General features: G+C 38.2%; 5 protein-coding genes across 5 annotated transcripts; 4 read left to right on the forward strand and 1 right to left on the reverse strand.

Annotated features, from left to right (window-relative positions):
- Positions 1-21,019: 21,019 nt before the first annotated feature.
- Positions 21,020-23,148, forward strand: LOC145091531 (protein trichome birefringence-like 23). Its single transcript, XM_079029269.1, has 3 exons — positions 21,020-21,509; positions 21,782-22,071; positions 22,150-23,148. Exons 1-3 carry the CDS (start codon positions 21,272-21,274, stop codon positions 22,921-22,923), a joined length of 1,302 nt encoding a protein of 433 aa, XP_078885395.1. The 5' UTR covers positions 21,020-21,271; the 3' UTR covers positions 22,924-23,148.
- Positions 23,149-26,597: 3,449 nt separating this feature from the next.
- Positions 26,598-28,555, forward strand: LOC145091533 (protein trichome birefringence-like 23). Its single transcript, XM_079029270.1, has 3 exons — positions 26,598-26,928; positions 27,234-27,511; positions 27,621-28,555. Exons 1-3 carry the CDS (start codon positions 26,646-26,648, stop codon positions 28,386-28,388), a joined length of 1,329 nt encoding a protein of 442 aa, XP_078885396.1. The 5' UTR covers positions 26,598-26,645; the 3' UTR covers positions 28,389-28,555.
- Positions 28,556-45,695: 17,140 nt separating this feature from the next.
- LOC145091535 (protein trichome birefringence-like 23) lies at positions 45,696-47,720 on the forward strand. Its single transcript, XM_079029272.1, has 3 exons — positions 45,696-45,997; positions 46,313-46,605; positions 46,719-47,720. The coding sequence occupies exons 1-3, from the start codon at positions 45,769-45,771 to the stop codon at positions 47,490-47,492; spliced, it is 1,296 nt and encodes a 431-aa protein (XP_078885398.1). The 5' UTR covers positions 45,696-45,768; the 3' UTR covers positions 47,493-47,720.
- A 163-nt stretch (positions 47,721-47,883) lies between these two features.
- Positions 47,884-50,608, forward strand: LOC145091534 (high mobility group B protein 13-like). Its single transcript, XM_079029271.1, has 7 exons — positions 47,884-48,439; positions 48,882-49,007; positions 49,112-49,389; positions 49,498-49,603; positions 49,702-49,938; positions 50,003-50,106; positions 50,246-50,608. Exons 1-7 carry the CDS (start codon positions 48,005-48,007, stop codon positions 50,457-50,459), a joined length of 1,500 nt encoding a protein of 499 aa, XP_078885397.1. The 5' UTR covers positions 47,884-48,004; the 3' UTR covers positions 50,460-50,608.
- Positions 50,609-53,036: 2,428 nt separating this feature from the next.
- LOC145091536 (uncharacterized) lies at positions 53,037-56,735 on the reverse strand. The gene is made up of 8 exons (XM_079029274.1): positions 56,403-56,735; positions 55,800-55,861; positions 55,520-55,652; positions 55,325-55,397; positions 55,084-55,149; positions 54,768-54,980; positions 53,369-53,464; positions 53,037-53,285 (listed from the first exon to the last, which is right to left on the reverse strand). Exons 1-8 carry the CDS (start codon positions 56,579-56,581, stop codon positions 53,136-53,138), a joined length of 972 nt encoding a protein of 323 aa, XP_078885400.1. The 5' UTR covers positions 56,582-56,735; the 3' UTR covers positions 53,037-53,135.
- Positions 56,736-71,674: the final 14,939 nt, after the last annotated feature.

Below are 71,674 nucleotides of genomic sequence, written 5' to 3' on the forward strand. Positions count from 1 at the left end.
GAATGTACTTATCCTAAAAAGAAGAAGGAGTCCTCAAAAAGGATTTATTTTGTAACTCGAAGGTTATGATTGAAAGTCCAACATAGTATGAAGAGCAGATGCAGGATTGAGCATCACGGTTATTACTTAGGATGGAGAGATAACATATGGAGTCAGCATATGAATCCTGTTTCGTTGATGATTCCGGGACGTAATCATCCTAAGGGGGAGATAATTGTAACGCCTGTAGATCAGGGCTAGTCAATTTAGAGACGATAAGAATCAAAAATGACTTTTTGATGGAAGATTATTTAGAAGGATTAATCTTAACTAAGTTATAGTATATTTTACAAGGATTCCGTGCATATAAAGAACGCCAAAATCCGAGTTATAACGAAGAAGTTATGACCTGTCGAAGTTTTGCGACAGAACCGACACGACCTAGCGCGACCCAGCGCGACGTAAATAGTGATTTTAAGGTTGATAGATATCTATCCTTAGTGATCTAAATGAGAATTGAAGATCTCATCGATAGTAGTGCAACGACGGAAAGACAGACGAAAACGGACGTCAGACGAAGGAGTTATGAGTTTATAACGGAGTTGTCCTGTCCCGACCTACTAAAAATAATATATAAGTATTATAATTATAATATATTAAAAATAAAGTCAAAATAAGTCAATGGAGTCTAAACGATAGTTTTAGAGCATAATCTCACCTTCGCGTCGATATAAAGAACGTCGAAAACGGAGTTCGTATGCGAAAGTTATGAATTTCTGAAGTTCGGGGCGCGAACCCCAAAGCTATTGTAACGACCCGTTCCCGGTATGATGATTCCTTGGTATTTATTTTGAAGTTTTGTAAAGGGACTCGGCGAGTTCATAGCCTGACTCGCCGAGTAGGGTCGGGATTTCGAACACGTGTTAGTTGGCGACTCGGCGAGTCCATATTCTGGACTCGGCGAGTCTGTCCGTCTGGGAGAAACCCTAAATCCCTGGGTTGCCCACTATTTAAGCCACCTTATAGCCCCCAATCTCGCCTCCTTCACCCTCAAAAGCTATGAGAAAACCCTAATTCGCTTGAGTGATTCTAAGTGATTTTGTGTGCTAATTGTGAAGGCTTGAAGAAGGAGAAGAAGAAAGGAGCAAGGAGAAGGATTGTAGAGCAGAGATTCAAGGGAAAGCAAGAGCTCTTTGAGGTATTCTTCAGATTTCCTTCCCTTTTATGCTTTAAAACCCTTTCTAGATCTTGTTTATGCTTTTCTAAAGCCTTATGTGGATATGGAAGCTCTCTTATGCCGAGATAACCTTAGATCTGTTCATTTAGGAGTTGTAGAGCCCATATCTATTGCCTTTATGGAGCTATTTTGCATATTAACCCTAGATCTACCCCTTTTAAGCATCTTTTAGCCTTTATTCCCTTGTTCACACATTTGTACACGTAAAGTTGGAAACTTTACGTGGTAAATCAGCTTATTGGACTCAGATCTATCATTTGTATGTTTTGGATTCGAGCAGAATCGAGTGTAGAATAGTTGCATGGCGGTGACTCGGCGAGTCGGAAGAACGACTCGGCGAGTCGAGTCGCGAGTCCCCGATTTCTTCCTTTTTTCGCGGTGTCGAATGGGACCAGTGAGTAGTGGAGTGGACTCAGCGAGTTGGGGGTAGACTCAGTAATGGAGGGACTCGGCGAGTTGTTCATACAACTCGACGAGTCCAAGGCAATCTTCTTAAGCTCAAGAACAACTCGTCGAGCTGTTCATATGACTCGGCGAGTCGGATGAAGATTGTCTGAGTTCTTGGATCGAATGAGTACTCGTCGAGTCGATGCCATACTCGACGAGTAGCAGCGAGTAGGGTCGAGGAGTGAGAACAGGGACTCGGCGAGTTGGCGGCCCAAATCGGCGAGTCATGTCAACTGTGGGTTGACTTTGACCGAGAGTTGACTTTGTCCGAGGATTGACTTTGACCAAGGGTAAAAGAGTCATTTTACCCAGTGCAGTGTTTAGTATTTGATTGAGTGTGTTTATGGACTTGTAGCCGGGGAGATACCGGAGCAGCAGCAGTTAGCTTCCAGAGCCATACACTCAGCATCCAGTTCACGAGGTGAGTTTCCCTTCAGTAGGAACGGGTCTACGGCTACAATGTCGGCCCGTGTAATTATCAGTAGTTCCGGTCTTTAGTTTGATGTAGTAGCTAGATTGCTTGACGTCTTTGTGATTCAAGCATATTTGTGTTATGTGTTCCGGACTTCGGTCCGATGCAGTATGCAGTATGTGTGAATATAATAGTTGTTATGTGTTATGCTATGTCATGATCAGTCAGTTCCGGACTTCGGTCCGATGCAGTTAGTTCCGGACTTCGGTCCGATGCAGTTAGTTCCGGACTTCGGTCCGATGCAGTCAGTTCCGGATTTTGGTCCGATGCAGTTAGTTCCGGACTTCGGTCCGATGCAGTTAGTTCCGGACTCTGGTCCGATGCAGGGGACAAGGTCCCAGTCAGTTCCGGACTTCGGTCCGATGCAGCTAGTTCCAGACTTCGGTCTGATGCAGTGGGCAAGGCCCAGTATGTGCTTTATATGTATTGTATGGTATGTGGTAGTTTGGGGGAGCTCACTAAGCTTCGTGCTTACAGTTTTAGTTTTGGTTTCAGGTACTTCCGCTAGCAGAGGGAAGAGCTCGGGATGATGGCATCGCACACACCACAACTTCAGCTTTTATCCTGGGAGTTGATTTAGTTCTTGATTTTTATATGACATGGATATGATACAGTTTTTCCGCACAGTGTTTTATTATTATTTTGAGATACATCATGTATGGTTTTATGATATGACACTCAGATTATGGTTTTTGGTTATGTTGAAAAACGAAATTTTTGGGTTGTATTTTTGGGTCGTTTCAAGTTGGTATCAGAGCCCTGGTTTGAGGGATTCGGATACACTTCTGGGTGTATCTGAACTCAAACTAAGGGGAAATAAAAAGATTTAAAAAAAATGTTTTCTAAAAGAATTTTGAAAGCACTTAGAAAGAAAGAAATTTTTAAACAAGATAAGGGTGTGGTGCATGCGATCAGCCGAGCTCAAGTAAGTACTCCCAAATTACCCATACAAGTTATTTGTTCAGTTTCAGTTTCTGTAGAACAGCATGCTAGTATAGGACTAAGGATCTAGGAGGATGCCTTATGTGCCTGCTTTATGTGTTACAGCTTTATGAGTATTGCATGCTAGTATTGAGTAGACAGCAGTAGGATAGCCTGTTTAGGTTATGCCTGATAGTATGAGCTTAGCATTGTATGCTAGAACAGTTTCTCGTTTTGAGAATAGTTTTGCCTGAGTATGTTTCCTTTATCCGAATGCTGCTTGCTTCGTGCTTTGTGGGAGTTATGAGTGATGGAAGTTAGCCATTAGGTGAACACGTCACACCACATGTGATCAGGGTTGAATAATCCCAGAGTGCTGGAACTGGCCCTATTGCGCAGCTCTTGTTTGAGTCCAACCGTTATAGGGACGGGTCTTTTACTTGAAGGATTATCTGATCTTCGTCACATGTGATAGTGTTCAGGTGGTGATTAATTAGCATTATAAGGAGACCTTCGGCCGCTGAGGACTAGTTGAGTTGAGTCTGAGGTTTCCCTAGGGCAAGCCTAGGATGAGAGTAGCAGAGATCAGTAGTAGTAGAAGTGACTTGGTGGAGTCAAGGCAGTTCTTGAAGAAAGTACGGATATATGTGGAAGGTAGTATGGGCCCGTACTACTGGAAGCAGATGATCCGTACTCGAATCAAGAAAGGCTGCGACAAGACCAGGAAGCTAGTTGTAGTATCAATGATCCCTTGAGATATTTCCGTTTTATGATGTAGTTGTGATGTGTTTCAGAATGGTGGTTTTGCGTTCGAGACCAGCAGCCGACATCGGAGGTGCCGGGGAGGGATCAGGTTCAGGCTCGGGGGATGAGCGCATGGATGAGCAGACCCGAGAGTTTTTTTCTTCGGAGATTACGCGCATCATTATAGAGCAGACTCCTATGATCTTCGGTTTGATCAAGGAGGGGATTCTAGAGCTGATGGATGAGAGATTGGGCACCTTCTGTGCCGAGGTGGCGGCCATGATGGGGTCGCGCACCCTTACTTTCAGGGAGTTCAGGGCATGTGGAGCTCCGGACTATCATGGGGCGTGAGACCCCATAGCGAGCACCAGATGGTTGGCGGATGTGGCCAACGCTTTCCGTACTAGCAGATGTCCCGAGGGGGACAAGGTCAGATTGGCGTCCTGTCTTCTGAAGGACAGGGCACGGGATTGGTGGGAGGAGTTCGGACATGCCATTGGGGATGATGCAGCATTGGACGCCATGACCTGGGCTGATTTCTCTACCAGGTTCAGGGCGGAGTTTGCACCGGTCATTGAGGTGCAACAGCTAGCTAGGGAGTTTCAGGACCTCACCCAGGCTACAGAGACAGTGGCGGAGATCACCGCCAAGTTTAGGGAGAGGGCTCTTCTCGTTCCTCAGTACATAGCTGATGAGGAAATGAAGAAGGCCCGTTATCATGAGATGTTGCGGAGTGATATCCGCCAGTTTGTGAGCCGGTCCAGCTGTAAAACGCTGGAAGATATGATTGCTAGGGCTCGGGAGAGGGAGATTGATCTCGAGATGGAGAAGAAGAGGAAACCGGAGGCGGTTTCGGGTTCAGGCGGTTCGGGCAAAAAGCCCAAGGTTTCAGACCACAGATCTAGGAGTCAGCAGAGTCACGGTCGATGTGGCAAGTGTGGGAGATTGCACGAGGGAGCGTGCAAGGCAGGGAGTTCCGGCTGCTACAAGTGCGGTCGGATTGGGCATTTGAGTAGGGATTGTACGGCCCCTGCTACTGCCGTTGCAGCATCAGACCTGATTTGCTTTCAGTGCAATCAGAGGGGGCATAAAAAGTCCCAGTGTCCGGGTTTAGCTGCAGCAGGGAAGGTGGCTGCACCTGCCCCTGCTACCTTGAGGATTACAGATGGCCGGCAGGGCCGAGCTGATGCGCCAGTGGCGAAGAGTAGGGCGTTTCAGATGATAGCAGAGGAGGCGCGAGCGACTCCTGATGTGGTGACGGGTATGTATCTTCCATTTATCTATTTATTATTATTGATTGTATATTGCTTATGATTGTATGTTTTATTCAGGGTCGTTCTCTGTGAACGGCATTCCTGCTATGGTATTATTCGATTCGGGGGCTACCCGATCATTCGTATCGCTTGCGCTTAGCAAGAGATTTAGTAGAGCTCCAGGGGAGCTGGATTGTCCATTAGAGGTTGAGATAGCGGATGATAGGACCGTGAGGGTCGGCAGAGTGCATAGAGGGTGTTCTCTTCAGTTATTTGATGAGCAGTTTTCAGTGGATCTGGTACCTATTCCCCTGCGAGGGAATAAGGTTATTGTGGGTATGGATTGGCTAAGCCCCAATGGGGCGGTGATTGATTGTGAGCTTCAGCTAGTGAGGGTTCGCACTCCCAGTGGGGGAGAGTTAGTGATTCAGGGCGAGAGGCCACAGCGAGGACCGACCTTTTGTTCCGCCGCAAGGGCGAGGTGCTATGTTCAGCAGGGTTGCGCCGGTTTTGTAGCTTACGTGTTGGATGCCCGGGAGAAGGGCAAGACGACAGTTGATGATGTTCCTATTGTTCGAGACTACCCGGATGTGTTTCCCAAGGATTTGCCGGGGATACCTCCTGAGAGACAGGTTGAGTTCGGGATCGACCTCATTCCTGGTGCGGCTCCGATAGCCAAAGCACCGTATCGACTAGCTCCCCCTGAGATGCAGGAGTTGTCTACACAGCTGCAGGAGCTGTTGGACAAGGGCTTCATTCGGCCGAGCAGTTCGCCTTGGGGAGCGCCGATCCTATTTGTGAGGAAGAAGGATGGGTCGAATCGTATGTGTATAGATTATCGGGAGTTGAATAAGGTAACGGTGAATAACCGTTACCCACTTCCGAGGATAGACGATTTGTTTGATCAGCTTCAGGGAGCGTCTTGGTTCTCCAAGATCGATCTACGCTCCGGTTATCATCAAATGAGGGTTAGAGATGAGGATGTACAGAAGACTGCTTTCAGGACCAGGTATGGTCATTATGAGTTTGTGGTGATGTCATTCGGGCTCACCAATGCTCCAGCCGCATTCATGGATCTCATGAACCGCGTGTGTAGGCCGATGCTGGATCGGTCAGTGATAGTGTTCATTGATGATATCTTGGTATATTCCAAGACGCAGGAGCAGCACGAGGAGCACCTGCGGGAGGTGCTGGAGGCTTTGAGGAGGGAGAGACTTTTCGCAAAGTTCTCCAAATGTGAGTTCTGGTTGCGCGAGGTGCAGTTCCTTGGTCATCTCGTCAACCAGAAGGGTATCTTAGTAGATCCGGGCAAGGTAGAGGCCGTGATGCAGTGGGAGGTCCCGAAGTCTCCATCTGAGATTCGGAGCTTCCTAGGGTTGGCAGGGTATTATCGGAGATTTATTCAGGATTTCTCCAAGATAGCAGTGCCGCTCACCCGACTGACCAAGAAGTCAGTGGTATTTCGTTGGGGTCCGGAGCAGCAGACATCATTCGAGACCCTCATGCAGAGATTGTGCGAGGCTCCGATCCTTACCTTACCAGAGGGAGTAGAGGACTTTGTAGTCTATTGTGATGCCTCGATCACAGGTTTGGGAGCAGTTTTGATGCAGCGGGGCCATGTGGTAGCTTATGCCTCGAGACAGTTGAAGCCTCACGAGGCTAATTATCCTACCCATGATTTGGAGCTGGGGGCAGTTGTGTTTGCCCTCAAGATTTGGAGGCATTACCTTTATGGGGTCCGTTGTACTATTTACACGGATCACAAGAGTTTGAGGTACCTTATGGATCATCTGAGCCTGAACATGAGGCAGAGGAGGTGGTTGGATGTGCTAAAGGATTACGACTGTGAGATCCTTTACCATCCAGGGAAGGCCAACGTGGTGGCCGACGCCCTGAGCCGCAAGGTGTCGGCGGCCCCTATCAGAGATCTATGTTTGAGGATGACAGTGATCACTCCGTTGTTGGAGCGGATCAAGGAGGCTCGGGTGGAGGGCCTCAAGGAGGAGAGACAGAAGTGTGAGAGGATCGTGGGCCGAGTAGCCTCGTTTGATTATGATAGTCGTGGTTTGCTGACGCTTCACGGGAGAGTGTGGGTACCGTACTGGGGTGGAGTACGGCAAGTGTTGATGGATGAGGCTCATAAGTCTCGGTTTTCTATCCACCCAGGGGCGACGAAGATGTATCGAGATCTTCGACCTGATTATTGGTGGCCCTGCATGAAGCGGGACGTCGCCTGGTACGTCGAGAGATGCCTGACCTGCCGGAAGGTCAAGGCGGAGCACCAGAGACCTCACGGCAGGATGCAGCCGTTAGACATTCCCATGTGGAAATGGGAGGACATCACCACGGATTTTGTCACCAAGCTCCCCAGGACCGCACGAGGAGTGGATTCGATATGGGTAATAGTGGATCGGTTGACGAAGAGTGCCCATTTTATCCCAATCCAGGAGAGTATATCGGCGGAGAAGTTAGCCGATATCTATGTGCGAGAGATTGTGGCACGTCATGGAGTGCCGGTATCGGTGGTGTCTGACCGAGATGTCCGTTTCACATCCAGGTTCTGGAAGCGGTTCCACGACGAGATGGGTACTCGTCTCCATTTCAGCACCGCTTTCCACCCTCAGACAGACGGGCAGAGCGAGAGGACGATTCAGACTCTCGAGGACATGCTTAGGGCATGTGTTCTTGATTTTGGTGGCAGTTGGGATACGTATCTTCCGTTGGCGGAATTTTCGTATAACAACAGTTATCATGCTAGCATTGATCGACCTCCCTTTGAGATGTTGTATGGGAGGAAGTGTAGGACCCCGATTTGTTGGGGCGAAGTCGGTCAGCGGGTCATCGGGAGCACGGAGGTGGTGCTCAAGACAACTGAGTTGATCCAGCAGGTCCGTAGTAGACTGCAGACTGCTCAGAGTCGGCAGAAGAGCTACGCTGATAGGAGGCGTTCGGACTTGGAGTTCCAGGTGGGAGATATGGTCCTTCTGAAGGTCTCACCTTGGAAGGGTGTCATCAGGTTCCGGAAGAGGGGCAAGTTGGGCCCCAGATTTATTGGTCCTTTCAGGGTTTTGGCCCGGGTGGGTCGGGTTGCTTATCGGTTAGATCTTCCTGAGGAGCTTAGTCAGATCCACAACACTTTCCATGTGTCTCAGTTGAGGAAGTGTTTGGTGGATGAATCAGCAGTCGTTCCCCTAGAGGATATTCAGGTTAATAGTAGCCTGAATTATATTGAGAGGCCAGTCGCGATTCTGGACCGGAAGACCAAGACCTTGAGGAACAAGGTAATTCAGTTAGTGAAGGTGCAGTGGCAGCACCGGAAGGGGTCTGAGTGGACGTGGGAGGCTGAGGAGGAGATGAGAGAGCACTACCCAGAGATATTTGCAGATTCAGCCGTAGCAGACTTCGAGGACGAAGTCTGAGATAAGTGGGGGAGAATTGTAACGACCCGTTCCTGGTATGATGATTCCTTGGTATTTATTTTGAAGTTTTGTAAAGGGACTCGGCGAGTTCATAGCCTGACTCGCCGAGTAGGGTCGGGATTTCGAACACGTGTTAGTTGGCGACTCGGCGAGTCCATATTCTGGACTCGGCGAGTCTGTCCGTCTGGGAGAAACCCTAAATCCCCGGGTTGCCCACTATTTAAGCCACCTTATAGCCCCCAATCTCGCCTCCTTCACCCTCAAAAGCTATGAGAAAACCCTAATTCGTTCTTGAGTGATTCTAAGTGATTTTGTGTGCTAATTGTGAAGGCTTGAAGAAGGAGAAGAAGAAAGGAGCAAGGAGAAGGATTGTAGAGCAGAGATTCAAGGGAAAGCAAGAGCTCTTTGAGGTATTCTTCAGATTTCCTTCCCTTTTATGCTTTAAAACCCTTTCTAGATCTTGTTTATGCTTTTCTAAAGCCTTATGTGGATATGGAAGCTCTCTTATGCCGAGATAACCTTAGATCTGTTCATTTAGGAGTTGTAGAGCCCATATATATTGCCTTTATGGAGCTATTTTGCATATTAACCCTAGATCTACCCCTTTTAAGCATCTTTTAGCCTTTATTCCCTTGTTCACACATTTGTACACGTAAAGTTGGAAACTTTACGTGGTAAATCAGCTTATTGGACTCAGATCTATCATTTGTATGTTTTGGATTCGAGCAGAATCGAGTGTAGAATAGTTGCATGGCGGTGACTCGGCGAGTCGGAAGAACGACTCGGCGAGTCGAGTTGCGAGTCCCCGATTTCTTCCTTTTTTCACGGTGTCGAATGGGACCAGTGAGTAGTGGAGTGGACTCAGCGAGTTGGGGGTAGACTCAGTAATGGAGGGACTCGGCGAGTTGTTCATACAACTCGACGAGTCCAAGGCAATCTTCTTAAGCTCAAGAACAACTCGTCGAGCTGTTCATATGACTCGGCGAGTCGGATGAAGATTGTCTGAGTTCTTGGATCGAATGAGTACTCGTCGAGTCGATACCATACTCGACGAGTAGCAGCGAGTAGGGTCGAGGAGTGAGAACAGGGACTCGGCGAGTTGGCGGCCCAAATCGGCGAGTCATGTCAACTGTGGGTTGACTTTGACCGAGAGTTGACTTTGTCCGAGGATTGACTTTGACCAAGGGTAAAAGAGTCATTTTACCCAGTGCAGTGTTTAGTATTTGATTGAGTGTGTTTATGGACTTGTAGCCGGGGAGATACCGGAGCAGCAGCAGTTAGCTTCCAGAGCCATACACTCAGCAGCCAGTTCACGAGGTGAGTTTCCCTTCAGTAGGAACGGGTCTACGGCTACAATGTCGGCCCGTGTAATTATCAGTAGTTCCGGTCTTTAGTTTGATGTAGTAGCTAGATTGCTTGACGTCTTTGTGATTCAAGCATATTTGTGTTATGTGTTCCGGACTTCGGTCCGATGCAGTATGCAGTATGTGTGAATATAATAGTTGTTATGTGTTATGCTATGTCATGATCAGTCAGTTCCGGACTTCGGTCCGATGCAGTTAGTTCCGGACTTCGGTCCGATGCAGTTAGTTCCGGACTTCGGTCCGATGCAGTCAGTTCCGGATTTTGGTCCGATGCAGTTAGTTCCGGACTTCGGTCCGATGCAGTTAGTTCCGGACTCTGGTCCGATGCAGGGGACAAGGTCCCAGTCAGTTCCGGACTTCGGTCCGATGCAGCTAGTTCCAGACTTCGGTCTGATGCAGTGGGCAAGGCCCAGTATGTGCTTTATATGTATTGTATGGTATGTGGTAGTTTGGGGGAGCTCACTAAGCTTCGTGCTTACAGTTTTAGTTTTGGTTTCAGGTACTTCCGCTAGCAGAGGGAAGAGCTCGGGATGATGGCATCGCACACACCACAGCTTCAGCTTTTATCCTGGGAGTTGATTTAGTTCTTGATTTTTATATGACATGGATATGATACAGTTTTTCCACACAGTGTTTTATTATTATTTTGAGATACATCATGTATGGTTTTATGATATGACACTCAGATTATGGTTTTTGGTTATGTTGAAAAACGAAATTTTTGGGTTGTATTTTTGGGTCGTTTCAGCTGTGTCAGAGACCACGACGTGGCAAGTCTTCTGACACCTCCGGGAGTCCCCCAGATGCAACTTGCAATGACGCATGCAATGACGACCAAGCCCACGACGTGGAAAAAGGTTGCCACGACGTGGCAAGGGCCAAATTTGCCCTATAAATAGATTTGAAGGGCCAGCCGACTATGGTTGCTCCATCCCTTCTCTCCCACTCCTGATACACCCTCTAAACCCTATTTTAACCCCCCGAAGCCCCGGTATCAACCCCGAGACCCGAAGCGAGTCCCGAAGCCCCGAAGATCCCGAGAAGAAAAGAATTTCCGAGCCGAAGCTCTGCCCGCGAGAAACCCGGTGTGTGAAGATATCCCGGTTTCACCGAAGAATACTACTCTTAGTGCTGTAGTGTTGTCCGATCATCTTCTGATCAAATGAGTGTATAGTCCCTTTCATAACACGATTTTAATACAAGTATTGTGTGAATGTATTAAGTATATGTTTTGGGTGAGTATGTGATCACTTTCTTCTAACATATATATATATATATATATATATATATATATATATATATATATATATATATATATATTAAGTATTTGCTACGAAATACGTGCTATGTGTTTATATATTGTTGTTTATTTGAGATGAGTGTGGAATGGATGTTTTATATAGGTGTTAAATGAGTAGATGAGGTTGATGGAGGTGATAAAATATGGGTTGGACCATGAGATAAAAGGATAAAAAGATAAACTTATCTTAGATCTGGATGTACGGATCAAATCAGGAGGTTAGTTTTAGATCCGAGAATATGGATCAGATCAAGAGATTAGTTTTAGATCCGAGAGTAGGGATCAGATCAAGAGGTTTTGTTGTTGGTTTACTTGATATGGTTGTTGAATGATTGTTTTATATAGGTTTTTAATGATCTAAACTGTATATGTATGTTATATCTACAAATACGTTGGGTAGAACATGGGTAGACGAATTAGTTGGTGTGTGATGACGGATGAGCTTGAGGATGAGACGTATAGACAATCCTTGGTAGTTATGGATTTAGTACCGTATAGACAAACCTTGGTAGCTATGGATTTAGAACCGTATAGACAAACCTTGGTAGCTATGGATTTAGTACCGTATAGACAAACCATGGTAGCTATGGATTTAGTACCGTAGAGACGAACGCTGGTAGCTATGGATTTAGTACTGTTAGATAAACGTTGGTAGCTATGTACTTAGTACCTACACTGGTAGTTATGGATTCAGTACCCAATGAATGAGCCATAGCAGCTATGGAATTAGTGCTTTACGAAGGAACCTTGGCAGCTATTGTCTTAGTGCCTAATAAAGAATCCTGGCAGCTATTGTCTTAGTGCCTAATACGGAGTGAACGAATAGATGACTCTTAGGGTAAAACCTTAAGAGTAAAGAATATAATGGGGTTGGGTAATTTGGTTGTTTGTTTAATGATTGAATATAATAATTGTATTATTGTGGGTTGAAAACCCTATATGCTCACCAGGCTCCCAAGCCTGACCCACTCAGTTTTCTTTGCATTACAGGTAATGACACAAGAGTATAAGTTGGTGGACTTGACGAGAGGTTTTGGATTATAGATCAGTAGTTATAAATAACTGTTGTAAGGTCTATTTTATATTGTTTATGCTTTTGGTCTGTATCGGAACATGACATCCCAAGGTTTTATTATTTAATGAAAATACATTCTCTTTGAGAAATGTTTTGATAAATTGTTATCATATTTTATTTTGGGAACAAATTCCGCAACCGTTTTCTTTAAACGATAACTCTGATTTATAAAACAAAGCATAAACAAATCGGTCTTTTCTGGCCGTGAAATTGAGGATGTCACAAAGTGCGTAACAAAAACAAATAGTAAGGACCTTCCGAGTTAAAAAAAAATAAGTCAGCGACCAAACACGCAAATTACTCTAAAACATAGGGTTACTCATGAATAAAATAAAATATAATATATAGTTTATTCATGTAATTTACTTTATTTTGAATTATATGATAATATATATATTTATTAAAACTGCATAATCTCAATCTTTTGAATGACCTCTACTCGCGGGTTACTCATGAATAAAATAAAATATAATATATAGTTTAATGTTATTTATAGTTGTAGTTATTATTAATTAATTTTTTAAAATTTATTTGCTTAATATTTTAATTTGTATCATTGTAATTATTTAAAACATCAAACAATTTTTCATGATTTTAAAGGTGACAATATAATCATATATATATATATATATATATATATATATATATATATATATATATATATATATATATATATATATATATAAAGTTATTTTTAACTATTGTTATTGTAAGTTATTTTAAGCTAATTATTTGAAAACTTTTAACGATTATAAAAATATCTTTAGGAAATATTTTAGTGAAATTGATATTACAATTTAATTTTTGCATTTAGCACTACAACTGATTATTTTTAACTATTCACAAAATATTCTTTTGTTTTTTCAAGTGGAACTGAAATTTATATTGAAGTTGACCCTGTAATGTTATATTTAAATTAACAATTTAAGTATTTTGTCCAAACTGTTCAAAAGTTATAGCTTTAAATTGATAATGGTTTATATACAACAACATATTAAATCTAATAAATTAAATATAATATGTTAATAGATAAAGACATAACTTTATAAGTAGAAGTAAAAATATTATTTTAATATTGCAATTTAGTTTATTTATGATTACACTTTAGATTTGATACTTATTTAACCTTATTAACCAACTTATAATCATTATTAGAAATACACTATAATTTATTACTTTTAACTATTTACAAAATATTCTTTAGGTTGTTTAAGTTGAACTAAAATTTATATTTAAGTTGATTATGTAAGGTTATATTTAAATTAACAACTTAATTATTTTATATAAATTGTTCAAAAGTTGTACCTTTAAAATGATAATGGTTTACATACAACAACATATTAGACCTAATAAATTAAGTATAATATGTTAAAAATTAAAAAACATAACTTTATAAGTAGAAGAAAATATATTCTTTTAATATTAAAATTTAGTTTATATATGATTACACTTTAGGCTATATTTATTTAACCTTATTAACCAACTTATAATCATTGTTAGAAAGAAATAGAAAAGTAATGAGAGTTTCAAATGAACGTGGTGAAAGGAAAAATAAATGGGAGTTTCAAATGAATGTGGTGAAAGGAAAAATGTTAGCTTTATAAGTATACTAGACGAATTCTCGTGCGTTGCGCAGCGAAAATTAAAAATATATTGTTAGAATATTGAAAAATATATATTTAAAAAGGTTATGTTATTGACATTAACTTTGAGATAATATTTTTACACTAATATATATATATATATATATATATATATATATATATATATATATAAATCTCTATTATTTTTAACAATTACTATTATTGATTAATTATATTTTTACTTATGCAATCATTTTCTAATTTCAATAATGATGTTCATTTAAAATACAATTTATTTATAGCTAAATGTAATTTATAATTTGATGTAATTGTTATTTAAAATTGTTATTCATTAATTTTAAACCACTTACTATTAATAATAAGTTAAAAAAGACTTTTAAGAAACACTTAATATTATTATTAAAATATGAAACATACACTAAATAATAAAGTGATAAGATAGACAATTTGCATTTCAAAAGAGACTTGCATGGATAATATGACATATTCATGTAATTTGATTTTACTATTTATAATTATTGCTTATTAATTTTAAAACCACTTGTTATTATTAAGAAGCGAAAGAAACTTTTAAAAAACACTTATTATTATAATTAAAATGTGAAACATATATTGAAATATAAAGTGATAAAATAAACAATTTGCATTTTAAAAAAGGCTTACATGGATAATATGGATAATATGACATATCCATGATTTTTAATTAATTATTGTTTTGAAGCAACATGAACATACAAACATGTATACAATAGTTAATTAAATATTATATATATATCACATTCCATAACATATGATCGATAACATGAATCTAATCTAATTTATATTAAAATTTCAACCACAACATACAATGATATTCTTAAAAGAGTACTTGAATCAAGAAAATACAAAAAAGGATTAGTATATAACAAACTTACAAATTAAAAACTTCAACATAATAACATGGCTCGACAAATTGTTCAAAGCCCTCAAACCAACACAAAAAACTTTAAACTTGTTTTCTTTGTGAAATTTGTATGTGATTTGTATTTGTGTGTCTACTCAAAAAGATTGACCTTTTTATAGTAGAGTATCCATTAAGTGTTTATTAAAGATATTATATAAGTTATAAAACCTTTGAATTGTTAATCATTATTAAGAGACTTTTGAGTGATATTCATAAAAATAAGAGGTTTCAAATGCATGAGGTGTTTGCAAATTTTTATGGGGGTTTCAAATATATGAGGTTCAAGGAAAAATACTAGCTTTATAAGTATGTATGATAATGATAATACATTAAATTTTTGGAAGTGTATGGATATTGGAGAGAACATTATATATGTTGGTTTGATTCAGTAGGTTAATTGCTTTATGGTAATTTGGAAGTACTTTTAGATGTTAAGAAAAAGAATGTATGTTAATTTTGCTTTTTGGTGGGGTTTTTATGTCAAACATGCAACATATTATAACCTCTTCTGATAACCTCTTATGTGGATAATAAATGACGAAACAATGTTGTTCTTAGACACCCTTGATTTTGTAATTTCTTTGGTTAATTATATAATAAAGTATTCATGGACACCTATTACAAATATAAATGGACATACGTGAGAAGAACTAACACAAAGCAAAACAATTTCTACTATTTTGATTTTTTATAATGTGTTGATTATGTTGTTGATTCAGTTTCCTCATTTGGAAACAACCGTGACTTCACCTCAATAAGGTACCTTCTATTTGTGAATATTGTTGATGAAATGGGTAAAGTGGTCATTTACTTCTTCCATTAAGAAAAATTTGCTTCTTTTATTAAGAAACTAGTTGTGCAACCTGTAGATTATACGGGTTAATTAAAACATAATATTAAATAGGAGGTTTATTTGAATTTGAAATATGAAATAAGTGAAAATTATTAAAAAAACATCCAAAAACTAAATTAATTAAAATTATGTGTTTAATTGTTAGACCCGTATACTAAACGAGTTATTATAATAAAATGTTAAATACAAAGTTTTAAGTGTAAATTTATTTGAAATTGAAATTGAAATTTCAAATTTGAAATTTGAAATTAATAGTTATTATAGTAGGTTTAATTTATGGAAACCATATTAATGATATAGTGGAAATAAATAATGAAGTAATTGACAAGTGGAAAATAAATATATTTCAAAATTATGATAAAATGACATGTGGCCAATTAAATGAAAAAATGATAAATGACAATAACATTTTCGTTTATTAATATAGATGTGTAAAATATGCATTCACTTCTTTGATCAAGAAAATGGTATATTGTCATTTGCTTCTTTTATTAACGTAAGGGTAAAATGGTCCTCATAGTAAATAGTTGCCATATAACAGGTAAATTATGGATTATTTTGTCACTTGTCGCCTATCGGACAAAAGGTATTATAGGCTTATAGCACATGGAGTAAATTTGTAAAATTTAGTGTTTTTATGTTGAAAGTTGGAAGTAAGGTAAAAGCTTCACCATATATAAATTAAGCTTCATCTTATGAGGTAGTGATTTATATTTATTTAATTAATTAATTAGATTTATACTTATTTAATTAATTATTTGCTTTTTGACTCTAATGGATTTCATAGATAGATATCTTCTTCACCATTTATATAAGGTTGTGTGTAAAAAACATTATTCTTGACATTGAAAAGGAAATAATATTTTATAATATTCATCTAATATGACTACTATTTCTTTTTAACTTTGATATGGTCTGATGGAGCTATTTCATTTAAATCAAATACTTTGACTTTTACTTTCTTATATTATTTTGTCATCTATTTAGATATTTTATATCATTATGAAACAAGAAAATTTTAATTTTTGGTTTGTGTGTGATCTTGTATTAAAGGAAAACAATAATTTTTATTTTCATTTTGTTTACAACGAAGAATGTTGCTATATCTTATGTTTAAAAGAGAAAACAACTATATTTAAAAATTATTTAATTTTTTTATCATCATTGGTCAATAATTATCTTAACATTTTCATTAAAATTATTTTTGTTTTTTTCACGTGTGGTGTCCACGGGTTATAACCTAGTTTAAGTCATTAAAGACTTTTGTTTTTGCTATATCCAAACACTAAAAAATGTTTATTATCGGTGCCAAGTCTCAATAAAACTAGTAAGCAGTTTAAATAAGCAATCTCAAACACCCCATAATGTAACTTTTTGCATAACGAATTTGTCTAATTTAAACATTTATGACAACATACTTGAATTTTATGCACCTAGTTTTGTATATGTAAAGGTCATTGTAAGACAAAACATAAAATGGATTTGTAAGCCAATTCATGTTATTTGAATTCTAATGAGGCACGACTCAATTTTGTTTTATAGAGCAGAGACACAGTTACTTTGCTTCACTGAATTTTAAACAATTATCAAGGTTTATATCCTTATTTTCAAGTTCACTTCACAAACAAATCAAACTATTCCATCGACTTTTTGTTTATTGAGATTAATGGTTAGTTAAATTCACAAACCTAAGTAGCACTCAAGCTACACAAGGTGCCATGGCATGCGGGCCTAGACATGCCCGTCCTAATTTGCGAGTAGGCATCAATAGACTAAGCTTGATCAACAGGCCCATCAAGCTTCGAACAAGCTCCTTTTTCGTAGGTGTGCCTTAGCCTCAACGAAGCTTTTTGCGGGCTTGCTTGGGCTATACCTGGACCGAGTCGAAACTTTTTAGTTATTTCTTTATTTTTTTAGCATTGAAATACATGAGTCTGATGCAATCAACATAAAATACTTGAAAACGATTAAAATAAATGCAAGTAGGACACTACAAATAACAATATACATTTATATATTTGTGCATTATAAACATCATACTCTAATTTCTTTCAGTTTCATGTATTTGAACATTTTCGAGATGTTAAATATCCTCTTACTAAATGTTCCTACTTATCCTCCTACTCACAAGATCATCACAAGTGTCAAAATCAAAGGATGAGATGAGGAAAGAGGGTTAATGTTTTACACATGACAATCATTAAATTGGTATGAGAATGAAGTAGGAAACAATTCAATTTCCTTATAGAAAAACAGGTAGGATGCTATATAAGTAACTTAACTACAATGATACATAAACTAATGAAAAAAGTAAAAAATATATATATGAACCACGTGGGGCTTTTAGTCTCGAGGAAGCACCGACAAAGTCCGCATGCCTTAATACTCAATTTTTAAGGGGTGTATGTGGGTTACGTTAGGCTGGGCCTTCAACGAACTTTTATTGACAAAGCTTTGACCAGGTTGGACTTTCGGGCCTACAAGACGAGTTTTTGTGCAACTCTAAGGGTGTGTTCGACAAATTAGCTGGTAACGGATAGCGGGTAGCTGGTAGCTGATAACGTTTTGTTAAATGCTACGGAAGGTAGTTTTGGATTTGGAGCGTTTTGTTTAAACTAAACGCTAGAAGCTTGTAATGTCAAACGAGACTTTCTATTTAAAACGGAACGTTTTGTCAAACAGTAGAAGTTAAGAGCCCTCAAACGCTTCATATTGAACATGCCTTAAATATAATGATTAATTTTCAACAATGTTGCCAAGTATTGTTGAAGTGATGTTGAATGTATCTATATATTCAAGAAATTTTGAAATTACTACATGTAAACATGTTGCATCTAAGTAAGGGGGTGTTTGTCTGAGCTTTTAAAAACAAATTATTAGGTTCCACACCACTATAAATTAAAAAAAATGTTTGGATGAAAATAACTTATTCTAGTCGGGAACATCTAATAACTTATTTTTTCATAAGTTATCATATACTTACTTATAAGCTAATAAGCTAATAAGCAATAAATATTTTTTGCCAAACACCCCGAAATATTTTGACAAAGCAAGTCAAATCTTGAATGCATATTGCTCGATATCTTCACTACCATTCAAACCCTTGAAGCAAAATATAGACATTTTAATTTTGATGAACGTTGTAACCAAATTCTTTAAACCCTTGGAGCAAAATATTAGCACAATGTGTATTACGTTAATTTTGATGAACGTTGTAACCAAATTCTTTAAAGGAACATTTTAAAATCAAATTGAGCTTGTCACTACAAAGTTCTTCATGAGTAATTGAAAGGTTATGCATTTAAATCATGTCATTCGAAATGTTCGTTAAATTACCACGAATAAGATCAAATCATCAAATAACAAAAAAAGGGATTGATTTTGATTTCATGAAAATTGAAGGGGTTGAACGACTATTCCCTGTAAGTACATGAAATCTACATAGTTATTAAATTAACTCTAGATTTTAATTAATGTGTTGCCACTTGTCAATCTATTAGTTTTCCATTTTAAATTTATTAGACCTCCTCATTAATGTGACTATATTTTAAATTTTAAATTTTAAATTATTGTTTTCATTAAATCACAAATAAAAAATATCTAATATATATTAAAAATTAATTTTATATATTTATTTGAATCAATTATTATAATTTCACATAACTAATAAAAAATATCTCTTAAATTAATAACTTATTTAAAATAAATTATTAATAATTTTAAGTTTTTACTATAAAAATTTAATTAATTTTATAACTTAGTTCCCACAAATTATAAACTACTTAGGAATAAGAATGGCTGCAACAATTTGTATTAGCGAGCCAAAGGATCCCAAATTATGCCTAATATGTAGGGGTGAGCATTTGGACCGGCCCGGACCGAACCGGACCGGACCGGCTCTTGGACCGGACCGGTTATGGAGAATTTTGTGGACCATGGACCGGACCGGATGAGTCGTGTCCGTGTCCGTGTCCGTGTCCAGGTCCAGGTTCGGGTTTTCCGGTTTTTGGACCCGTTTGGACTGGTACAACTTTAATTGCATAGAGTATAATAAGTAATCTACATTGATGTATAATATTATAACTTGCAAAATTAATATGTTTCCGTTTCATGCCTAACTAATCTACATTGATGTATAATATTATAACTTGCAATTTGCAAAAATTAATTTTCCAAATAAAAGCAACTAACATATAAATCAAGTTCACCAACAAAAGTTAAACAATTTTAAGACAAACATACAAAAGTATTACCGTAACAACAAAAATCATAGTTTAAACTTTAAAATCAATATGTAACATATTTAAAGCTTGTGCAATCTCTAAATAAACACAAATGAAAATGTTGTTAGTATTTAATAAAAAGTAATAATTGTATAAAAAAAGAATAAATATTGTAATTTTTTTATCCAAAGCTATATCATCATCGTTCAAGATGTCACCAACGTTGTCAACTATCGGATTTGTAAACTTTATCACCCAATCATGGGTGCATAACAAAGCTTCAACTATCAATGTTGATAAACTAGTTTGATACTCACTTACAACTCTACCACAAGTGCTAAACGCGGACTCGGAATTATAGTATAAAATAATACTAAAAAGCTGAAATATTTCAGCTTTGATAGCTCTACTTTGAAGGATTGTAACTCAATGAATATAATACCAAAATAAACAAAATTATAGTCTAAATTCATCTACAAATTGTAAACTAAATGTTGGAAAAAACCGTAGGTCAATCCGACTTAAAACGAATGAGTTATGAGTGTTTAAAAAACGTCACAGATTATAAAATCTTGCTAAAAAGCTGAATTTTTTCAACTTTGATAGCTCTACTTTAAAGGATTGTAGCTCAGTGAATATAATACCAAAATAAACAAAATTATAGTCTAAACTCATCTACAAACTGTAAACTAAATGTTGGAAAAAATCGGAGGTCAATCCGACTTAAAACGAATGAGTTATGGGTGTTTAAAAACCGTCACAGCTTACAAAATGTTGCTGAAAAGCTGAATTTTTTCAGCTTTGATAGCTCTACTTTGAAGGATTGTAACACGGTGAATATCATACCAAAATAAACAAAATTATAGTCTAAATTCATCTACAAACTGTAAACTAAATGTTGGAAAAAACCGCAGGTTAATCCGACTTAAAACGAATGAGTTATGTGCGTTTAAAAAACGTCACAAAAATCTTAATCATGTCCAACCGGTTCTAAACCCGGTAAAAACCGGACCGGACCGGGAAAAAAACCGGACCGGACCGGCAAGAAATCTTAGAACCGAGAACCGGCCCGGGTGTCCAAAAAAACGGTCCGGTCCGGTTCACCGGTCCGGTCCGGTCCACCGGTCCAAATGCTCACCCCTACTAATATGTATATGTATATCTGCGTCAGCGAGTAACTTGTGTATACATAGTTTAATAGTTATATACCTTTTTTTTTCGCAATAAATTACTCTAATGTCCAATCTCTCTCTTCCCATCTCTGATCTGTTGATTAAGAAAAAAAACCATTATCGTCATTTGTCGGTTTTCTCTGTCAGAATCTCCTTTATTTCTTAAATTTATGACCTTTCATTTTTCATTTGGGCTCTGTGAGGAACAAAATCCCTATCGATTTAGACTGTAAACTGTAAAGGGTGTGGGAGTGAAGGGGGGAAAATGAAGCAAAATTGGTGGAGGTCAGCTTACAAGCAGAATCACTTGGTGTTCAAGTTAGGGATTTCGATTTTGTTCGTGGGTTTTGGATTCAGACTTCTTTTCTCACAATCACCCAGTGTGATCCCCGATGTTTCTGATAATAATATTGATACCCCTGTTGCGGAGAAGAATGTGAAGCCGATTCCTTTAGATGTTTCTGAATCTCCCAAAATAGAACTGAATCATATTCATCCCAAAGGTATCCATGATTGTATTTTAGCTGGTTTTTTTTTTTTTTTTTTTTTTTTTGTTCTTGTACTGTCGGGCGAGATTTGAACTGTTTGCAGTTTTGATCTGCATTTACTTGTGTTCCTGAAATAGAAACGGACTAAAACTTGTGGGTTTTACTATTTACCCAATAATGCCATCGCCCAGAATAAATCTCGATGCATCTGTTCAACCATATTCGTACATTTACTTGGCAAAATTACTTTTTGGAACTGAATCCGTTTCTTGGAAATTGTTGTGAAGATGATGAATCAGACAAGTGTGATATTTTGGATGGTGAATGGGTACCATATTCGGGCGGAGCACCATACACCAATAACACCTGCAGATGGATCGAAAGTCATCAAAACTGTATGGGAAATGGTAGGCCGGACACAGGGTACATTAATTGGAGGTGGAGCCCTAAATCTTGCGAATTACCTCGTTTTGATGCGAAGAAATTTCTGGAAACGATGAGGGATAAATCGTGGGCTTTTGTTGGCGACTCAATAACTCGGAATCATCTTCAATCCTTCATCTGTCTTCTATCTGAGGTACGACTTTTTGTGGTACGTTTCTTGATGTTTAGCTTCCAATTCCAGAAATATTTATCTGTATCTTATCTCCTCTAGGTAGAAGATGCTGTTGAGCTTTTCCATGACAAAGATTACAAGAACAGAAAATGGCAATTTCCATCCTACAACCTTACAGTCTCAGTTATTTGGTCTCCTTTTTTAGCAAAAGCAGACATTTTTGAAGACATCGATGGTGTTTCATCTTCAGAAATACAACTCCATATTGACATTCTTGACAAAACTTGGACTGAACAATTTCATACATGGGATTACGTGTTGTTTTCATCTGGTAAATGGTTTATCAAAACAGCAATCTACTTTGAAGAAAACACTATTTTAGGTTGCCATGGTTGTGAAGGAAAGAACTTCACTGATCTTGGTTTCAATTTTGCTTATCGAAAAATCATAAAGAATTTATATGATTTCGTTATGAATTCAAACAAACAAAGTACAATTATTTTCAGAACATCAACCCCAGATCACTTTGAAAATGGGTCATGGTCAACCGGTGGGACCTGTGATAGAAGGGTGCCAGCTAAAGAAGGTGAATTTGAGTTGACCGATTTGAACATAAACCTACGAGAGATTGAATTGCCTGAATTTGAAAAAGCAGAAGCTCGAGCTTCTGAAAAAGGGAAGAAATTGAAACTTCTTGATGTGATGCCTCTTTCGTTGGTGAGACCAGATGGGCATCCAGGTCCATATAGACATTTTTACCCTTTTGCAAAAGATAAGAAAGCTAAAGTTCAGTATGACTGTTTGCATTGGTGTTTGCCTGGACCAATTGATCAGTGGAATGATTTGTTGATGAAGTTAGTGGTAGATGATTGATGTAATGGCTTGTGAATAGTGTTGAGAACTCCATTGGTATCCACTTTGAGGTTTTTTAACCTTTTATAACTTTATAAGTATATGTTGTTTCCACCAATTCTTAGGGTTTAGAGGTGTATTGTTATTCCTTGTTGTTTTTTAGTAGAGAAATCTTAAATGGTTGTAGATTGAACAGACTTATGCTTGTATAATATGGGCTTAATGGAGTATTTGTGATGTTTCTCATTCGTCTGTTTTATTTTCTTTGTCTTATGAATCCTGTTCTTAGGTTGAGTATGGTTTGGTTTTTGCCTAAAACCAAAATCGAATAGAAAGAATCAAGTTTCTAGCCGACAACAATTATCAAAGGACCCTTTGTTTGGGCTTGGGTTCAAACGTGCGTCGTAGATTCCCTTTCTAATTTTGCTTTTTCCATGTAACTTGGTTAAAATTTGACCAATTTAATCGATGAAGGTGTTAGTATATTGCTAATGTGGCATCTCATTTTACATCTTAATAAAAATCGTAAAATAATACGAAAAAAGATTCTTGGTAATTTAGTATCATATGCATTTTGGGTAATTGGAATTGTGAGAGTGTCAAATGAGATTCTAGACTATGACTGTATAAGAGTCATGTGGTGTAAAGTATACATTTATATAATGTTAGTTTGACCTGGATCAGATTAATGAATGACAATGGTTAAGGGCCCACTCTCCTTAGATCTAGGGACACCACCCTTATAGGGTTAGGCAGTAAAGGCCCTTGCAGTAGCACAAGATAAATGGAGTTTACACACTACAAGTGTAGTTGAAAAGATTGAATAGAAATAATGATACTCATATAAGTCATTAATTTGGTACATACTATTATACTACTAAGACTTGGGGGAGTGGTGCGTTAAGGGGTTAAGGGAGTGCAGTCACGCCGCCGTGGCAACGGAACACCGTCCCCTAAGTGCGGTCTAGGCCGCAGTGCGGTACAAATTTGTTGTACTCTCCACTCTCTCTCTCTCTCTCTCAACCAATCCCCCTTTTTTTTCTTTTTTTTTCTTTTCTCTCTCTTTACCTTTTTCCCACTCCCATCATACGGTTTCACAGTGTTCAAATGAGAAAAGTTATGAGTTGGCGTCTACATGGCATAGGAAGGAGTGCGGTTTTTGTGGCACCACTCCCTCCAGCCTAAGGTTAGTCGTTGATTGAGTCAACTATCCTAGCTAATGCCAAGGGGTCACAGGTTGTCGGGGTTCATCATATATTTTGATCGTTAATTGTTAGACTTAGATACCTATAACATGCTCTTGAAGTAATATTGTTGAAATAGATGTTGGAAAAGGGGGTTGGTGTTGAACTGGTGGGCCTTTGTAACATATTCACAAAATATGGGTATGGTTGAAGTGTTGTGTTTAATATGTACAAACTAATAGACAGTGTTGTAAGAATCCCGACAAGTCTTAGATTAGTCCCTAGTTGTTACCTGACGACTATGACGCTCCTAACGATTAATCTATGCCTAGAAAAAGAATGAATATGTAGAAGCCGATGAATTTTTAACAATTTTAACAAGTTTTATCTCAATAAAAACTATTTAAGGAATGATTAGTATTGTATTAATCATATTAACTTATTGTGTTATGATATTAGTGACATTTACCAACTTTTTTTATGATATTAGTTATATTTATTTATTTTTTTTAAATCTAATGAATATACAATAAGAGTCTCTGACTAGTTGCTGATTAATCCTCGACTACACCGACTAATCCCTAGGTGGTAGCCGACTGACTTAGTACCATTTAACGACTTTTACAACTTTCTCAATAGGTGAATTAATATTTGGTGTTTTTGTTTTTTTTTCTATGATTTGATTTTATTTGACTGATAAATAATTGATAATAAAGAAACAACGAATTTGTGGTTATAGTGTGGAAATGTGTATATAGTTTGTTAGTATATAACTATTTATAGGTAAAAATTGATTTTTTACAAAGCCTTCAACGGTCATGAGACCGTTTGGTCTTTCCCTCTCTCCTTTATGATGACCCATAGCAGACTCCACTTCACGCCAACACCACAAGACACAAGGGCGGTGTTCACACGTAGAAATGTCCCTCAAATCATCTTTACACATCTTACTTAGCCACCGTACTTTATGGTCTAACGGGTGGGGAGGAGAGAGAATGTAGGGTCCATTAGATTAAGCCATGAGCCTATTTTATATTCTTATTTATATAAGGTTAAATCGTCAATATGATCAGATAATATTAAAGCATTCTACACTACAAAATGATATCAGAGCTATAGGTTAAAACCCTACTGTTTGCCACAACATGTAGTCGTCACCAAACTAGAGCTCCTTCCTTGGCTTCTTGTACTGCTTCATCTACTTCTGCCTCTTCCTGTCTCCTCCTTGGATGGTCCCTACCTCCAAGCAGCCTTCTATCTCTTCCTCAACCCTCGACTGATCTCTTTTTATCCGAATCTCTTTTCCGAGTCAACCTCTTCCGATGTTGTTGTTGCCTCCCTCTGATGACACATTTTCCACCGGGAAAGCTCTGATTTGTAGTCTTCTCTCTCTCTCTCTCTCTCTCTCTAAATCAACATTGTAGTTGCCGATCTCTTTTCCGAGTCATCCGTGTCCGGTGCAGCTCGATGCCTCTTTCTTTCTTGCTGTTTTTTTTCGGACTGCTCTATCACCCAACACCATGATAGTCGTCTCTCTCTCTCTCTCTCTCTCTCTCCAACAATATGACCTCTAGCCGCCGCTTCTTCTCTCTTCTTCTCCGACGAATAGTCATTGTTAGCCGCCAATCGTTAAAGCTCTGCCACCATCGTTACTATTGTCTTCGTTTATTTTTTATGTTTTGTTGTTTTGTTGTTTTGTTTATTTTTTTAGTTTAATATTCTCTTCCTCGTCAAATTGCAAAGAGTTGTTAGTGATTAGCATTAAATTAATACCCTCATTATGATCATGCAAAACCAAGAGCCCATTTTAAGTTCATATTTATATAAATATGAGGTTAAATCCTCATTACTTATGATCATGCAACATCAAAGTGTTATATGTTATAAGAAAATAAGGAGATGGGGTAAATTGATATTTTATAGACATTTAACGATTCATTTTAGATCATGGTTATCAAAATCGCGATCATGATCGTACGATCCTAGGTATGAAAAACGATCCGGATCATAAAAAGATCGTATTTGTGGTAGGATTGCAGGTAGGATCGTAAGATCGTAGGATCCAATCCTACCTTCCCTTGATTTTTTTTTTACAAATGAATTTTTTTACCACTTTATGTCCTTTACCCTTTACCAATTTACCATTTATCATTTTTTATTATGGCTTATGACTAGTATTTGAAGTTTTTATAACTTTTAAACGAAAAATTGAATGTTTGAAATATTTTTCATGATTAAAAATTATAAACTAAAATTATATTTTATTTTGTGGGATTTTAGGATCCCGATCTTGAGAACCTTGTTTTAGATGATAACAATTTTAGAGACTGCACTCAACTTTTAGAAATTAGATTACCAGGCATATCAAAAATCGAAGAATTTGACTTAAATTTCACATGGTGCAAACCACATTGATCAAAATTGCAAATTACACTTAGTAATAATAAAAGTTGAAAATAAAAGAATTATTTCAATAGACTGTCTATAAAGTATATACATTACGTAACGTAGTATTTTGTCAACGCATGGAAAACAATATGGGTCACTCCTCTTAAATATATGAGCTTCCTTTGTGGGGAAATAGACTGTAAAGAAACTATGAGTGAAATTGTAATGAAGCAAAATTGGTGGAGGTCAGCTTATAATCACTGGGTTTTCAAGTTAGGGATTTTGATGTTGTTAGTGGGTTTTGGATTCAGATTTCATTTATCACAATCGTCCAGTGTGATTCCCAATGTTTCTGATAATAATCTTGGTACTCCTTTTATGACGAAGAATGAGAAGCCGATTCCTTCAGATTTTGCCGAATCTCCCGAGGAATTAAACCAAATTCGTCGTAATGGTATCCATTTCGTACTTGTATATTGTCGTTCATTTTCTACATAATAGATTTTAGTTTTCTGCAGCTTCTATCTACAATTACTTGTGGCCACGGGATAAGATTTGTGGATATTAATGTAATAAAAACAAGACTTGTATTTTTAGTATTTACACAATAATATCATAGCCAGAATAAATGTGGATGCACATATCTGTTCATGTTCAGCCATATTCATACATTAAACGTGTTTTTTGAAAAAAAAAATACAAACTTTCTGGAACTGAATGCGTTTCCTGGAAATTGTTGCGACGATGATGATGAATCAGAAAAGTGTGATATTTTCGATGGCGAATGGATACCAAATTCCGGCGGAGCAGCGTACACCAATAACACCTGTAGATGGATTGAAAGTGATCAAAATTGTATCGGAAATGGTAGGCCGGACACCGGGTATCTTCACTGGAGGTGGAGTCCCAAAGCTTGTGAATTGCCTCCTTTTGATGCCAAGAAATTTCTTGAAATGATGAGAGGTAAAACGTGGGGTTTTGTTGGCGACTCCATAACTCGGAATCATTTTCAATCCTTCATTTGTCTTCTGTCTCAGGTAAAGCTTTCTTGATATTTAATTTTGAAATCAAGAACTAGTTTATTATATATTTTCATATGAACAGTTATGATCTCTGGTGTTTTTGTATCTTGTCTCCTTTATTTAGGCAGAAGATCCTGTTGACTTTTTCCACGACAAGGATTACAAGATCCAAAAATGGCATTTTCCATCGTACAACCTTACAGTATCCGTTATTTGGTCTCCTTTTCTTGTAAAAGCCGAGACTTTTGAAGATATAAATCATATTCCGTCATCTGAGATACAAATCCACGTTGACATTCTTGACAAAACCTGGAGCCAACAATTTGACACATGGGATTACGTCTTGTTCTCTTCTGGTAAATGGTTTGTAAGAACAGCGATCTACTATGAAAACAATACCATTCTCGGCTGCCATGGCTGTGAGGGAAAGAACTACACTGATATTGGTTTCAACATTGCTTACCAGAAAGTCATAAAGAATCTTTTTGATTTCATTATGAATTCAAACAAACAGAGTACGATTATTTTCAGAACATCAACCCCGGATCATTTTGAAAATGGGTTATGGTCAAGTGGCGGGACTTGTGATAGAAGGGTGCCAGCTAAAAAAGGCGAGTTTGAGTTGGGAATATTTAATAGAATCCTACGCGAGGTTGAATTGCCAGAATTTGCAAAAGCCAAAGCTTCTGAAAAAGGGAAGAAATTGAAACTTCTTGATGTGATGCCTCTTTCGTTGGTGAGACCAGATGGTCATCCAGGTCCATATAGATATTTTTACCCTTTTGCGAAAGATAAGAAAGCTAAAGTTCAGTATGATTGTTTGCATTGGTGTTTGCCTGGTCCAATTGATCAGTGGAATGATTTGTTGATGAAGGTAGTGGTAGATGATTGATGTAATGGCTTGTGAATAGTGTTTAGAACTCCATTGGTATCCGCTTTGATGTTTTTAACCTCTTATAACTTTATAAAAATATGTTGTTCCACCGATTCGTAGGGTTTAGAGGTGTTGTATTATTCCTTGTTTTTTAGTGGAGAAATCTTAAATGGTCTTAGATTGAACAGACTTATGCTTGTATAATATGGGCTGAAGGGGGGGGGGGGGGGGGGGGGGGGGGGTATTTGTGATGTTTCTCATTTGTTTATTTCATTTTCTTCGATTTATGAATCCCAGTCTTGGGTTGAGGTTTGGTTTTTGCCTAAAACCAAAATCAAATATAAAGAGTCCAGTATCTAACCTATAAAAATTGAGTTCGTTCGTGTTTGGGTTCAAACGAGTCTTTGTGTTTTTGTTTTTTAAAGGGAATGAATCTTCCTTTCATTTCACTTTAATTCTTTTCGATTTGAGAGGACATTATGTAAGAAATATTAGCATGAATCTTTTTTGTTTGTGGTTTTTTCTTTTTCCTTTTTCTTCTTAATTTTTCCAATAAATAAACTTAAACGTAATGATCTTTTCTCAATCTTCCCACTTTTTTTCTTTCCTGTCGTAATAGTCATTAGACTCTCCAGGATAGAGTTTGAGTTATATTATAAAGAGTAAATTACACGAATGATCCCTATGGTTTGGGGTACGGGTGAGCGCGGTGCGGTTTGGTGCGGTTATTAGTCAAAAACTTCACCACTAACCGCAAATGCGGTTATATTTGCGGTACGGTTAGACGGTTATTTTTGCTGTGCCGTTTTGTTTTTTCTGTGTTGCGGTTATTAACCGCATTGATTTGATGCGGTTATTTTGTGTGGTTTTTAATGCGGTTATTTTGTGTGGTTTTTAACTACAGTTTAGAGCTCAAATAGTTTTAAAAGTTCAAACATATTACTTGTAATAAAAAAACATAAGGTATAAGATAATTAACTATTTAACTTAAACCACAAACAACTAATATCTTAAAAACGTCAAATCAATAGTAATTAACAATAAATATCTTAAAATTCTCTAATTTCATCATTTTTTAAAGTTAAACATAAGAAAAAACTAACACTTTTATCTTCTAGTATTTTATCCGTCTTTCATTCATGAAACTTGTCTTATTTTTAATACTTAATAAACTAATAATTGATAAAAAAAATTGTATATAATATATGAGGTGCGGTGCGGTTTTTGGAAACTAATAACCGCACTGCACCACAAATTTGCGGTTTTTGAAAAACAGAAAACCTCACAATCGGTTTTTATTGCGGTTGCGATTTTTCGGTTGCGGTTTATTCGGTTTTTGCGGTTAGTTTTAGTTGCTATGCGGTTTTTGCTCACCCCTAATTTGGGGTAATTTGCGTGCTTGGTTCCTAATTTATTTTTTTAACTCGGAAGGTCCTTAATATTTGTTTCTTTACGCGTTTGGTCTTTACTGTTTGTTTTAGTTATGCGTTTGGTCCTGTCTTACTTAAAAAAAACTATTATTTAAATATAGAAAAATGTTGGGGTAGGTAAGGTAAGATGAGGGGTGGGGTTAGGGGTGTGTTTATTTAAATAAATTAAAAAATCAATAGCAAAATAGTCTTTTTAGGTAAGACAGAGACCAAGCGAGTAACAAAAACAACCAATATGGACCTTCCGAGTTAAAAAAATAAGTTAGTGACCAAATGTGCAAATTACCCTAAACCATGGGGACCATTCGTGTAACTTACTCTATATAAGTCTTTATCCACAATATTCAAGTAAGAAAACTCATAGAGAGTAAGTTACACGAATGGTCCCCATGGTTTTGCACGTTTGGTCCCTAACTTATTAAAGTAATTAACTTTTCGGTTTGTTCGCATCTAGGTAACTATTTTTTTGTACATATCTACGTAACGAACTTTTTGGAAGTGTTTACATATGACCGACTGTAGTATATTACATCAGGTCATAATGATAATATGCGAACACTTCCAAAAAGTTCGTTACCTAGATATATAAAAAAATAGTTAACGAGATTTGAACAAACAGAAAAGTTAAGAGTAAATTACATGAATGGTCCATGTGGTTTGGGCAATTTGCGCGTTTGGTTCTTAACTTATTTTTTTAATTCAGATAGTCCCTAATGTTTATTTTTCTTGCGTACTTGGTCTATGTCTTACCTAAAAAGACTATTGTGCCCTTATTAATTTATTTTTAAATTAATTTTCTTATTTATGTATTTATTTTTTATATATTAAAAAAATTAATAGACCCCACATATCCGTATCTCCTCATCCTAAACCTAAAACTACATTTGAAAATTTTAATTTGGGTCCCACCAGTCACCACCCCATCTCTCATCCCCCTTAACTTCTATTTCCTTTTGTCTTTAGGACATCGACGTCTTTATCATCCCTTCATTTTTTTGTTCTTCAACTCCGACAAACCAACACCACAACCTATTGTATATTCCTCGAATTTTCCATCGCTACAACCCAATGCATCACAATCCTTGCAACAAAAGAAAATTGATACCAGAAAGAAAAAAAATATTAGAAAACCACATCAATTGAAAACCGTAACTTGAAATGCAAATCAAAACCTGAAACTCAATTAACAACAGTGTAAACTTTAACTCATCAAATGATGTATTTTTTTTATATATTATTGGTCTCCATTTATGATCCTTTTAGTCTCTAGTAAATTTAAATTTTTATATTTAATATCTTAAACAATAAAATTCTATAAAACGACGATGTTTTTTTTCCATGCCAAATCTACAATTTTTATTTTTTATTTTATTTATTTATTTATTTTTACCAGAGTAGTGTATTTAAAAAAAAAGTATTTACCAAATGATGTGGTTTTAAAAATATTTACCATTTAGGTAACTATTTTTTTATACACATCCATGTAACGAATTTTTTTGGAAGTGTTTACAAAAAAATAGTTATGCAGATATAAACAAACCTAAAAGTTAATTACCTTAATAAATCAATTTCCCTTGAGTTGAAGGGTCGACTGAGTCATTTTAAAGTTAGAGTTAAAATCACCAATTAAAAACACTATTTTTTATGTGATTAGGTTATTTTTGGTCACTTAACTTTTGTTTTGTGCTCATTTGGTCACTTAATTCTTTTTAAGTTTTAAAAGGTTATCGAACTTGAAAATTTGTGTTAAAATGGTCATGAAACATTTTTTGGTCACTTAACTATTGAGTTTGTGCTCATTTGGTCGTTTTTAAAAGTTTTTTATATAGTAAATGTCATTATAGCACAATCTATTATCATCATTATCCAATTTGATCACTAAAGTATTTTTTTACGCAATAGGTCATTAAACTTACAATTTACTTGTCTATTAAGTCATTTTCGTTAGTATTTAATGGATCCCCCCATTAACTAGTTATTCTAAATTACATGAATGATCCCTATGGTTTTAATATCTTTCATGGCTGGTTCTCACGAACACCGTTCATCATCGGCACCACCACCGTTCACTTCTAGCAGCCACCACCTCCACCATATATGAAAATCGATATAATTCTGTTTCATCTTAAACCACTTTTCGAAACATCATTGATCTGTTTATAACATAAATACCCATAAAAGCATAACATCATAGTACAATAGATTATTTTTAATCCATGTGATTTTTAATCCGGTTTGAATGATTGCTTTTTAAATGTCCTTATTTTTCAATTGTAATATCGATCAATTTCCAAAATGAGATGTTAAGGAATGTAAATAATTTGACGTTAGATGTGATAAGTGCCATTTTAGCAACTATATTTATGGATCAAATTACATACGGGGTATTTTAAGCCTCTTTTTCAGAATATACTCATATTTAAATTAGCATATACTACTTCCCTTTCTTTTCTTATACTTCCTTAATAAAATGTTCATGTCTTTACAATTAACCTTTTAATTCCCTTTAATTTTCTATCATAAATTTCATATATTCTTACAAAATATTTGTATGTTATATTTCTACATTTTTGCTCTAATAATAATGGTGTTTCGAGTTCTAGCATTATTATCACAAAATTTGATTTAGGCCTAATATCTCACCACGATGTGATAGAGTGTACACAACGATGAGGTGTATGGTTAATGAAAGACGCGGATCCATTGGGCGCCATGAGATGGCAAGGAGGGTGCCACGATATGGGGAGTGTTTCAACCCAATCCTATGAAATTTTGGGTTTCTTCCATATGTAAAGTCCTAAACTAAAGGTTTAAGGCACCCTCTTAAGCCTCCAACCCTTTCATATGAAACCCTAGCCTCCATGCATGATTAAGGGCTTGATTTCTTAAGTTAGAGTTTATTATTTGGATTTTGGTGAAACTTGGGGAAATGAGAGGTTAATCTTGGTGCAAGGGAACAATAATCAAGGTTGGATATGACATTCTCTTCAGATTTCTGACTTGTTGGAGGTATAAAGTTTTAAAACCGACACTTATTCTTCTAGATTTAAGTTTGAGGTCATATTTGGGTTATTTTGGTCCCTTCCATGGATGCTCTTGGAGTTTGAGGAACTCCAAAGCTTAGTATGGCTCCCCTATGGTCAATATGTTCTATAGAATGGAAAAAAGAAGCCATGTTGGAGTCACCTTGTGTCTATGCACAAGTTTTGGCTCCATTAAGGACTTAATGGACTTATTATTGTAGATCTAACCTTAGAATTGAGTCCTAATGTATAAAGTTGGAAACTTTATTCATTAAGTCATTGAAAAGAAGTAGATATGAAGTTTTAGGTTTAACTCTATAAGGATTAAGCACTTAATGAAGATTTTGGCAATCTGAAAGAAGCGACGACATGGCCAAGGGCTTGCCACGAGGCGGAAGTGTTCAGATGCTTGACTGTTTTGTCCTTAGTTGGCCACGACATGGCCAAGATCTTGCCACGTTGTGAGGGTTGTAGACATGTTGACCGTTGACTTTTGACAAGTTTGACCTTGGGTTTAACCTATAGTTTTTGGGTTGCTGATCAAGATGTGTACTTTGACTAGGTGACCATCGGTTTGCAAGATTATCCAGTACGAGGATTTGAGAGTGTTGCAGTGTTATCCAATTATGCATTTCAAGTGAGTTTCTTCACTATACTATACGCTACAGTGTATATAATTGTATGTCAGGATATAGGAGTAGTGGTATGCTGGTTAGAGTACCAGTAGGTGTGTAATTGCCTAGTAGAGTGTCCTAGGGTTGTATGAAGTCGCGTAGGATAGCCAAAGAACTCTTGATCTATGAGTTCTTGTATGTTCCTTGTTTGGTTGTAGTTATAGAGTGAGATCACCTTGTGTGAATTTGTAACATCCATTTCCAGGTAATGCTTTTTCTCGAGTTAATTATTTTAGTTATTAAGTGAGAAGCTATTAGGGTGGGCCATGATGAGGTGGCTAAGGCCCCACATCGTGGAAATTGTCCAATATAGATCATGAAGTTGTGTAGTGCCATGGCGTTGCATCCTATTTGTCATGACGTGGCGGCCATTTTTGTGTAAACCCTAGATCTCCTGGTTTGTATCCTATTTAAGGGCACTAACTCCTAGGACTTTCTTATTTGCCAACCTCCATCCTCTAAAATCGATCCCCACCCCAAAACATATCCTTTTGTGTGTATTCTAAGTGTTTGAAGCCATTTTTGTGAAGCTTTAAGGAAGGATAAGCTCATCTTGTGGTTTGTTAGCTTGGTTCCAAATTCCAACTTAAATCATATATATTTATCTCATTTCAGACCTTGTGGAGGTATAAAGTCTCAATATTGCTCTTTTTTCTCTAGATCTTGCTTTAGGTATTTATGAACTTTTTAGTCCCAATCATCTTGTCCTTGAAGTTTAAGTGTACTCCAAAGCCTTTGGATGCATATTTTTGCTTATATACCATGGTGTTAGTTTGAGAGTGGTCTTGCATGAATCATTTTGGTACCCAAGCCTTTAGTGTAATCATTAAGAATTTTGGAGTAAAGATCTTGACTTGGTGAGGTGTTTTAATGGATAAAGTTGGAAACTTTATCCATCAATACCTCTTAGAGATTTAGATCTGATTTGTGGAGCTCTTGGGTTAGGACATAGGAGTTTAATCCATTAAGTTGTCCTTGTACAATTTCCATGCCATGACAGCTTGCTTGCCATGACATGGAGATTGGTCTGGTCACGACTATTTTGTCTGGATTCTTCCATAGTGTGGTCACATGTCTATCATGGCGTGGAAAGTGAAGTTTGAAAGAGTTCAAGTTGAATGACCACGACGTAGAAGACAGCTGGAGTTGAATTTGATCATTGACCTTGACCATTGACTTTTGACTTGGGTTGAAGTTTAGTCGAATGAATAGTTTTAGAAAGTAGACTAAGAGTTTACTTTGTATGATTCATTAAGAGGTGTATAGCATCCGTATTTCGACTATGTGAGCCTGTTAGCTGTTGGCTGCGTTGTGAGATGAGTCTTTTCACTATAATGTGTAGGGTGCTAGTTATCTTTGTGACTCTTGCATGGAAGATCAGGATTTGGCCACTGGAATTTGTATGGAATACCACGGTTTGGCCCCTGGCATTTGCATGGAAGACTAGGGTTTGGCCCTTAACAATTGTATGAAAGACCAAGATCTACCCCTGACACTTGTACAAGTAAAGACCATAATTTGGCCCATGGCAGGAAGTAAGACTATGATTTGGCCCATAACATCCGTTAGAGCTTGAGATAGACCTATTATGTTATATATCATATGAGGTATTTTGGGGAACTCACTAAACTTTGTGCTTACAATTTTATGTTTAAAATGTTTCGGGTACTTTTGGTTCGAAAGGGAAAGGTCCGACTTAATCGGACAACATCCACCGGAGATTTATTCCACACTAGTTATTTAATACACTCTGATGTTTGAGAATTTTTACATACATTGATTGGTTTTGAAAAAAATGTGTGTATGGTTTTGGTGGTTAAAAATCAAAATTTTTACTTAGTATTTTTGGGTTGTTACTGAATTCAAACAAACAGAGTACATTTATTTTTAGAACATCAATCCATATCACTTTGAAAATGGATTATGGTCAAGTAACAGGACTTGTGATAGAAGGGTACCAGCTAAAGAAAGTGAGTTTGAGTGTGGAATATAGAATAGAATTCTCTGAGAGGTTGAGTTATTGTTGTAACAATCCAAAAATGTTGGAAAAAGTTTCATTTTTAAAGTAAATAAAACAATCCATAAACTTCACAAGTAAAATAATCCAAAACATAAGTATATTATTTTCATAAATATAAAAGTGATCCTAAAATCCCATAGTACGGAAAAATCATCGGTGGATACAACACAATTAAGTTGGCTTATTGCCCCTGCTACTAGATGTAACACCTGTTCCAGGTATTAATTAATTTATCTAAGTTTTAGGGTTTTATGCATGGACTCGGCGAGTTGGGGTGCTCCAACTCGTTGAGTAGAGACTATTATGAGGATGCGGGACTTGGATACTACTCGACGAGTCGGAAGGCCCTGACTCAACGGGTAGGTGCTGTAGAGGAAACCCTAATTTTCAGGGGTTTGCACTGATACGTGCATATTTATACACATATTTATACAACATATCCTGATATTGTAATTACTTTTATGCCCTTAATAGAACAAAAGATACTTAATTTGCTATGAATCATGTTGCAGGTATTAAAAAGACTTGTTTAAGCAAAAAGGAAGTTGGAAGCTGGATTAAAGAAGCTTAGAGTTGAAAGTTTGGACTAGAGCTCTAAAATGAAGGAAAATATGCCCAACACGTCGTGGTAATATCTGCCACGACATGGTGTCTTGAAGATTCCCGATCAGATTCGATGACGTGTAGAATACGGGATAAACACAATCACCACGACGTGGTGCCCTGCTTTTCGGGGGAAGTATAAATATCTCACATAAACCTTCGAATGGGGACTTTTGGCTCTGGAGAATTCGAAGTTTTTTAAGGCAAAGGCACTGGAATTAAGCATTGGAAGCGAGAAACTCAATTACAATCATTAGGCGAAGGAGATCTAAGGCAACTAAACTCTACTTTTCGATTTTTCATTAGGAATAACGATGCCTTTACTTTTGAATCTCGATTTTATGATTTTGTTTGTTGAAATCATGAGCTAAACACTCATGAATTTTGTTTGGCTAGGATGAGTTGATTAAATATGATTGATTTCATAGTTAGGATTTAGTGATTTGGTTATTTGTTGACTTTTGCTTATTAAAGAACCTCAAGTATTTTTGATAACTGCTTTTAATCTGCTTATTGTTGAATTTGATTAGGATAGAATGACTATTTTACTTAATTGAATTTGAATCTTATGATCTCGTGACTTGCAAAATCGTAGGACTAGAGTTTTGATTAAAACCTAAGGGTAAGTAGAAAAGTGGGTAAAAAAGTATAGGACCAATATATGATGAAAAATCATATATAGAATTGAATCAATAAAATCAATTGGTCAATTAATTATAAGTCTAAGCAACTCGAACTGAACACTAGTGAACTTGTAAGTTTGTCCGCTTGATCACCGAATAAATAAGCTAGTTTGCTAAAGGATTAAATTGGTGAATACCAATTTGGTCATCTTAGGAATCGGTATCCAAAGAAACTAAATCCATTGCACTTCTATGAAACAACCATAATAACAACAAACCCGAAGCTAAACGAAAGTCTCTTTCTCACCTTGATTAATTCATACTTGTTTGCTTGCTTAGCTTAGTGTTAGTTTAATTAAGTGAATTTTGAGTAATTTGGTAATTTAAGTATCTAGTCTTGCAAAACTAGGAAAACAAAACCTTTCTAATTTAATTAGTAATTAGCTAATAGTAGAATAAAGTTAATTGAAACACTGTTCCTTGATATCGACACTCGTTCTTACCATAGCTATACTATTGCACGATTAGGTACAATGTCTAGTGTGTTTAATAGTCTTGTTAAGTAAATTATTTTTATAAAATTAACTTGAATAAAATACAAGCATATTAAATTACACATCATGCACCCTATTTAAAGGACTTATGGATCATTTGTAGCCTCCCTCATCGTCCTTGCAATCCAGAAAGAAACCCTAGCCGCATAATTGAGCTTCCTTGAGTGTGTGTGAGCCTTAGAGAGTGAAACTTGTGCCCTTGTGAAGGATTTTAGAGTTTGAAGAGGAAGGAGCAAGGAGAGGAACAGTAGATCCGACATCTACTCTGTATTGGCCATAATTTTGAGGTATAAAGTTGTTACCTTGATCTCTAGTTGCTTAGATCCCTTTTCTTGGAAGAAAATGGCCATTTTTGGTGCAAAATGGTGTCAACTTGGTTCTGGACTTATCACAAGGATATAGTTCCAGATCTGGACCTCTCTAGGTCCCCAACGACATAAATTTTCTCACTTTATCTAGATTAGCCCCTTTCCATGCACTAAAACCTTGTAGGAAGCTTAGTTTTGATGTTATAACCTTGGAGGGCCTTGCATGCACGTAAAGTTTGCAACTTTACATGGTAACTGCACTAGGGGAGGTTGGATCTGAAGTTTGGGACCTTGGATCCTACTGGAAAGTACTGAACACAAAAAGGACTGAAGGAACTTGTCGAGTCCCTTAGTAGACTCGACGAGTCTGGTAGGGTTTACCCATTTTTTAGATTTGGGGTGATTTCGGTGAGGGATTAGAGTTTTTGGTTTGCATGGGTTTTCGGTCTTCTGGACATTGAGGAACTCGACGAGTTAGATAGGTGACTCGGTGAGTTGATGAGTTACTCGGGTAACTCGACGAGTTGCTGGATGCACTCAACGAGTTGAAGTTAACATGGACTGTTGACCTTGACTTTGACCAGGGTTGAACAGGGTTGACTTTGAGGGTATTTATGGTATTTCGGGATCGTGATAAATTAAATACATGATGATTATAGGCAGTTGAGTTGGAGCAGCAGGTGGGGTATATTAGATCTTAGCTTGTCAGTTCAGCATCCGAGAGGTGAGTCTTCTCACCATACCAATGGGTCTAAGGCACCAAGTCCAACCCATTTTATGATATGTGATACACTAGTTGTAGTAGAGATATGTTGTGTGATAGTTAGCTATATGCTAAGCGGTATGCTAGTGATCATATGATATTTGCATGGAAGATCCCGGGGGGAGCCCATGACGCATTGGAGTAAGACCCTGTAGGGAGTCCACAACATCCTTATATGCTTATGTATGAGTTATGTAGTATGGTAGATACTTTTGTGCTATATAATATGCTAGTTGATTATTATGTTATTGTATGGAAGACCCCGGGGGGAGCCCGTGGCAATTGGATATAAGACCATGTGGGGGAGCCCGTTGCATTCCTAGGTAAAAACCATGAGGGGAGCCCATGACATGTAGGTAAAGGCCCTGAGAAGAGCCCACAACATCCTTATATGATAGTATGCATGGCTTATGTTATTTATGTAGCTGTTATAGCTAATATGATATGTGTTATGTGGATTGTGCGTGGGGTATGCTCTGGGGGACTCACTAAGCATTAGCTTACAGTTTGTGGACTTGTTTCTGGTACATCCGAGCCTAAGGGCAAGGGCAATGCTTGATGGCACGGCGTGCACTCTCTCTCAGGCATTTTTATTGGACACTCTGATGTTTGGAAATAATATTGTTATGGATATGAATTTGAAAACAATTGTATTGATATTTCATGGATTATGGATAAGTGTTTTGGGCTATTTAAAAATGAAAATTTTATTTTGAAAAATTGGGTTGTTACAAGTTGGTATTGGAGCCTTCGTTTGAGGGATTCAGGCACACCCTCGGGTGTGTCGGGACTCAAACTAAGGAAATGGTAAAACTGTTTTCAAAAATAAAAATGAAAGTTAAAACTTTTAAAGAATGGAAAAGAGGAGAGTGCAACATGTTTGATTGGCCGAGCCAAGTAAGTAGTTCCCAAATATGTTAGCCATGTTATATTGATGCTTGAGCTATGATAATTGTATGGATCTTGCTATGTGTATGCTTTTAAAATTGTATACGGTTAGGAGCTTATAGCCTTAGAATGATTGATTTGGCCTTATTTCTTTTTCTTCGTCTGGTTGTGGTCCTAGGGTAGAATCTATTATTCGAAAGTCTATTTGATCCTTTTCTGTGTCTAATTTGCATGCATAAAGGCAATCGATTATGATTGGTATGATTGATATGGGTAGAGCAAATCTTAGGGTCGCCTAGGGTTTGAGATATGCGGTAGTATGTGGGATATGATTTATTTTGAGACGAATTGGAGTTATCAGGTAGAGCCCTGGGAGGTACAGGTAGGTGTGGAAGGTAGTATTGGGCCCGTATTACTGAAAGCACAGGACCTGTACTCAAACTAGTGTTAGACCTGGAAGCTCTAAGGAGGATCGATGTGGGAGGATCCCCTCTATAGACATCCTGATCAATATGTTTTATGGTATTGCAGTACAGTATGTGGTGACACGACACGAAGCTGGGGGATCAGAATCGGGATCTGGATCTGGATCTGGGTCGGGCGATGGCACCGAGCCCATTGACGAGAGGTTGCGCAAGCTCATCGCAGCCGAGGTTACGAGGGACATCCTTGACGGCACCCCGGTTATCTTTGGGACAATCAAGGAGAGCATGACAGAGATTTTAGAGAAGAGGCTCAGGGCATTTAGAGCCAAGATTGTTGCAGGCCAAGTCGGGGCCCGAACTCCCTTGTTCTGGGAGTTCAAGGCGTGTGGGGCACCAGAGTTTTTCGGGGTCAAGGACCCCATTGTTAGCCGACGTTGGGTGGTGAATATCGAGAACGCCCAACATACGAGTTCTTGCCCGAATGTTGCAAAGGTGGGTTTGCTTCATGTATGCTGAGAGACAGAGCCCGAGACTGGTGGGGTGAGGTGACTAGTTAGGTATGAGAAGTTGGTATGGCTGAGAGCTTGAGATGACACGGTCCGAGTTTGTTCGGCAATTTGATTTGGAGTTTGCACCACCTATCGAGGTGCAACGACTAGTGAGGGAGTTTCATGACCCACAACAGATCACCGAGACTATGGCAGAGATCACCGCCAAGTTTCGGGAGCAAGCATTATTGATCCCACAATATGCTACCGATGAGGACATGCGGAGGATGAGATATCCCTCTATGCTGAGGGATGATATCCGGGAGTTTGTGGGCTTTACAGAGTGTAAGACCTTGAATGAGATGGTGAAGAAGGCCCGTGAGCGGGAGATGGAGCTGGACTTCTGGACCAAGCGGAAGCCGGAGCATGTACAGGCAGCGGTAGGTCAGGCTAAAAAGCCTAAGACCTCAGATACTTCCAGTAGGGGCCAGCAGGGTCGGGGCCGATGTGCCAAGTACGATAAACCGCATAGTGGAGCTCGTCGGATAGCAGACTCAGGATGATACGCATGTGGCGAGCCGGGTTACTTGAGCAGGGATTGCTCCAAGAAGGGCCTTATATGTTTCCACTGCAACCAAACTGGCCATAAAAAGGCCGATTGTCCGAGGTTGCAGGGAGGGGGAGGAGCAGTGGCAGAGCCTGCGCCTGCCATGATGAGGACTACCGATGGCCGCCCTGCTAAGGCGGATGCTCCAGCAGTGAAGTGTCGCGCATTTCAGTTGACTACCGAGGAGGCTCAGGTAGTGCCATACATTGTGGTTGGTACGTGTTTATTCTTCTCTGCTCTATGTTTATTTGCATTGCTTACGTGTACATTTTGCTTATGTATAGGGACCTTTTTGGTCAATGGTATGTCGGCTCACGTTCTATTCGACTCGGGTGCTACCCGGTCATTTGTATCTCTTGCACTTAGCAAGAAGTTTCGGGATGCGCCGGGGACTTTGGGTTCTCCGCTTGAGATTCAGATTGCAGATGACCGCACTGTGAGTGCTGTGGTGGTGCATCGGGACTGTGTCCTTGAGATTGCGGATGACTGCACTGTGAGTGTTGCGAGGGTGCATCGGGACTGTGTCCTGAATGTTCTTAGGGAGAGGTTTCGTGTTGATCTACTCCCAATACCATTGCAAGGGATGAAGGTGATTGTCGAGATGGATTAGTTGGTGAACAATGGGGCCATGATCGATTGCGAGCGCCAGTTGGTGAAGGGTCGAACCCCAAGTGGGGGAGAACTAGTTATTCATGGTGATAGGGTCTCACAAGGGCCAACCCTCTGTTCAGCTGCGAGGGCTAGGAGATTGCTTCATCAGGGTTGTTCAGGATTTTTGGCTTATATCTCAGATACGAGGGTTGAGGCCACGACAGATGTGGGCAGTGTGCCGGTTGTACAGGAGTTTCGGGATGTCTTTACCGAGGAGTTACCGGGAGTGCCTTCGGAGAGGCAAGTGGAGTTTCATATTGATTTGGTGTCGGGTGCCGCTCTGATAGCGAAGGTACTGTACCAGATAGCACCTCCCGAGATGTAGGAGCTATCTATGCGGCTTCAGGAGCTGCTAGACCGAGGGTTTATCCGTCCGAGCAGTTCCCCGTAGGGGGCTCCGATCCTGTTCGTGAAAAAGAAGGATGGATCCTACAGGATGTGCATTGATTACCGAGAGTTGAAAAAACTAACGGTGAATAACCATTATCCATTATCGAGGATTGATGATTTGTTCAATCAGTTGCAGGGTGCATCTTGGTTTTCCAAGATTGATCTTCGGTCGGGGTACCATCAGATGAGGATTCGGGATGAAGATATACCAAAGATAGCTTTCAGGACTCAGTACGGGCACTATAAGTTTGTGGTGATGCCATTTAGGCTCACCAGCGCCCCAGCAGTGTTCATGGATCTCATGAACAGAGTGTGCACACCGATGCTGGATCGGTCGATGATCGTTTTTATTGATGATATTCTGGTCTATTCTAAGACCAAGGAGCAGCATGAGCAACATCTGAGAGAGGTATTGGAGACTCTGAGAGTGGAGAAACTTTATGCTAAGTTCTCCAAGTGTGATTTCTGGCTGCGAGATGTTTAGTTTCTGGGGCACATCATCAATCAGGAGGGCATTTTGTTTGATCCAGCCAAGGTTGAGGCAGTGATGCGGAGAAGTACCGAGGAACGCATCCGAGATCCGTAGCTTTTTGGGTTTAGCGGGCTATTATCGGAGATTCATCTAGGATTTCTCCAATATTGTTGTGCCTTTGACCCGCTTGACCAAGAAGAATGTGACATTTCGACGGGGCACGGATCAACAGTTGGCTTTTGAGACCTTGAGACGGAGGTCATGTGAGGCTCCGATTCTAGTACTACCTGAGGGGTTAGATGATTTGGTGGTATATTGTGTTGCATCCATCTCAGGGTTAAAGGTAGTATTGATGCAGAGGGGAATGTGATAACCTACTCCTCGAGGCAGTTGAAGCCTCATGAGGCTAATTACCCTACTCACGACTTTGAATTGGGTGCAGTGGTGTTTTCCCACAAGATTTGGAGGCACTATCTATATGGGGTACGGTGCACTATTTATACTGATCACAAGAGTTTGAAGTATTTGATGGATCAGCAGAACCTCAAAATAAGGTTATTTTGGTCCTTTTATTGATTTTAATGGCACTTGTGAAAATAAGATAAAAGGGCAATGTAGTCTTTCTCTAATCATTTTCAATTGTCAAATGGGATTGGATTATTAAAGCTTGTATGGATTTTTGGGATTTTAGAAGGCAGTCAGGACAATATATCAATGTGATAATCTAAAGTATTGGGGAAAAATTAGAAATAAAGGGCATTGTGGTCTTTTTATGGTTAATGTTTATTTGTCATTTGAAATAGCTTTTTACTTACCATTAGAAAAAGGAATTCCAATCCATCTCTTAACCTTTAATAAACCATCTTTTCTATCACTTATTTTTTTGTGTCCAAAATCTGAATTATGACGACTTGGTAAATATAGTAAATAGCAATATAATTTGAATTTACACGTTTTTTTCCCTGTTTTTTTTTCAGTTTGTTTTGATTTTTTATCAAAGAAAGAAAATTCCCATTACGAGCATTTTCCATTTTCAGGTGTTATATGCACTAAAATAGCAATGTACTTTAAATTTAAATCTTTTTTTTTCTATTTTTTATTTCATCTTTATTCGTCACCAACGTGTAATCTCCGCAATAATTGTAACATGCTGCTTCATCTTGCCCAGATATACATTTACAGAGGCATGATGAAATTTTTTTTGGTTATTGTGTACTACCTTGAAGAAGACACTAAGAAAACCTGAGGTTATTGCTTCGTTGAATAGGCACTCCTCAAGTATCTCTTTTACTCTTCTTATTTCCTGAAAAATATATCTATATAAATTATAATATATATTCTTTAATATGATAATTTTCTACATACTACTTTCAAATATAAAAAATTATCAAAGTACTTTCTTTAATGTGTTTATTAAAATTCCATAATATAAATGCAAGTTGGTAAATAAACAAATAATTGAAATAAATTGTTATTATTGCATTTAGCTTTTCATGAATTATTTCTATCACAGGTATTAAATTTAAGAATTATATACCGTAATGGACATAAATATAAAAAGGTTTAAAATTTTTAATTGTCACATGGAAAGAGGGTGGTGAACCAACTTAGAGTGCTTCAGCATTGGCAGACTTAAAGTCCACTTTTAAACCATTTCGGTGTATGTAAAGTAGGTTGTTATGTATCCAACAGTTTTTTGGGGTTGTTTCTTTAAAGTACGATTGTTCTTATTTATATTCCTTTTTTCCTTTTCCAAAATGATCAAAAATACATATAATGGATTTATCTCAAAAAAGGTAACTAGATGAAATGGTCATAAATTTGAGCAGCTTGAAACAGGAAGGCAAATTGGTCATAAATATGAGAACTATACTGATGAAAAGTCTTGGTCTTCAGCTGCTTTTTAAGGTTAGTTTTTCTTTTATCAGACAACTAAAACTAAAACTGAATATTTATTACTTAATTTTCTCATTATACTTCTGATTTTCACATTCATTTCCAGCAAGCTTTGTTTTGACTGAGGAAGAAGCCATATATGATTAGTGTTGGTACCCTTACATCTATCTTCCTATATCTTCTTTTGTTGGAATCCTTTTTCATTATTAGTATATTATTCAAAGATATTTAGCATGTAATTTAGTTGTTTACCATCAATACAGTATCTTTTGATTGATCATGATCTATGTTGTTAAATTTTTATAGATTTTTATTTTTATTTTTGATGAATATGAATGGACTGGTCAAGACATCTTCAGGTCAAGTCGAATATCTTGAGTGGGGGAAGAAATTGAGGAGATAATGGAAAATAGGAATGAGTTGGAGATGCTCTTTTTCCATCCATCTAAGATAGCAACATGTGATTTCTGTAGTTGGAATTAGATTTGAAAAGACTCAAATTTTTGCCATCTTTGAGCATCCAAAGCATGTATAGTAACCACATTGTTTATTTTTAGTTGTTACATTGAGTTTGAGATTATAGATAATTCTCATTTTTAATGTTTTTATTTTTTCATTATAACATGCCAGCACCCTATTCACTATTTTATGGATATATCATCATAAAAACTACTATGATACATCCCACTTGATCACTCCAAAATTACTCACATAGACGAAAAATAACTGGTCCAAAAAAGCGCTCAAGATATGAGGAATAAGTAGTCCATCGTAGAATACAAACACTTTAAAAACAATCGACCAAAAAAAGGTCACATATTTGGCCCCGCAATACGGGGTCACTCATCTAGTTGATAGTATAGATAGAAAGAATTGGTGGTTGCATTGTTGAAATATGTTATATAGTTGGTTAGCATTTTTAGGTAAAATTTTGATTTTTTTTTTTTTTAAATCCTTCAATGGTCTTGAGACCATTTGGTCTTTTCCTCTTTCCTTTGTGAAGACCCATAACAAGCTCCACTGACACCAGTAAGCCACCACCATAAGACATAGGGGTGGTGTTCACTCATGGGCATGCCCACCAAATCATTCTTACATGCCTTACATAGCCATCGTATTATATGGTCTAAAGAGTGAGTAGGAAAAAGTAAGTGGGATTCATAATAATTTAAAATCTTAAATTATATACAAATAAGAAAAAGAAAAAATATGGGTAAATTGTCATTTTACAAGCATTTGAAAAATGGTATTAATGTGTGGAACCATGTATTCAATTTAAATTGTAGGGTCAATTTTATTTTATTTTATTTTGTTTTGTTTTTTATATGATTGATGTTTAAAACCATATTAAAATTGAGAAGTTTGACTAGAATTTAAATAGATGTAAACCATGGACCAAAAGTGACAATCTACTCTTAGTTATTAAAAGTTAAAAATAAAAGAATTTTTTAATAGCCTATATAAAATTAATTAAGTAGTTTTTGTTTTTAGTCAAGGAAAAGAATGTTGGTCGCCCCTCTTAAATATATAAGCTTCCTTAATTTGTGGGGAAATTGACTGTAAAGAAACTGAGTGAAGTTGTAATGAAGCAAAATTGGTGGAGGTCAGCTTATAATCACTGGGTTTTCAAGTTAGGGATTTTGATGTTGTTAGTTGGTTTTGGATTCAGATTTCATTTATCACAATCGTCCAGTGTGATTCCCAATGTTTCTGATAATAATTTTGGTACTCCTTTTGTGACGAAGAATGAAAAGCCGATTCCTTCAGATTTTGCTGAATCTCCCAAGGTTTTAAACCGAAGTTATCCTAAAGGTATCCATTTCGTACTTGTATATTGTCATTCATTTTCTATTATGGATTTGAATCGAGATTTTAGTTATCTGTAGTTCCGATCTACAATTACTTGTATTCAATTCCTGCAATGGTCACGGGCTAAGATTTGTAGATATTAATGTAATAAATACAAGGCTCGTATTTTTAGTATTTACACAATAATATCATACCCCAGAATAAATCTGGATGCAGATATCTGTTTATGTTCAACCATATCCATACTTTAAACGTGTTTTTTTGAAAAAAATACAAACTTTCTGGAACTGAATGTGTTTCCTGGAAATTGTTGCGAAGACGATGATAAATCAGAAAAGTGCGATATTTTCCATGGTGAATGGATACCGAATTCGGGAGAAGCACCATACACCAATAACACCTGCAGATGGATTGAAAGTGATCAAAACTGTATGTCTAATGGTAGGCCGGACACCGGTTATCTTCACTGGAGGTGGAGTCCGAAAGCTTGTGAATTGCCTCCTTTTGATGCCAAGAAATTTCTTGAAATGATGAGAGGTAAAACGTGGGGTTTTGTTGGCGACTCCATAACTCGGAATCATCTTCAATCCTTCATTTGTCTTCTGTCTCAGGTAAAGCTTTCTTGATATTTAATTTTGAAATCAAGAACAAGTTTATTATATGGTTTCATATGAAAAGTTATGGTCTCTGGTGTAAGTTTCTGTGTCTTGTCTCCTTTAATCAGGTAGAAGATGCCGTTGAACTTTTCCATGATAAAGATTACAAAAACCGGAAATGGCATTTTCCATCCTACAACCTTACAGTATCGGTTATCTGGTCTCCTTTTCTTGCAACAGCCGAGACTTTTGAAGATATAAACCATATTCCGTCCTCTGAGATACAACTCCACGTTGACATTCTTGACAAAACCTGGACCCAACAATTTGACACATGGGATTACGTCATGTTCTCCTCTGGTAAATGGTTTGTAAGAACAGCAATCTACTATGAAAACAATACCATTCTCGGCTGCCATGGCTGTGAGGGAAAGAACTACACTGATCTTGGTTTCAATTATGCTTACCAGAAAGTCATAAATAATCTTTTTGATTTCATTATGAATTCAAACAAACAGAGTACGATTATTTTCAGAACATCGACCCCGGATCACTTTGAAAATGGGCCATGGTCAAATGGCGGGACTTGTGATAGAAGGGTGCCAGCTAAAGAAGGTGAGTTTGAGTTGGGAATATTGAACAGAATCCTACGAGAGGTTGAATTGCCTGAATTTGCAAAAGCAGAAGGTCGAGCTTCTGAAAAAGGGAAGAAATTGAAACTTCTTGATGTGATGCCTCTTTCGATGGTGAGACCAGATGGGCATCCAGGTCCATATAGATATTTTTACCCTTTTGCGAAAGATAAGAAGGCTAAAGTTCAGTATGATTGTTTGCATTGGTGTTTGCCTGGACCAATTGATCAGTGGAATGATTTGTTGATGAAGTTGGTGGTAGATGATTGATGTTGGAGGGATTCCAATTTGATATAAAAACCAAATTTTCATTTTTTTTTTTTTTTTTTTGCTGTCTTGGTTACGTAAAAATAGCAAGGGAATACGTGAATGTGTTGAAATGGAAATCCACGAAAATATTTAATAGCAAAAGCCAAAAAATATGTAGAAATTTTATTATGTAATAACACAACTGATTTGAGTGTAATGAAAAACTATAACGATCTTGAATCTCTAAAAGTATTCGTTTGTCGGCATATTAAAGTATTGATGAGTGGACATATTAATTTAAAATGGAAAGTTCCTCACTGCTAAAATTTTCAAATTATTCGTTTTTGGACATATTCAATTATTAACTGAATATGGAAAGTTGTTCAACGGTAAGATTTTCAAATTTAGGCAAATCATTCCGAATTCCAAAAGATAACCGTTAGAAAGTCACCATAAATCCCTCAAGCAATCACTACACAGTGCACAAACCAACAAAAGATCCTCCTCTTCACACTGCAAATTCAAATACCCAAATGGCCGACGTCGCCACCGCGATTCCCATTGTTATTCCGACAAAGAAGAGAACCAGAAAGCCACTGCACCCCAAAAACTCTTCACAGAATGAATCTAACATTGTCGCCGGAGCTATATCTCAGCCACCATTGGCGTCTGATCACATCTTTGCCGGAAAAGAGAACTCCGACAGCCTTTCTCAACACAAATCTCCAAAGATCAAGAAATCAGGAAAAGGGAAAAATCATCCGAAACCCGAAACAGCATCAGTTTCATTTGAGAAAGAGTTGCAGGAAATGCAAGAGAAGCTTGAAAAGATGACTCTTGAGAAGCAACAAGCAGAGGATCTTTTGAAACTGAAGGAGCAAGAACTCGAGTCACATAACAGAGAGCAAGAGAAAGTTAAAATGGAGCTCAAGAAGTTGAAGAAGTTGAAAGAATTCAAACCCACGATGGTATGTCATTAACTTTTCTGAAACTTCCATCAATCAGGGTTTTCGATAAATAAGTGATTTCAACCAAGAGAATACATTATTTTCTGCATGCAAAATCTTGATTTTAAGTTTGCGAAAGCTTATATAATCGATGGAAGTACTTGATCCTGGCACTAGGGTTTCCATCTTGAATTGGGAATTACTGGGAAACTCAGAATTAGGTTCTTGATTATCTGTTCTACATTTATAATGAAGTCTGCGTTGATTCTTGATTTTGAAAGCTCTTGATTCCGAAACTAGGGTTGAATCTTGAACGAGTAGTCGAGTACTTTTTTGAAACGTAGAAATAGGTTTTAACATATATTTGTTTCACATCTTTAATAATCTGTGTGCTTGATTCTTGGTTCTAGTCTTTGAGAAACTTGATTACCACTTATGAAAGTTCTTGATGATTTGTTCTCAGACACTGCCCGTTTTGCAATCGTTGAAAGACAAAGATCAGGTGAAGAAGAAGAAGAAGAAAGGTTTCACAGATACTAAAAAGCCAGCAACTCCCTACATCATGTGGTGTAAAGATCATTGGACTGAGGCAAGCAACAATCCTTTTTCTTTAATTTCATGTTATATTTTGTAGGTAAAGCCTCTAAGCTTCGATAAATTGATAACATCATGGGGTTTTTATGATTTTTACAGGTCAAGAAAGAAAATCCAGAAGCAGAGTTCAGTGAAGTCGCGAACATTTTGGGGGCGAAATGGAAGACACTCACCCCCGAAGAGAAGAAGCCGTACGAAGAGAAGTATCAAATTGAGAAAGCGGCTTATTCAAAAATTGTGGATAATGAGAAAAGAGAAAGTGAAGCTATGAAGCTTTTGGAAGAAGAACAGAAACAGAAGACAGCTATGGAGTTGCTTGAACAATACATGCAGTTCAAACAAGAAGCAGAAAAAGAGGGAGATATCAAAAAGAACAAGTAATTATCTATTTACCCTTTTCAAGATTTGAAGCAAAAATAAAGTTTTTTTTGAATCAAGTACTTGAAGATTACTATGGTTTATGGATTTTCTTTTTCTGCGTACAGGAAGGAGAAAGATCCATTGAAGCCAAAGCGACCAGAGTCTGCGTATTTCTTGTTTATGAAAGAGAAAAGAGCAGCTCTGATTGCAGAAAGCAAGAGTATGGTCGAGGTAATTTGAGTTTAAAGATCAATTTAGTCAAAATTGTGTGTTTGTGTTTTTTATGAAGAACTAATTAAGGAGTTTGGTTCGTATTTTGGTGATGGTAGATTGCAAAAATCTGTGGAGAAGAATGGAAGAACATGACAGACAAGCAAAAAGCAGGGTATGAAAAAGTGGCCAAGAAGAAGAACAAGCAATATACACAAGAAATGGAGGTGTACAAGCAGAATAAAGAAGAGGAAGCTGAAAATGTTAAGAAGGAAGAAGATGAGCTTTTGAAGGTTCTAAAGCAGGAAGCTTTACAATTGCTTAAAAAGAAAGAGAAAACAGAAACCATCATTAAGGTTTGTGTCCCTAGCTTTTGCTGAGTTAGTTTTGGCATTTGTTTAATTGGGCCTTATTTTTTAGAAAACAAAGGAAGAGAAGACTAAGAAGAAGGAAGAGAAGAAGAACAAGAAGAACGTTGATCCTAACAAGCCCAAGCGTCCTCCATCTTCTTTCTTTCTTTTCAGGTAACTTCTTTTAGATATCCATTTCAAGATTCGAAGCACAGAGTAAATTTTTAGATACCCATTTTAAGATTCGAAGCAAAATAAGTTGTTTGATACTCAATTCAAATTCAATAATCATGTGTTGTTTAAAATGAATCAGCAAAGAAGCAAGGAAGGATTTGTCGAAAGAAAAGGCAGGAATGAGCAATTCCCAACTGACTGCTCTGATTTCCGTGAAGTGGAAGGAATTGGGAGAAGAAGATAAGCAGAAATGGAATGGTGAGGCTGCAGAAGCCATGGAAGCTTACAAGAAGGATATGGAAGAGTATAACAAGAAATGGAATGCAGTAGAGATCCCTAACAACGATAACTAGCACTCACTAATGGCCCTATCATGTTCAACTTGTTCTGTTGAACATCTATTGCCAATTTGCCATGACAATCCAAATTAGCTTTCTTTTTTATGATGATGTCTTTACTCTCAAATATTTAGCCACATATTGGAATTTCTTTCGTTTGCTTCCGTTGTCCCTAGAGGTGAAGTTTTCATTGCCAAATTGTCATGAGTCGTAGAATGAAAATAGAACTCCAAGGCAGAATGTGTGACCTTTGATCCAAGAACATAGAGTCAAAGGCAGAATGTGTGGCTACTAATATTTGTCACACAAAAAAAAAAAAATCACCTTATTTTAAATTTTAAGTAAATTTCAAAAAGAATTGTTTAAAATCCGGTAAATTTTGCATTTGAGAAATTGATCAAACTTAGTTGGTCCTCACGGACAACTATTTGATCAAACTTAAGAACCATTTGATATCAATTTCCCAAAACTTGAATTATTTTGAGTTTTGACACAAACAAGTGAACAACCACAGTGGTGTAGCCGGGATTTTATTTTTGTGGGTGGGCCAAGACCCACTCTTGTCCTATATTGGCTACACCCCTGAACAACCATGTATTTTGCAGTAGATCACTATGAAATTTAAAACTCAAAATCTTCTTAACCATAACTATCCGTTTCACTAGCTTCAAATTGGCAATGAAAATGGGTTTGCAATCGCTTGGAAATTGTTTTCTTTTGCATTCATAAATTGTTCTTTCATTCCTTTGTGAGTTGTGAGAAATTAGTTTTTAAAGTTATTTTAGCATTTAAAATTGAAATGTTGATGAAAATAAGATTTGCATATACCAATATGACAATTTAAAAATAGTGAACAACTTCACAGCGAGTCATTGTGAAATTGTTTACTTGCATTTGCAGATAGATAAAGCTGTTAGAAATATCTAACTCTATATAACATTTTATGATTTTTTTGGAACAACTAATCTACTTTTAATGTCATTTATGTTTCCGACCGGACTTGAACCCTCAACCTTAAGGAACGACAAATTTAATCTACTCTTACCGTTAGGTTAGAAATTAGCAATAAAAAACATATCTGCAATGATGAACAAATATTCATCAATGCAAAATCGCTCATTATATACAACACTTTTGTAGTGGAACAATAATAAGGACAATTATCCAATGATCAACAAATAATCACCAATGCCAAGTTTTTCATAAAATAAACACCAATGTGGAGTTTTCTGTAACCCATTGTCATACAACCAAGAAATAGAACACCTATGTAATGATCAATTATTTGTATTTGTAACCATCACCATTTTCTTTAATATATGCAACATTGTGGATTGAAAGTTGAAACCATGGTGTATTGTATTTTCAAACCACATATGGTACATCAAAAAAAACCTATGTGGCATGGTGTTCTCGATCTACAATGAGGACATTAAAGACTATGTTGAAATGTAACAAGAAGTCAAGACTGCACTTCGAAGATTGTGTGAGAAAGAATATGGAACGGTATAATCATTAGTTCTATTCAAACTTCAAAAATATGATAAATAATGATGACATGTAGGTTGCCCATGTGTTGCAAAAGACGACAAGAAAAGATGTAGCTACACTTAGAGAATAACATGATAAGACGAGTTGATCATATCGACCCCATCAAAGATCCAAGATTCTGCCTATGGTGAAGATGATGACATGAGATTCATTACACGTCCACAAATCGAGTACTTCTTAGATGGATGGCAACTAGAGTGAAAGTTTGTCGAAGACTATTTGCTCAAGTGCTTTTGAACGTTTGAAGATATTTGATGTATGATGTTGGTTTGTGGCAGAATAAAGGTGTGTATATGTAAAAACATGGTATCCCAATGGTACTGGGTGAGGCATACCCCCCCCCCCCCCCCCATCCCCGAAATTATTCTTCCATCACCAATATCTTCATTTCGTACCAACCATCCCTAAAATTATCTTTATCAAGATCATATATACCTACATATTCTACAATTCTTCATGAGGATATAGATTCAAATCATTAACAATGATAAGCATGTCTTAGTAATCGACATCTCCACATATAACATCATTATCAACATACTTATTACTCAAATAGCATCAGCAACCAGTGTTTTATACATGTGGAGTCACCATATGAGAATAAAATACCTACTTGATATTTGCTTTCGGCACTTTACAATTTCAAGTACTCGTTTGGTTTCCACCAACCGATCGATTTTCGTGCAATACGCATTTACATGGACAATACAACATTTGGAAGCACTAAACAAACAACATTAATCAAGTGTTTAACATCACTGTTGTCGATTATCTTGAAAATATTTTCTAAACATATGCCATTATTTTCTAAACATAACTTTCTTGCCACCAAAATAGTAGGTCGATTTTAGCTACTAACCCCAAAAAAATGGACATTTTGTTAAATGTGTATCACTTTTTGCGAATCTTATGATTTTCTCTCAATTCTAAGTGTTAACTTTGACGACATGACCAATATCGGGCTAAAATGTACCGATGGCATGACCAATATTATAGAAAATGCTAGACTACCATAAACCAAACGCCATAAATCAATGCACCTACCAAAAGCCTCTAAATCTATATCAATGTTGTATGAATCTACAACGTGTATCCATATGATACAAAAAGATGGGCTCCCATATTATAGAAAAGGCTAGACTAATCTAAAGCTATTGCTTTCTCAATTGTTGACCCTCTCCCATTTTTATCATATATTCGTTTACTAAGCTTCAATCTTAGTATCCTTTCGGACTTGTGTCTCTTTTTCAGTATCATCTCTGACTTCTTCCTAAATTCCGCCCTATTCATCTGTAGACATTTGATTAAAAATTGTGAATTAATTATAGAAAATAATAAATTGGCCAACAAATAATAAGTTTGATCGCACTTACTAATATACTAGTTTCAACATTTTGGCATTCTTCTTCTTCAACACTTTTGCTTTCTTGACCAAATTGAATTGCATCAACTTCTAGTTCACACGTTTTCTATAAAAATGTTGCGAGTTAGTTCTTCTATGTTGAGTCTTTATGTTTTGCACAAGTTTTAGGTTGCATGAGTTTATTCAAATTGTTGCCTTCTCTGCTATTTAAACACTCAATCAACAAATTGATGCCAAAAATCAACCTCGAAATCTTCGTAGAACTACATGAATGGCAATCCCAGTTATCTTTTTTTTTTTTTAAATATGTTTGGCACTTGTGGCTCAACTTTTTAGCCACATATTCAAGTTTATCTCTCTTTTTTTTTAGTATTTTGGTTGTTTGTTTTTATGCCACTTTCTGCAAAAGAGAAAGTAATACACGTCAAATTTACGTTGTTTGCTTCCATCGTCCCTAGAGAGGTTGCAATTTCATACACACCACTAATTATTATATAATATAACATCTGTGGCTTCTTTACTAAACCCTAAGATGACGAAAGAATCAAACCACTACTGTAAGGCACCCACTAAAAAAAAATACTAGTAGAAAAATAAGAATCCAATTCCAGTTTTGCAAAATGGGAATCCAATTCCCATTGTAGATCATATCGCTATAAATACATATGCCACTGTGTGTTTCCATGTGTGTGAGTGAGCAATCAATCAAGATTCAAGCCATTACAAAAAAAAAAAAAAAATCACTAAACCAAATTAATGGCTTCAATCCAATGCCAAAGACCAGTTGACCACAACCACCACCAAAAACCAGTTGGCCCCACCAAAAACAATCCCCAAAATGCCCCTACCCAGAACAAGTGTAACCACACCTGCTCCTGCTGCCAAACTAAAGAGAATGAACACTCTTTCACCAACAAAGTCAAAGTGATGGCATATTCGGCAAAAGGAATGGCAAATTCGGCTTACAAGAAGGTGGCTGACCAGATGCACCACCATGATCAGCCGACAAACGCCGCCCCAAAACCGGCGGCAGGAGGAAAAAAGAAGGAAGGGGCCATGACCAACTGCATACCTAAGATAGGCGATCTCAAGAAGAAAGAGAAACACTCAAAAAAGAAGGAAAACAACTGCAATTGTAAAAAAGATGGAAACAGTAGCAGCAGCAGCAGCAGTGATAGTGACAATGACAATGACAACGACAACGCTCATGTCAAAAAACATCTTTAAGTGTGTAACAATAACAACTACTACTACTATCTTTCCTATGTGTTGTTATCTACTTTAATAAATGATAAATTAACAATATAACAGAACTTGGTAATAATATTAAGTTATAAATATTCATTAGGGAAATTAATTATGGTTGTGATGATGATGTTATATAGAAACTGTTACTCATACAGACTTACTTTTTCATTCTTGATTCGTGAAACAAACATTGCAATGGATTCAGCAGCACGTTGTTCAGCTTCTTCATGAGTCATTCCAGTTAACTCAAGATTCTTTTTTGCAATTTGGAATGAGTGGTCACCATGTTCAATCACATGCAAATCATTTAAAGATTTCAGCTTCTGCCTCACCACTTCCAAATGTTTCAGTGGACAGAAATTATCATTACTTCCCTACATCACACAAGAATAAAAACCAAATCTTGATGCTAAGTATCAAATTTCAAAAGTAAAGATATTAAGATAGGTTTTTTGAATAGTTTCATTTTTGTTTTACCTGTACAAACATGATAGGAGTTGTAAGTTTCATGAGGGTTTCGTCTCGAATGGCTCCATTTTTGGCCTGCAACATTATCAATCTTTTCAAATACATGTGGTCTACAACAATGTCAGCATTTTGCACATTTTTTATGTTTCATTGAGAATCTACTGTGGTGTAAAACTTGAAGGTCTGGATTTAAAAGAAAATGCAATATTAGACATCCAAACAAATAAATGAAGGATTTTTAGTAGGAAACCTTTAGTGGGTATCCCAAGCAAACTACAGCTAATGCCCTGATATCATTCTCTGCAGCTACCATACAACTGACTCTGCATGGAAATTAAAGAAACTCTTCTTTATCCATAATGACATTAGAGGAATGCTTCCTAATTGAAAATTTTAGATGCACTTTTCATATACTCCCATCATTTTCAAGTTCAGTTATCATTACCTTGAACCCAAGGATTTTCCTATTAAGATCAAAGGGTGCTCTGGGTATTTGGCAGCAACCTTTCTCACAAATTCCAAATGAAACCCAACAAGTTTTTCTGCATCTGGTGCAGCCTTTCTTCTACCAGAAATGTCTGCCAGAAGTCATAATCAGTTATCATAGCATTGTGCATGAATTTCAGATCAAGTGTATATGAAAAGCTAAAATGCATAACTTCATACTGCAGAAGGGTATTAGAATTAGAGAGAGATGTAAATGGATTAAACTGCTAATAACTCACATGGGTAGTCAAAAGTTACAACTTCGACAGGATTTAAAGCATTGGCCAACAAGGTCCTCCATCTGCATAAAACTCATGCCTGAGGTTCGATAGAAATCTTGAGGTAAGCAAAAATGAAGACCTAAGTAAACATGCATTTGCCCATTGACCCTTCTAGATCTCTAATGAAATTAGCATTTCAAATTGCAAAGTTCAAATCATAGTATTTCCAGGATTAGTAGACTTTTGACTACAAAAGTCAAACTAATCCTATGGGATATTATTAAAAGCCCCCAATATGTACAGACAAATTTTAGGCGCGCTCAGACTTCCGATCTGTAAGTGTGCGCTCATGGAAAGTGACGGCATGTAGCTGGAGTCGAACCATGCATTACAACACATTGGACATAATTTCCAGCTACTAACCACTAGCCAGCCCTATAATCTAATTGATGTGCATTATACAGATAGGCCACCCTAAAGGATCCTAATTTAGCCGAAGCTGCAGGGTCCGATTTTGAACTGATTTAGCAAAATTAGCATAACACACAGAAAATGTAACTAAGTCACGTAAATTTGTGTGAAGACATGCATATATAGCAAAAGTAAAAAGTTCAAAAAGACCTAGTCATCCACTCGGAAGTTGAAGGAGCACCAGCTCCATGAGCAAAGACGACCACCAGCGGATTATGATTATAATTATTGAACTTCACCGACGAGCTTTCAGCTCTTCTGATCATAGGGGCACATTGCTGTACTACTTGTTCGTCGCTTTCCGTCGAACGCGGTCGCTTCGAAGCCATTTTTGCTGATCAAACAGAGATAAAGCGTAGGTAATTAGGTATAAAGTTGATTAAATTCAAATTGCTTTAGAATTTTCGGGGCGAATACGAAACCCTAACTTCTTGTCAGCTTATTTTTTCGCGCCAAATGATATCGGGCTCATCGGCTGGCTCGGCCGACGGAGAGTTTCTACTTCGGCTTAAAGAGAGTATCATTTGGGTTCATGCGAAGCATAATCAAGCCCAAATAGTTGGTATCTTTTTATTTACTTTTCAAAATAATAAAATGATTTTTCTATAATATACTATAGTATAAAGTAGGGATGAGAGTGAGTCCAAATCCGGACCGATAGACCCGGATCTAGAAAACCTGGGAACCGGTTAACAAGATTTTGTAGGACCGAAAACCGAATCGGTATATATGAACCGGTTCCGGGTAAGGTACCGGGTAAAATTGGTCTAGAACCGGAAAACCCGTAAATATTAAAGTGGGTCGGATGGAACCGGGTAAAGTGAGTCTAGAACAGGAAAACCCGAGAAAACCGAAATTTTTTGGTAATTACTTAGTGGTTGAACTTTGAAAATTTTCAACTTTGATATCTCAACTTCGGAGGATTGTAAATCATTGAATATTAAACCAAAAATGACAAAATTATAGTCTAAAATCATGTACAAACTCTAAACTACACGTTGCAAAAAAAAACTCATGATAATTCGACTTCAAACGAATTAGATATGCATGTTTTAAAATTTCACAGAATACAAAAATAAAGCTGAAAAAAAATCGCAGCTTTGATATCCCGACATTGGGAGACTATAAATCAATGTATATGAAACCAAAATGACAAAATTATAGTCTAAAATTATATACAAACTTTGTACTACACTTTGGAAAAAACGCATGCTATTCCGACTTCAAACGAATTATATGTGCATGTTTTAAAACTATCACATAATACAAAAAATAAATAAATAAATAAAAGTTGAAAAACATAAAATTTCCAACTTTAATATCCAGACTTTGAGAGATTATAAGTCAATGAATATAAACCCAAAAATAACAAAATTATAGTCTAAAATCATGTAAAAATTGTAAACTACACTCTGGAAAAAACCTCATGTCAACCTAGCTTCAAACGAATGAGATATGCATGTTTTAAAACTATTACAAAATACAAAAAAGCCAAAAAAAAAAAACATAAAACTTCCAACTTTGATATCCCGACTTTGAGAGACTGTAAGTCAACGAATATAAACCCAAAAATGAAAAAATTAAATTCTAAAATCATGTACAAACTATAAACTACACTTTGGAAAAAACCTCATTCCAATCTGACTTCAAAACGAATGATGTATGCATGTTTTAAACTTTTCATAGAAACCGGTTCCAGTTCCTAACACGGTTCTGGTTCTTAAACCTGGTTTACCTGGACCCGAAACCCGGATTACCTGGATAAAGCCATTCTTTAAACTCAGGACCCGGACCTCAATTATATAGACTCATGATGGGTCTACATCATAACTCTGAAAATCACATGTTTGCTTCCCTTTCCTTTGAACACGAAAAGCTAGGAGAATATAACCACCAGCGTAGGTAGTGACACCCTAATCCATTTTTCAATCATTCAGCCTCCAACTGCAATCCTCAAGCTGATCATCACAATAAATTCCCTCTTGAGTCATGCCACTCGACTGGAACTACCTCGAGCAAGTCCCTTGATGCCTCAAAATCAACCAACTTACCTAGGTCTCCACCATTCAAACCCAAACTAACATGGCCACTAAGGCCCAAAAAATCACCAGATCCATCCTCAATAGCCGATAAATCGAAATAAGATGGTAACACATTGCAACGAATCATGGTGCCAAACCATACAATCTACCCTCAATCATCTCCTTAGAATCCCCGAAAATTTTCCTCAATTCGAGTATTGATCTTGTGCTTTCAGTAGTATGGACCCAATAATACCTTCACACCTATCCTTACTTTCCTCAAGAATCATCTTGATTTCTTTAAGTCAGTTTCTCAAATTGGTACTCCAAATACTCACTAAATAGTGCATCCAAACCCACTAAAACACTTCATATGCTCTCCTAGGCTCCTCACCTCACCCTGCCATCAACTGATGAAGAACTACAACCAATGTCAACCAATTACCTTATGAATACAATTACATGCAATAAAACTTAAAGAATCTTTTGACTAAAAGACCCAAACATATAATGGTTGGAATCAAACAAGATTTCTGCAATAGGGTCAAGTCAATCACTCTAAGATTATTTAACCCTTGCAGCATGTAAATTAACATGTTCACTTAATAGTTAATAGTTAACTTACATCAGTAAGAGACCCACAAAGCACAAAGCAAGTAGCATTCGGGCATCAGAAAATCTAACAAGTGCATCACCTAATCAGGCCATTCTATCCAATCATCTGAATTCCATACTAGCATGCAGTTCTAAAATCTCAACCAATAGGCATATAAAGGCATCTCTCCTAGCATTCTATCATGCAATCCTGAGAAAATCTTTATCCCTAATCTAACATGAAATTCTCATAGCATACAACATATCAACATGTATGGGTATTGTGACAATCACATACTTTAGCTCGACTGATTGCACGCATCGCACCCCTTTTCTTCATTAAAAATGTTTTTTTATAAAATTGATTTTATTTTGAAAATATTACCAATTACTCGGTTTGAGTTCATACACACTCGAGAGTATGCCCAAAAATTCAGAGTAAAATTTTCATTTTTAAAACAATAATAATACAAATAAGTTGTTCCAAAACCAATCAAAGTGGTTACATTTAAACATTAGAGTAAAAATCATAAGTAGTCAATGCGGAAACTCTAGCGGATGCGGTGCAGCCACGTCGGGCCCTTCCATTCAGAACTGGAAGTACCTGAAACCATAAACATAAAACTGTAAGCACAAAGCTTAGTGAGTTTTCAAAAATATCACATATCATACATAGAATAGAGATTGCTATGTACCAACCATAGTCTTACCATATTCCATTATGCCATGAGTCGTATCATGGTCTTTCCTTGCCAAGTCGGGTGCTGAAACCCGAGTCTTACAAACAAGTGCCAAGAGCCACCTCCTGGTCTTCCATGTAAGTATCACAAAGACAACTAGCATTCTACATATAACTGTCAAGGTCCATACCCTAGTATTGCATACAAATTGTTGGGATCCATATCCAGGGCTTTCATATAATTATCAGGGTCCACCACTTGGTCTTCCTACATAACATAATCCAATGGGCCGACATTGATGCCTTCGACCCATAAGTACGGTGAGGAGACTCACCTAAATCATAGCGCCGACTAAAATCTCATTCAAAAACACACCAACCACAACCAACAACTCTCACTGCCAAAAGATGGGTGCTAACGATCCACACAAGGCAAACCCTAAGTCTACCTTCTCAAAACAAAAATTTGACCAAAAGTCAATGGTCAAATTCGATGGTCCACGTTAAGTCTAGTCAACTGCCATTTCGTGGCCTTCCGTGGCCACTATGTGTCTCTCATACAATCTAACCGACGGGGATTTCCAGTTGCCATGTCGTGGCGACCTATGGCCATGTCGTGGGCACAAGGTTTCCAACAACCTAACAACTTAAGTCGATTTTTTTATTCCAAGAGTTCTAAAACTCAGATATGGTCCATTCAATGGTCTAAATCCAAAGAGATCAAGATCTCCAACCCTAGATCCAAATAAAGCCAAATACCACAATGTCTTAACCATTAAGCCCTTAATCTGGAAAAGTCATTAACCCCACCACTCCAGAAGAGTTTATAATACCATATCTTTCATAAAGGTGGAAGCTTTATAGATATGAATATACAAAACATTTCTAGAATCCATTTGGGTCAGAATAAGCTAAAAATGACCAAAAAAAACTCATGCAAATGATAAGAACTCCAACCAAATTCTAGATCCACAACATATGTTGCTCTTGGGACTCAATAGGGTAATAATTTGCCAGCTTTATGAATTCCTTCCTTCCAAAACTGCTTAAGCATGAAGAACATGGGACAATAAACATAAAACTGTAAGCACAAAGCTTAATGAGTTCCCCAAAAACCACATACCATACATAGAATAAAGATTGCTATGTGCCAACCATAGTCTTACAATTGTCATTATGCCATGAGTCATATCATGCTCTTTCCTTTCCAAGTTGGGGGCCAAAACTCGGGCCTTATAAACAAGTGCCAAGAGCCACCTCCTAATCTTCCATGCAAGTATCACAAAGACAACTAACATTCTACATATAACTGTTAAGGTCCAGACCCTGGTCTTGCATACAATTTGATGAAAGCCATATCCATGTATTTCATATAATTTCCAGGGGCCACCACATGGTCTTCCTACATAACATAATCCAGTGGACCGACATTGGTGCCTTCGACCCACAAGTATAGTGAGGAGACTCAACTGAATCACAATGCCAACTAAAACCTCGCTCAAAACCGCACCGACCACATCCAATAACTCCCACTGCTAAAAGATAGGTGCTGAATACCTCCTAACGATCCAAACAAGGCAAACCTGTGACAACCCGAATATTTCATATATATAATTTCTTCAGTCAAACATTTCATTTGGAAGTCAAATTCATTTTCCGTCATCTTTTAGCACAAATTAAAGTCCATTTTAGTATTCCGAGACTTTCACACTTAAGGATCAAGTCTTAGAAAACAACCACTAAAGCCCTAACACCAAAAATCATGCCATAACCTCCATAAGATGGAGTTTACGACCGTAAACATGGGGTTTACGGCAGTAAACTCCGGGTAGTAAACTCAGTAGTAAACCCGGCGGTAAACTCGGTAGTAAACCCGACAGTAAACTTCGGTAGTAAACTCCGGGCGGTAAACTCTTGTACATCAAACTCACCCTATATAAGGATTTATTAGACTTCATTTGCACACTTTCCAGTCTCTCACTCTACCCTCTCTCTCTCTAAAAACCCGATTTCATCCAAGAATCGTCAAGTTTTCGACCCCAAATTGTAAGTTCTCTTACCCTAGATTGTTCTAAAGCTCATTACATGTTTACATAGCTTGAAAATCATCCATGAGGCCAAGAACAAGGAGTTTACGGCACAAGAACCTTCTTAGGCTGTAAACCCCTAAAAGTGTGCTAAAATTGCCTCAAATCTCTTCCTTAGGCTTAGAGACTAGCTTAGAACTTACCATTGAAGTGTTTTAGACATTAAACACCAAGTTTGGAGGCTTGAAAGAGGGTTTACGACCCAAGAACATTCTTAGGCCGTAAACTCCCTCAAACTATGCAAATCAAGCCCTAAAGCCCCTATTTAGCCTTATACCTTCACCTAGAAACATGTAGGAGTGAGCTAAGGACCTCAAAATCGAAGTATAAGGTGTTTTCAAGGGTTTACGGCCGTAAACCATGGTGTTCACGACCGTAAACTCCCAAGGAGTGGTCCTAGGACCACAAACTCCAAGGGAATGCCCCTTTTGAACCCTAAACACCCTTCAAGCCTTGGAATTTACCTTGGAACCCTTCCTAGTAATGCAAGAGACTTGAAAACACACAAATACACTCCTCCCATGAGTTCACGGCTGTAAACTCATGGGGGAAGTGGTCCCTCAGCCGTAAACTCACCCAGGGTGAGTATTTGAGGAGTAAACTCCATAGTGAGGCCTAACACTCCTTCCTTGCAACCCAATAACCAATTCTAGCCCTTGACCAAAGAGTTTTTCTTTGCATTAGGATGTCTATATGTGTTTAATTAGTGTCTTAATCACTAATTACTTGTAAACATATGTCTTCATGTGTTACTAGGGTCATAGAGTGTGTTCAAGTCTTTACTTGACACCAAACACTCATCCGACACTTACACCCGATCTACTCGCTACAGGTGAGTTCATACCCCTTAATTAACCTTTTCAAACGTTTTTACATGTTTTAGGGGGGGTACAATTTAAATGCAACAGGTTTTAGTATCAAATCATATGTGATTTATAACTTGCAACCAAAAAGGGTTTTCTATACTTTTAGCTACTTGTTAATAAAACTGTTTTAGATAATTATCAAACGCATTTTCTATGTTAAATTGTCATTAAATTATTTTCAAACTGCTTTTAAATTACTTTCCTTTTAAACTATATCTACACCAATATATTTATATAAGTAAGACTTGAAGGGCTTAGGATCGATAACTCGCCTTATTTCCTGTTCTTGTTTGATTGCGGTCTTAGGGTATACTGTTATCCGTCCGACTGTCGTTGAATTCTTAGTTATATATCATATATATTTGTGTTAGATATGAAAGTATTCATCTTATTCAATATCTTTGTAAATCAAAGGCTTGCAATCCCACACACTATTTAACTATAATAGGTATAGTTAAGACTACTGCTCGTTACCTCCATTACTATGATACTCACTATAATTACTACTATTACAAGTTAATGCACGTTAAAGAGAACACTCTATATACTATACTAAAAGTTTACTATACTATAATACAAGAGAATACACTAATCCATAATATAACACATTATCCCTCTATACGGCACTCTACTGCGCAAATACCATGTAACCAGAGCTTCCCGGAAGAAAAGCAACACTACACGTATAGATCTATACAGGACGGACGCTATTTCATCCCGACTGTTAACTACAGTCTGAGCCGACTAGGCTCAGGGGTGGCACTACATCACTACACTACGTATGACCGGGAAGGTCATCGGACCCTCTATTATTACTCAGTTTGGTTACATGAGAGATCACATCCATATCCAAATTAACACACCAAGACTTAAATTCTAAGCTAACTTCCCGAAGTGAATAAAAATATATTGAAGTTTGTAACACTACTACAGCCAACCAGCAATACTTTTCCTCATCTACGTTACTTGAATGAAATTTATTACCTTATTTTTATAACTGAAAGTTTCAATGGAAATACTTTTACACACACGAAGGATTTAACTTACAAATGCTCAATTTTGAAAAATATAGGATTTTCTAGGGATTTATTCTATTCTCAAACAGTAATTACAGCTTTTACATTACAGATTGTAAACACTTTTATACAAACAACAACACTAAATTCTTATGAACTCACCAGCTTTATGCTGATACTCGTTTTCAAAATAACTTGTATCCTCAGGTCAAAGATAAACAGGTACTGGTGTCTATTAACTGTGCAGAACACGTTTGTATTTATAGTCACTATATTAATGAAATGGTTGTTGTCGCTTGTTTTTACTATTATGCAATTGTTATAATACTATACATGACGTCCTCCACCCTAGAACGTATTCCATTGTTCTCGGTTTTGGGGTGTGACAAAACCCTAAGTCTACCTTCTAAAAATAGAAATTTGACCAAAAATCAACGGTCAAAGTTATGATCCACGTTAAATTTAGTCAACCGCCACACCGTTGCCTTCCTTGGCTATGTTGTGGCCCTCATACAATCTAAATGATGAGCATTTCTGAGTCGCCACATCGCGGCGACCTATGGCCACGTCGTAGGAGTTGGCTTTCCAACAACTTAACGGCTTAAGCCATTTTCTTCGATTCCAAGAGTTGTAAAACCCAGATATGGTCCATTCAATGGTCTAACTAGATAAAGTTTCCAACTTTATCCATTAAGACACTCAAAGAGATCAATATCTCTAACCCTAGGTCCAAATAAAGCCAAATACCTAAATATCCTAACCATTAAGCCCTTAATTTGAAAAAGCCCTTAACCCCACTACTACAGAAGGGTTTATAATACCAGATCTATCATAAAGGAGGAAGCTTTATAGACATGCATATCCAAAACATGTCTAGAATCCATTCTGGGTCAAAATAAGCTAAAAATGTCCAAAACCTCATGCAAATGATAAGAAATCTAACTAAAGTCTAGATCAACAACATATGTTGCTCTTGGGACTTAGGATAGTCATAATGTTGCCAACTTTATGCGTTCCTTCATTCCAAACTTGCTTAAGCATGAAGAACATGGGACAATATCTTATATCTAGCCATTTCATGCCATAAAGTTTGATCCTTTGACACTTACAAAGGTCCATAAGCATTGAGAGAAGTTGATGATGTTGTTTCCTTGCAAGATCCAACAATAGAGCACCTTCTTCTTCTCTTCTTCTCTAAGCCAACAATGTTCCAGAAAGGCCAAAAATCACCAAGGGAATGAGAGCTAGGATTTATTTGAGATATAAGGGTGTTAGAGGCTGGTAATGACCCCTAGAAATGACTTAGAAGGGTTTAAATACGAAGCAAACCCTAAAAGAATCATGGGCTTGGGCCAGACAGTTGTCACATCGTGGCGGTCCAATAAAACGTGCATGTATTTTACTCGATGCCACGCCATGGGTATCCTTGCTTCACGCGTGGCATATAGCTTTTCCTAAAAACTCCATCTTTATCCCTTAAAATATAAGGCTAAACCAATATGGAACACGGGTGTTACAATACCACATAACATACATATAATATGGATTGTTGTGGGCCAACCATAGTCTCACTGTCACTATCAACCATGAGTCAATCGTGGTCTTCCTTGCTACTCTAGGAGCCAAATCTTTGTCTTATGTACAAGTGCCAAGAGCCACCTCCTGGTCTTCCTTGAAAGCATCACAAAGACAACTAGCAACATACAAATAATTGTCGGGGCCAAACCCTGGTCTTGCATACAATTTCCAGGAGCCACCACCTAGTCTTTCATACATATGCCCACGACCACCACCTGATCTTCATGCAAGTATCACTAAGACAACTAGCATCCCACATAGTATAATGAGGAGACTCACCTTACCAATGAAGTCCACAACAACAACTCTCACATCCAACGAGTGGGTGCTAAACACCTTCTACTAAAACTGTAATACCCAAAGTTTTGAAGGCCAAGAAAGGAAAGAAAACCTTAATGTTAAGGGGCGACTCGGCGAGTCCAAGGAGGAACTCGGCGAGTCCGAGCGGGATCCGGGTCGAGGAGTAAGTGACCGACTCGGCGAGTCGGCCAAGGTGACTCGGCGAGTCTGGTCTGTGCGTGGAAAACCCTAAATTCGGGACTTGGAGCCTATATAAACGTCTTAATCTTCTTCCTAGGGTTCCTTACTGCCTCTTAAGCCCTGGATATCAAACCCTAGCCGCCATATCCTCTATTTGGGCCATTTATTGCCTTCAAGAGTGCATTAAGCTTGGAGAAAGAAGAAGAATCTTGAGAGTGCAAGAAGGGGGCTGTAGATCCGGGATTGGGAAGACATTTTTGAGCTTTTGGAGGTATAAACTAGTTCCTGGACCCTTTTTGCATCTAGATTTATGTGTGGTTGTTGGGGCTCTTTAGCCATAATGATATTATTTTGAGTTAGGAGCCGGATCTGGAGTTGCTACTTCATATCCAAGTGTGTTATGGACTGGAGAAGCATAAAGTATCAGCCCTTGAGTCGATTTTGAAGCCCCTTGGCCTTAAACCCTAGTTTATGGTGTTTTTTGCCTAGATCTCCCTCTCTACACGTAAAGTTTGCAACTTTACGTGGGGGATAGGCTTGGGAAGGGTAGATCTACAGTTTGGAGTCCATGCATGACTAGAAAGTCCTCTGCATGTAAGTAGATCCGAATGGACTCGGCGAGTCCTTCGAGTGGACTCGGCGAGTAGCATGAAGATAAGGAGGAACTCGACGAGTGGGATGAACAGCTCGTCGAGTCGGATGTAGATGGGCATGAACTCGGCGAGTTGGATGAAGATTGCCTTGTGCTCGGCGAGTCTGTTCTTAGACTCGGCGAGTCAGGTCGCACAGTCCCAAACCCTTCGAGTTAAGACTCGAGTCAGCGAGTCGAGCAAGGACTCAGTGAGTTGGACAGGACAGGATTCGGGAATCAGTAGACTCGGCGAGTCAGGGGCTGACTCGGCGAGTCAAGTCGTGATTGGAAGGACTTTGAGCATAGGGACTCGGCGAGTCAGTAAGTGGACTCGGCGAGTAGGGTTGACCTGGAAGGTTGACTTTGACCAGGACTTTGACTTTGGCAAGAGTTGACTTGGTTGACCTTTGAAGGTCAGTTAGACTAAGTGTTATGTTGATATTGGTAGCTCGGGGAGCTAGTGGAGCAGCAGTTCGGAGTCAGTGGTCAGGTAGCGGTCAAAGGGATTAGCAGCAGCAGTTCAGCAGTATCAGGTGAGTTTCCCTTTGTATGAATGGGTCTACGACCACAATGACGGCCCATGTAGTTATGAGTAGAAGACCCAGGGGTTAGCCCTAGGCCCAGTATGCTAATATGATATTCGGGACGAGGTCCAATGATAGAGGGCGGGTGCCCAAGGAATGGTTTAAATGATAGTTTATACTTGTTGTCTGTGTGATACTTGTATGTGCCTGGTAGGGAGGTGAGTGTGGGCGAGGTCCCGTATCTCACCAATAGCAGAGTGTGGATGGTGTTCCATATCTCAGTAGTAGCAGATCAGGGGCGAGGCCCAAGTTAGGGAAGGAGTGAGGGTGGGCTGGGCCCGTATCTCACTATCAGCAGGAGTATGGACGGGGTTCCATGACTCATCAGTAGCAGGACATGGGCGGGGCCCAGATATAGACGAGGCCTTAGAACAAGATCCGTTAGTATGTGTTTAGCTTATGTGAGATGTTTATGTGCTATTATATGTTAGTGGGAGAGGCCCTGTGACAGGCGAGGCCTACATGAAACAGATCTGTATCCGAGCGAGGCTCGAAGCCAGGCGGGGCCTGGAGCGGCGGGGCTGTTGTAGTGGGCGAGGCCCGAGGTAGGGGGAGAGGCCCATGATAGCGGGCGCGGCCCAGTATGTGCAGTATGTGGTTATGCATGGTATGTGGTAGGGTGGGGAACTCACTAAGCTTCATGCTTATGGTTTTCAGTTTTGGTTTCAGGTACTTCCGGTAGCAGATGATGGAGCTCGGGATGATCGCATGGCACACACCATAGCTTAGACAGTCTGGGAATGTTTACTCTGATAACGAATATGTATTTTGGAAACTAATACTTTGTTTATGTTTGAAAACGATGAATTTGCTTAACGTAATGCTTTATTAAAAGAAATTTTTAGTCTTGAATTTTGGGATGCTACAAGTTGGTATCAGAGCCTTGGTTTGAGGGATTTGGGTATGCTCTCGGGTGTACCTGAACTCAAACTAAGGGGTCGGATGAAAAGTTTTCAAAAATGAAAAGACAGTTTCGTAAAAAGATTTTTGAGAACTAAAAACAGTTTTAGAAAAACAAAAGAATTCAGAAAGAAAAAGAACTTTGAAAAGAGAAAAGGGTGTGGTGCATGCAATCAGCCAAGCTCAAGTAAGTACCCCAAAATACCCATACAAGTTTATGTTATGATTATCAGTTGGTAGAACAGCATGCTAGAATAGGACTAAGGATCTAGGGATGATGCCTTATGTGCCTGTTATTTGTGCTTTTGAGCTGCATGATAGTGCCGATTAGACAGTAGTAGGATAGCCTTTTTAGGTTATGCCTGAGTTTATGAGTTTGTGTTGCATGCTAGTTCAGATTCTTGCTGTTTGGATATGATTGCTTGAGTATGTTGTGGTTAGATTTTCCCCTTGTCCGAATGCTGCTCGCTTTGTGCGTTGTGGGATTTTGAGTGATGGGAGTTAGCCATTAGGTGGATACGTCACGTCACATGTTATTAGGGTTGAATAATCTCAGAGTGCGGGATTTAGCCCTATTGCGCAGCTCTTGTTTGAGTCCAACCGTTGTAGGGACGAGTCTTTTACTTGAAGGATTATCTGAGCCTCGTCACATGTGATGGTATCCAAGTAATGGCTAATTGGCATCATAAGGAGACCTTCAGCAGCTGAGGACTGGCTTGAGTTGAGTCAGAGGTTCCCTGGGGTAAGCCTAGGATGAGGTAGTGCTGGGAGCAGTAGAAGTGGTTAAGGGACCTAGTGGAGTCGAAGCAATTCCTGAGGAAAGTACGGATAGATGTGGAAGGTAGTATGGGCCCGTACTACTGAAAGCAGAGGATCCGTACTCGATTCGGGAAAGGCTGAGACAAGACCGGGAACCTGGTGGGGTATGGTTGGTCTCGCATCAGTGATGAGTATTCTGATAGTGGTTGTGTTATATGTTTCAGCATGGTGACGTTGCGAGAGAGACCAGCGGGCGGACTAGGCACCGGAGAGGGATCGGGCTCGGGTTCAGGGGCCGAGCAGCTCGAGGAGCGGATGAGAGAGTTGATATCAGCTGAGGTTACGCGCAGTAGTCTAGCTCAGACTCCTGTGATCTTTGGCACGGTCAAGGAAGGTATACTGGAGATCTTGGATGAGAGGCTGGGAGCCTTCCGTACCGAGATGATGGCTTTGTTGGGAGCGTGTACCTTGACATTTTGAGAGTTCAGGGATTGCGGGGCACCAGATTATCATGGGGCTAGGGACCCCATTGCTAGCAGCAGATGGTTGGCTGATGTTGCCAACGCTTTTCATACGAGCAAGTGTCCCGAGGGGGACAAGGTTAGACTCGCCTCCTGTCTTCTGAAGGACAGAGCGAGGGATTGGTGGGAGGAGATTGGTCATGCTTTGGGGGATGATGCCGCGTTGGACGCGATGACCTGGAGCGATTTCTCGGCCAGGTTCAGGGCGGAGTTTTCGCCGATTATTAAGGTGCAGCAGCTGGCACGAGAATTTCAGGATTTCATGCAGACTACTAAGACTGTGGCGGAGATCACCGCCAAGTTCAGGGATAGGGCTCTTCTTGTACCGCAGTATGTCGCGGATGAGGAGATGAACAAGGCTCGGTACCATGAGATGTTGAGGGATGACATCAGGGAGTTCGTGAGCAGATCTAGCTGTAAGACGCTGGAAGATATGATTTCTCGGGCTAGAGAAAGGGAAATTGATTTGGAGCAAATCCGGAAGAGGAAGCCGGATGAGGTTCAGGTAGCTGCGGGTTCGGGCAAAAGGCCCAAGGGATCGTATTCGAGATCGAGGGATCATCAGGACCGCATTCGGTGCGGAAAGTGTGACAGGGCGCACGGGGGCGCATGCAGGAGTGGTAGCGGTGGTGAGTCTGGCTGTTTCAAGTGCGGTCGGACTAGTCATTTCAGCAGGGATTGTACTGTTACCGCCGCGCAGGGATCAGACTTGATATGTTTTCACTACAACTAACGGGGCCACAAGAAGGCCCAGTGTCCCAGTTTGTTTTCAGCAGGACGGGTGATGGCACCCGCCCCTGCAACTTTGAGGATCACGGATGGCCGTCAGGGCCGGGTAGAGGCACCTACTGCAGGGAGCAGGGCTTTTCAGATGACTACCTTGGAGGCACGAGCAGCGCCGGACATTGCAGGTATGTGACTTCCATTTTCAGTTCTTTTATGTTTGCATGATTATATTGTTATAGTTATGCATCAATTTTTGGTATGAGTATTGTATTATGGTGTGGCTTGCTTGTGATTATGTTATATGCCATCTGCATACCTTGGTTATTTGTATGGTAGTTAGGGGAAGTGCTCAATGAAAGAATGATTAAAAGGATGCAGTATTGTAGCATACTAGGAAGGGAATTGGTACGTCTCGCTAGTTCGGAGTGACAGGGCGTTAGAAAGGGAATGGTTAGATCCCTAGCTATGGCGGGCTTGGGTTCCTCAGTAGATGGGTTATGGAATGGTAGCAAAGATCGGGATCTCTTTTGAGTATTGAGCAACAAGGGGTAAGCAGGATCGAAGTGGGGGAGAATCCTCCGGGTGTGCCCAGAGAGGAGCACGCAGACCCAGAATGGGTACGTGACCTCCAAGAAGGAAGAGAAGTAGTTCAACGTTTCATGGATTGAGGAGTTCAGGGTTGGGAGTTTGAGAAACTCCCCATCAGCTAGTGCGTGTGATGGTAATGGTTAGTTTATGGTTGAGAATTCAGGTTGTGGATCGCTCGTAGGACTCAAGGGAGTCGGAATGAGGATCTTAAGAGCTAATGGCACATGGGTGCCTTCGTACTAGCAGTCAGCAATGGATGGTGATGTAAGACTATGGGTAAGCCGTAGCATTCCTTAGTAGTTTTGTTAGCGGAGTTGGGGCGAGGCCCTTATCTCCTAGTGATCGGATAGGGATCAGGAATGGGTAGTGGATGAGAATGATATGGAGTTTGCCTGTATAGCCCTAGAGAGGTGAGACCTTGGGTGAGGCCGCTCCAGGATATAGTTGGGTGAGACCCGTGGGCGAGGCCCGTATGAGATTAGCAGTATAGATGAGACCTGGGAGCAGGGTTGCTCAGTAGTATGGTTGGGTGAGACCCATGGGCGAGGCCCGAGCGAGAGTGATTAGACTAGTGGGAATAGAAGGATAGAGGTGGGTAGGACCCGTAGGCGAGGCCCGTGAGTTTTAGCAGCACAGGTGGGACCTGGTAGGGACCTTAGTGTCAAGTTAGGGGATCGAGAATCCCAGGTTTGTAGTGCCTGAATAGCAGAGTAGATTGAGCAGTTATAGGTGATCGAAGTTCTTTGGAAGTCGCTGGGAGCGGCTAGTGGTGGTGTTGGGACTAGCTACCGGTAGGAGCCGGTAATCCAGTCATGGATAGGCTGGTAAGGACCAGGGTGGTCTCAGTTCATCCGGAAGTCAGAAAAGGAACAACAGAATTGTCAGGCAGTGGCAGTGCGAGCATGCAGCGCATGGTGGAATTCAGTTAGTTGATCGTGGGGTGCTCTGCACCAAACCATAGTAGAAAGAAATGCCCAGTGGATACTGGCGATAATGACCCGTACTGGTATGCGGGGGTGATGGAGTTGGTGAAGGATAGGGCCTTCACAGTGATAGAAGGAATAGTTGGTTATGGGGTTTTGCCTTGGGAAGGCAAGGAATTGTGCAAGGAAAGAAGGGGTGAACCCCTATAGGTTCAGTGCAGTACTCGGTGAGTACCAGGCGGATTATCGGTTGAGTAAGTCGTGTTTCCAGAATGTTCAGGGTCAGGGTTGACCCGAGATGATTATCCGCAAGGTTTGATGCTAGTCAGAATGATCGGGCGGTAGGCCAGCGAAGGAAGGCAGCTAGTGTTGGGATAATTGGTTGGGTATTGCAGGCAGATCGCAGGCGGTGGGCCATAGCAAACTTCGAGGACGAAGTTTAGTTTAAGTGGGGGAGAGTTGTAACACC

This window comes from Lactuca serriola, chromosome 3 (assembly GCF_051521515.1).
Source record: "Lactuca serriola cultivar US96UC23 chromosome 3, Lser_US96UC23_V15, whole genome shotgun sequence".
NCBI classification, from domain to species: domain Eukaryota; kingdom Viridiplantae; phylum Streptophyta; class Magnoliopsida; order Asterales; family Asteraceae; genus Lactuca; species Lactuca serriola.

Excerpts from the sequence above, each read along its gene's own strand:
- LOC145091531 (XM_079029269.1), top strand. The coding sequence starts at position 21,272 with ATGAAGCAAAATTGGTGGAGGTCAGCTTACAAGCAGAATCACTTGGTG. Across the intron at positions 21,510-21,781 it reads GAATCATATTCATCCCAAAG|ATGATGAATCAGACAAGTGT; the intron begins GTATCCATGATT and ends ATTGTTGTGAAG. Across the intron at positions 22,072-22,149 it reads TCATCTGTCTTCTATCTGAG|GTAGAAGATGCTGTTGAGCT; the intron begins GTACGACTTTTT and ends TATCTCCTCTAG.
- LOC145091533 (XM_079029270.1), top strand. The coding sequence starts at position 26,646 with ATGAGCTTCCTTTGTGGGGAAATAGACTGTAAAGAAACTATGAGTGAA. Across the intron at positions 26,929-27,233 it reads AAACCAAATTCGTCGTAATG|AAAAGTGTGATATTTTCGAT; the intron begins GTATCCATTTCG and ends ATGATGAATCAG. Across the intron at positions 27,512-27,620 it reads TCATTTGTCTTCTGTCTCAG|GCAGAAGATCCTGTTGACTT; the intron begins GTAAAGCTTTCT and ends TCCTTTATTTAG.
- LOC145091535 (XM_079029272.1), top strand. The coding sequence starts at position 45,769 with ATGAAGCAAAATTGGTGGAGGTCAGCTTATAATCACTGGGTTTTCAAG. Across the intron at positions 45,998-46,312 it reads AAACCGAAGTTATCCTAAAG|ACGATGATAAATCAGAAAAG; the intron begins GTATCCATTTCG and ends ATTGTTGCGAAG. Across the intron at positions 46,606-46,718 it reads TCATTTGTCTTCTGTCTCAG|GTAGAAGATGCCGTTGAACT; the intron begins GTAAAGCTTTCT and ends TCCTTTAATCAG.
- LOC145091534 (XM_079029271.1), top strand. The coding sequence starts at position 48,005 with ATGGCCGACGTCGCCACCGCGATTCCCATTGTTATTCCGACAAAGAAG. Across the intron at positions 49,390-49,497 it reads GGAGATATCAAAAAGAACAA|GAAGGAGAAAGATCCATTGA; the intron begins GTAATTATCTAT and ends TTCTGCGTACAG. Across the intron at positions 49,939-50,002 it reads AAACAGAAACCATCATTAAG|AAAACAAAGGAAGAGAAGAC; the intron begins GTTTGTGTCCCT and ends CTTATTTTTTAG.
- LOC145091536 (XM_079029274.1), bottom strand. The coding sequence starts at position 56,581 with ATGGCTTCGAAGCGACCGCGTTCGACGGAAAGCGACGAACAAGTAGTA. Across the intron at positions 55,398-55,519 it reads GGAAAATCCTTGGGTTCAAG|AGTCAGTTGTATGGTAGCTG; the intron begins GTAATGATAACT and ends ATTTCCATGCAG. Across the intron at positions 55,150-55,324 it reads GCTTGGGATACCCACTAAAG|GCCAAAAATGGAGCCATTCG; the intron begins GTTTCCTACTAA and ends ATAATGTTGCAG.